At 42.9% G+C, this 72089-nt stretch overlaps 2 long non-coding RNA genes and 1 other non-coding gene across 3 annotated transcripts; 2 read left to right on the top strand and 1 right to left on the bottom strand.

Annotated features, from left to right (window-relative positions):
- Positions 1–34681: 34681 nt before the first annotated feature.
- LOC122894916 lies at positions 34682–34788 on the bottom strand. Its single transcript, XR_006381913.1, has one exon. It is a non-coding gene; the product is annotated as a U6 spliceosomal RNA (small nuclear RNA).
- A 2782-nt stretch (positions 34789–37570) lies between these two features.
- Positions 37571–51859, top strand: LOC122893066. Its single transcript, XR_006381575.1, has 3 exons — positions 37571–38438; positions 47455–47524; positions 51380–51859. It is a non-coding gene; the product is annotated as an uncharacterized LOC122893066 (long non-coding RNA).
- A 203-nt stretch (positions 51860–52062) lies between these two features.
- LOC122893118 lies at positions 52063–58816 on the top strand. The gene is made up of 2 exons (XR_006381578.1): positions 52063–52235; positions 56064–58816. It is a non-coding gene; the product is annotated as an uncharacterized LOC122893118 (long non-coding RNA).
- The last annotated feature ends 13273 nt before the right edge of the window (positions 58817–72089 follow it).

Below are 72089 nucleotides of genomic sequence, written 5' to 3'. Positions count from 1 at the left end.
TGTTCATAGCAGCATCATTTCCCATGGCTGGAAGCAACCCAAATGTCCCTTGGTGGATGAATGGTAATAAATAAAATGTGATACACACACACATACAATGAAATGTTGTTCAGCTTTATAAAGGAAGAAATCCTGTCACATGATGTAACATGGATGAATCTTGAGGGCATTATGCTAAGTGAAAGGAACCAGTCACAGAAAGAAAAATACTGTGTGATTCCACTTACATAAAGATGAGGTAGGTAAAGTAGTCACATTCATTGAAAAAAAGTAGAATGGTGATTTCATGCCTCCTCAAGCTCCAGATTCTAGCTCGTCCAGCCATTGGGAAGCACAAGGGGAGACTAGGCAGTAGGAGCGTAGAGTTGGGTATTGATTGCCCCAGGTACTTCCCAAACAGGTTGCTGGGGACTGGCTGCGTCCCTTTACCAAGGTCACAGCGCCTGTTGGGTGGCCCTCTCCATAAAGATACTCTCTCAGGATTCCAAGACCTGTTCCTTTGCCTTGTTCATTTCAGACCCAAGAGTAGTAATTTTCCAGGGCTACTGCATGGTACCTTGCACTGCTCTTTAAGCTCTGCAATCACACTTGCAAATAAATCCTACTCAAATCGCCCAGTGTGAGAGTGCAGTCTGTTTCCTGCTGGGGTCCTGAGAGTCCCATTGACTCATGCCTGCATCTGGTGGAACTCTACATCAGAAGCTCCCCGAGAAAAAGTAGTGTGATAAGTGGACTTTGTGGATATTGTGGTTGACTAGACAACATCTGTTCTACTCTAGATAATTAGTCCTAGCCAATAATGCTAATTTCAACCATGTGTCAGTGACTGGTTAAAAAATGAACATGGGACCCAACCTGAGTAAATGAGATGTAAGGAGAAGTTTTCCCGGGGGATTCTGGTGAAAGTTTTCCTGTTTCTAATGGAAAATCACAAGAAGAGACATGTACCAACATCCTGTGGACACTGATGGGCCTGGGACACCTACGTTTATCTTGCTACAAGCTAGAAGCTAATCAATAACAAAGATATGAGGGGGGAATGGTAAGAACCCCTGTCCTTGATGTCATTGTTGAGCCAGTGAATTCATGAATTCTGGAAACAACCTTACTCTTACAGTTCTTTTATGCAGAATAATTGTTTTGAAAAGATATTGATTGATCTAGTCTGAATCAGTGTCTCTGTAAATCATAGCCAAAGGATTCATTGCATGTCTAAACTTGTCTTTACCTTATCCTCAAACTTTAATGATAGTTAGCTCTATAATTCTAGGCCGAAAATTATTTTTCATCAGTATAGTGTCATAGTTTCAGACATTCTGAAGTGAGATTTTCAAATCCTGGCTCAGTCGTTAACTGGCTATATCTCTAGACAAGTACCCCATGTATCAAATATTCCCAGATTTAACAAATAAAAATGCAAGATGCCTAGTTACCTGCAAATTACTTCTAATTGCCTATGCAGTGTACACTGAGATAAAAGAAAAATATTACATGGAGTGTATTGAAACTAAAAATTATTTTTTATCTATCTGAAATATCCAAAGTGTCTAAATTACATGCCTCTTTAATTATATTCCCCTAATGATTGGCAGTTCTCTGATAGACCTTTGTAGAATTTGCTTATAAAAGTACGTACAGGGGCACCTGGGTGGCTCAGTCAGTTAAGCAATTGCTTTTGGCTCAGGTCATGATCCTGGGGGGTCCTGGGATCGAGCCCTGCCTTGGGTTCCCTGCTCCAGCTTAGGGGGTAGCCCTAAGCTTCTCTCTCTCCCTCTGTCCTTCCTCCCAACTTGTGCTTGCTCGTTCTCTCTCAAATAAATAAAATCTTTTAAAAAATTCCTTATAGGCACAGTCTAAGTCCACTGCATTTTAAGATAGCTTCTATAGTGGTCACAGCTAACTCCTGTCATTCTTTTGTCTACTGAACATTACTGAACATTAATGAGCAAACACACTCTATTTGCATTATGAGCCAGTTTACTGAGCACATACTAGCATATAGTTAATAGCTCAGAGAACTGCCCTCTGTATTTTGGTGAAACACGTAATAGTCTTTCTAGCATAAATTGTTTTTCCATTCTTCAGGATTGCATCAGACCTTTTGACTGTGACTTCTTGTTTTTTAAAATTTTGACACAGAGATCACAAGTAGGCAGAGAGGCAGGCAGAGAGAGGTGGGAGGAAGCAGGCTCCCCACTGAGCAGAGAGAGAGTCAGATGCGGGGCTCGATTCCAGGACCCTGAGATTATGAGCTGAAGGCTGAGCTGAAGGCAGAGGCTTTATCCACTGAGCCACCCAGGCGCCCCGACACTAAAAATGTTCACTGACAAAAAAGAGTATTGTCATCAAATTTTATTCCATTCTTCAATACCATACATGAAAATTTTACTTGTTCCCAAACTGGAAGAGTATTTAGTAGCTCTGTGAAAAAAATAAAATTCTTTAAGGGATGAAATCATTTTTTAAAAGAGTCATGGCAAGTAGCATAATAATTATCCATTTCGAGTAGGAAGTTCTTTACCTATTCATATATACTTTTGTTCCCTTTTTTTTTTTTTTTTTTTAAGATTTTATTTGAGAGAGAAAGAATGAGAGGAAGCCTGGGTGGAGAGAGGTGAGTGGAAGAAGCAGACTCCCCACTGAGCAGGGAACCCTATGTGGGACTGATCCAGGAACTCCGGGATCATGACCTGAGCAGAGGGTAGTCACTTAACCAACTGAGCCACCAGGTGCCCCACGTCTGTTCCTTTTAAGACAGCATTAACATTTAAATGATTGCTATTTTGTCAATATTTTCTTTAATGCATTCAACAATGAGTGCATTTAGCAATGGAGTTCTATAACAAAGCTCTTTCCTCTTCTTTCAACATGAATAATCCTATTGCTAAAGAGATACTGAAAATTGTGAACAAGAAAAAAGTAGGCTCAGTGGATTTTTGGAGCCTTTTCTTTAGCTTTTAACTATTTCAGTCCTTTAAACTGGCATTCTCGCAACTACATTTGTTAAGAGAGCCGATGCGGTTTTAATTCCTGAAGAACTGAACACTGGATGACAAGTGTGTCAAGGGTGTGCGAGACCACTCAGGCTCAGAAACTTGTGCGCAGAACTCATGGGATGCCACATGTGGTTGTACTCATTACTAAGACTTACAGGGACAAACAGAGGATATACACAGTCCAATCATAGGGGGAAAAGACACCAATGGAGGCTGGTGGAAACCACACAGGCTTCCATATCCTCTCTTACTCTTATGAGGCCACCCAGAATGCATTTTTCCCCTAGCAACTCATATGCGACATTTCTGCCCAAGGAAGGCCACTGGTGTCTCAGTACCTAGTGGGTTTTTTTTTTAAGTTTATAGTTTTGGATTTACAGAAAAATTATGATAGCAGAGATTCCCCATTTATCTATTCTCTTTACATCTTACCCTAGTATGGTATATTTATCACAATGAACCAAGATTGATACACTGTTATTAACTAAAACCCATGCTTCAAATTTACCTTAATTTTTAACTAATATCCTTTTTCTGTTCAAGGGTCTCATCCAACATGCATTTTATTTAGTGGTCATGTCTCTACAAGCCCTCCTTAATGAAGTTGTCTCAGACTTTGTGTATTGATCTGAAGTTCTGATTAGTGGTGGGGACTTTCTGGAATTGGGATCTTGGCTGATAGTTTTCCTAATGAATAAGTTGCAATAATAAAAGGCACCGCATAGGAAATATGGTCAAGGATACTGTAATAGTGTTGTATGGTGACAGCTGGTAGCTGTGCTGTGGTTGGGCACAGCATGATGTCTAGAGAAGTCAAATAACTATGTTGTACACACAAAGCTAATGTAGTAACATTGTGTGCCAACTATACTCACATTTTGAAAGAATAGTTTTTCCCTTTGGTGAATATGAAAAGTACCTTATTTGTTATTTCCCTCTTCGGGTCTTCCTTTAGCCAAATGGGAGGAGGGAGTATATGATTTCGGCTAGTGTTACCATTTAAGTGTTTTATGCACCAGTAACTGGCAGCGGTGGGTGGGTGGATGGATAAAGCTTTAATTGCTGAAATCTTGTAATTTATTGAAAAAAAAAAACACTGAATATAAGACATTTAGGGCTTTCTGACAAGGTCAACGTGGGATTTGGGATGAAAGCATTAAATATAGGGATATAGTCTATATATATCAGAACATCTGGCAACCCTACCTTGGGTTCACCACCCTGGGACTTTCTTCTGGCCCAGGCAAGGCTTGCTGAAACCCTGAAGATGGAGACAGCCTGGGATACAGGAGCTGGGTGGCCAGCCCCAAGGCCTCCACCAATAGACTTCCTCTTTTCTGGACTTTCTGGCCCTGGAATGAACCTTGTTGGAAGCAGTGGGCTTTTAATATTTTCCATTCCTGGCTGCTATACAACATTTCACCTCAAAAATGCATCCTTCCCCTCACAAAGCGCACGCCTTTCCAGTGAAAGGAACCCAGGGCTGGTGAGTCGAGGTGACCCACTGCATTTTGTGCTTGGAGGAGCCCCAACTCAGTGCTTGGAGAAAGAGGTGGCAGAAATGTCTTCCCAGCCAAGCTGGGAGCCAAGCTCCCCGGCTAGCCGGAGGCCTCACGGTCCCACAGGAAGCCTGGATCCACGGCAAGCTGGAGGCACCTGCTCCGTTCGGTCTGGGACTCCAGGCCCCTTCCACTTGGCTTTACCCCTCCGAGCGCTAGGGACCCGGTCTGCACGGTGGGGATAACGCCACCGCCCGTCTTTCAGGGTGCTTGCGAGCCTCGAATGCTGCTCCTTCGGGTCACCCGGGAGCTTTAAAACACACCCTACCCGTGCTCATCCTCAGAGGCACGGATTTCACGGGTATGGGGTGCAGCCTGGACCCATGTTTAAAAGCTCTCATTGATTCGCTCTCTTGTTCTGTTGGGAACGCGCTGCCTGTGGCGACTCGTTTCAGTGACACCTGCTGCTTTGATGCGCCAGGGCGCTACGCCGCCCGTTTTCCCGGAAACACAATCCCATGGGTGCCTGAAATCCACGGACCGGGTGGCGGGAAAGCACTTGGAGAAGGCGGGTGAAGGGTCCTGCGGGTTTGCTCCGGGCCTTGCCAAGCCTGCCCGGCCACAGACACACGCGTCTGGGCCACCGGCCCCGGGCCCAGGCCCGAACCCAGCAGGCCTGCCCCGGAGACCCCTCTGCTGGGCGGGCCAGGCCCTCCCCGGACGGACCCAACCTCGCCGCGGCTCCACAGCCTCGCCTCCCAGACCCAGGCCTCGAGCCGGAGCGTGGGAGTGTGAGGCGGAGGGCGCCCCGCTCGGTCACCCCCTCACTGCACGTCCGGTCCCGGCGGTCACGCGGGGTTAAGCCTGGAGCGAGCCCGTGCGCTGTGGGGGAGGAGAGGGGGTCTGGGGGTCTGGCGGGGAGGGGGCGGAGAGGGACATCTGCTTTCCTCAGCCAGAGGCGAGAGCATCCGAGGAAGGTTCCACAGCCCCGGGGAAGCCCCCAGCGGGAGAGCCAGGCTCCTGGGGGAAAGCGAGAGGAGAGCCGGCGTCTTCCCCCAGAGCCCGCCCCCGGCGCCACATCCCGGCGTCCGCGTGGGCTCCACGGTTCTCCCCGGGCGGGGCGGGCGGCACGGCCCCTGCCTGAGGAGCTTCGTCCGAGGTCCGGACGCCCGGCAGCGGCCCGAGCCCTCAGAGGCCCTCCCCAGGCCCGCCGTCTTCACCAGGTCAGTGAACAGGCCTGGGCGCTCGAGTCCCCGCGGGAGACTTCGCCGGCTGAGGTGGCTGGCTCTCCTCAGGCGCCCGCCTCGCGGGAGAAGCGGTTTTTCCGAGGCTTCCCTGCGGCCCTGCTTCCCGGCCCCTGGCCAGGGTAGGAGAGGGAGGGAGGGAGGTGAAGGGAGCCTTGTGAAGGGGCTTCAAACCCTTATGAGGGATGACTTGTGGTTATGAATTCTCAAGAAATATATTTGCCTTGAAAATAGTCCATTTAAGGCAGGTGTTTTTCTTTACAGGCTGTTGGGAGGTAGTGGCGCTTCTATGTAGTTCCTCCATTTACTGAGGGTATAGTCCTTGGGTCTCAATCTTATGGTGGGGAGGGGGGTGTTAGACCCTTCCCCTGAGAGTCCTGGTTTCTTTCCTATCACCTTGCCTCCGTGAGGCTGTGAAAACTGAAGTTCAAGTTCACTTTCAAGACTGGGAGGTTTATCACTGATTGGCCGACTTTAAGAAGTCCTAAAGACAAAAGCTGGTTTCAAGGCTTAGATTCTTAGCTCTCTGGATTCTTGGGTTTGGGGCCCAAGATACAACTTATTTTCTTCCCAGCTCATCAGCATGTTTAAGAAAATTTAAATTTTGTTCAGAATTTGTTTTCAGAAGGAAGCTTATTCAGGGAAACTCCTCTACCTTACAACCAGAAAAGGATGTATTCTCGGTTTCCTAATCTAGAAGTTGAGATAGTTGGACTGGAAAAGAAGGTCCTAACATTTGGGGGACAGACTCATTGAAAAATTGAAAAATTGAAAATTATGGGGACGGACTCTCTTTCCAGGAAAATGTATATATGCACACACACACCTTGTGTTCATGTGTGTTCCCTTGAAGGTGTTCAAGGTCAGGAACTCACAAGCTAGCTGTTCTCTTGAGATCATTGCCAGGACCAGCTTTTCCTAGCCTTGTAGTGTTCTCTGTGGGTTTGAGGGCAGGGAGTTTCCATGTCTCCTCTTGATAGGTCTGAAGAGCACAGACTTTTGTTTCTGCATCAAAGCTTCTGGGATTTTTTAGGACCTGATGGGAAGGAAAACAGATCCGTGGCTAAAGACTCACACACAGCTGAAGCAAAGCAGAGTTTGTCGTTCACTCAAAAAATATTTACTAAGCTTTTTCTAATTATCTATTGCTGCATACATAAACTGCCCCCAAACATAATGACTTAAAACCAGAGCAAGCAATAGAAACCTGGGTAGAAGTTCTGTTGCCTCTTAAGACCTAGCTTTGGAAGATGCAGGACACTTATAGGTGGCAGAAAAATTAAAGGCAATGCAGACATGTTTTAAAACTATCATATAACCCTTCTGCATGCCAGGCACTGGACAAGGCACTTGGGACAGAGTGGTGAGTTCTACACACTCTGCCCTGATGGTACCTAGGGCCTAGTGGTAATTAAGCACTAATAGAATTTTAGTACAAATAAGTACACAATTGTGAACATTGATGAGTATAGGGAGCATGAGAAATTATATCACACATTTGTATGACCTGGACCAGAGACCCAAGGGAGAATTTCCTCAAGAAAGGATATCAAACTGCCAGTAATTATTGTTATTTAGGTCTTTTTTTTTAAAAAATTTTATTTATTAATTTGACAGAGAGAAATCACAAGTAGATGGAGAGGCAGCCAGAGAGAGAGATAGGGAAGCAGGCTCCCTGCTGAGCAGAGAGCCTGATGCGGGACTCAATCCCAGGACCCCGAGATCACGACCTGAGCCAAAGGCAGCGGCTTAACCCACTGAGCCACCCAGGCGCCCCTGTTATTTAGGTCTTAAAATACTTCTCACATCTGTCCACTTCCCTCCATTTCCACGGTCACCCCAGTCATCAGCCTCTTTCATACAGGTGACTGCCCTAGGCTCCTAAGAACTCCTTGCTTCTACTTCTCATGGCAGCCAGAGAGCATTAAAAAAACGTCTGAAATTAGATCAGGTTGCAGTTTTATATGTCTTTGTTGAGTTACAGTTGATATACAATAAACTGCATATTTTTAAGTATAAAATTTGGTGAGTATTAACATATGTACACCCTTATGAAGCCATCACTACAATAAAGGTACTGAGCATATCACTCCCCGAATTGCCTCATGATCCACACCTCCCATCCTCAGGCAATCCCTAATCTGCTTTGTCACTGTAGACTTGTTTGCATTTTCTAGAATCTTATATAAGTGGAATCGTATAATAAATACTATCTGGTATGGTTTAATGATTTCATTCAACTATCAATAGTGGTTTGGTTCCTTTTTATTGATGACTAGTATTCCTTTATATAGATGTATCACACTGTGTGTATTCATTTACTTTTTGACAGACATTCAGGTCTTTTCCAGTTTTTAGCTATTACAAATAAAACTGCTATAGTATTCATGTAGAAGACGCGTGCAGACGTATGCTTTTATTTCTTTTGGGTAGATACCGGCAGTGGAATGGCAGGGTCATATGGTTGGTGTACGTTTAAATTTTTAAAGAATTACCAAAATATTTCCCAAAACAGATGTACTATTTTACCTTCCCACTGAAGTGTCTGAGCTTTTCAGGTGCTACATGAGCTCTCCAGCAGTGGGTATGGTCAGTCTTTTTCATTGTAGACTTACTGATAAGTGGGTAATGGTATCTTACTATGGTTTAATTTATACTTCCCAGATAGCTACTGATGTTGAGCATCTTTTCATCTGCTTATTGTCAAGCTCACAGTCAGGTGACAAAGCCCAGGCCTGAATGATTCAGCTTATAAAGATATGATGAGCCACTTTTCAGTTTAGATTTTTACTTATATAGACAGTGAATAGAAGAAAAAGTCAAAGATGCCAGCTTCTCCTGGTTCTTGCCCCACACAGCCGGAAGAATGACTGAGACAGAAGAGGCTAGATGATTACGTGAGATGTGGGAAACCCCATTGTTGAGGAGCCAAATCTAGACTCCAGCTAAGAAGGCTTTATATTCTATAGCTTTATTCTAGGATGGGGGCAGGGAAGTGGCAGAAAGGCAGATCAGATCACAGGTAAGAAGTGGTCTCATGACAGCCTCTAGGGGAGACTGCCTTGAGTCCCTCACAAGCCTCCAGTCCTATTCTGTTCTGGGAAGACCATGAAGCATCAGGTCAGGATTCAGGCCATGATTCAAACCTCTGTCTGGGGAGTTGGCAGGGTCCCCTATGCTTATTTATCACTCATATATCTTCTTTAATGAAATATCTGTTTACATCTTTTGCCCCCCCTTTTAAGTTTTAATTTTAATTCCAGTTAATTAACATACAGTGTTATTTTAGTTTCAAGTGTACAATATGGTGATTCAGCACTTCCATACATCACTATCTTTTGTCCTCTTTTAAAATTGGGTTGTTTATCTAATTATTGAGGTATAAAATTCCTTTATGAAATCTATATACAAGCCATTTGTTGAATATTATATTTTGCAAATGGTATTTCCCAGTTGGTGGCTTACCTTTACTTTCTTAGTGGTATCTTTGGGAAAGTTAAAATTTGGAAATTATGGTGAAGTCTGGTTTATCAAAAATGTTCATTTATGGTTACTACTCTTTGTGACATATATAAGGAATCTTTGCCTAGTCCAAGGTCACAGAGCTCTTCTGTTTTCTTGTGGGTTTTGAAAGTTTTATACTTTTGGCTCTTACATATAGTTTTGTGGTAAATTTTGAATTAATTTTTGTGTATGATGTGAACTAAGAAGTTTAATTTTTTCTCCACATTGATGTCTGGTTGTTTCAGCACCATTTTTTTGTAAAGATTTTCCTTTTCCTGTTAGATTACTTTGGGAAATTTGTTGAAAACCAATTAACTTATATTTATGTGTAACTACTTCTATATTCCATCGATCTGTATGTTTATCTTTGTGCCAATACCACACTGTCTTGAAATCAGGCAGGTTATGTCCTCCAATTTTATCCTTCATTTGAAAAATAATTTTGGTTATCCTAGAATCTCTGTTGTTAATGTGATGATTCTTTCCGAAAAAATGATAACTTTTCTTTGTCTAAGTTGTGGGTCTATTAAACAGGTTTCTGCAGATATTATAGAATCTCTCCATGAAACTTTCTAGGCCCAGTGCATTTTTAGAGGATAGTAGTTGCTCTCTGACAATTTGCTGGAAAATTATCCTTTTGCTCACATTTCTAGTTATGTTTGCCTAGAGGTGAGAAAAAGAATAACTTGTAATTCTAGGGGTTTTTTTTTTCCCATTGGTAGTTAATTTTCTTATTTTGCAGAGTGTTTATGCCCCTCCTTTTCCTTAACTAGGTTATAGAATTTATTTTTCAAAGAGTTCATCTACTTTTCAAATAACCAGATTTTATATTTATTCTTTTCCTCTCTTATTAAAATATGTTTTTTTCTTTTATATTTATTTATTTTTAATAGGCTCTATGCCCAGCATGGGCTCAAACCCATAATTCTGAGATCAAGAGTCACATGTTCTACCAACTGAGCCAGCAAGGTACCCCAATGCTCTTCCATTTTAATCTTTATTAATGAATTACTTCTGCTTTCTGGATTTTTGTGCCAAATGCATTAGATAATTTAAGTTATTTTTTATTTAATTGAAGAATTTAAGGCTAAGAATTTTATTCCAAAAAAGGTTTTTGCTGAATCACATATAGGTTAGGATATTTGATGTTTTCAGATTATTTTTTTTAAAGATTTTTATTTATCTATTTGACAGAGAGAGACACAGTGAGAGAGGGAACACAGGCAGTGGGAGAGGGAGAAGCAGGCTTCCCACCGAGCAGGCAGCCTGATATGGGGCTTGATCCCAGGACCCTGGGATCATGACCTGAGCCGAAGGCAGATGCTTAACAACAGCTACCCAGGTGCCCGTTTTCATGATTATTATTTTATGGATATTCTACAATTTTAGAATTCATTTCCTGTTGTGCTCAAGCGGTAGGAAAGTCTGAATTTATTCCCCAGGTGATAGTCTTTCTTAATCTCTTGAGTTTTAGTTTTGTTAATTATATCCAGAGAATATGGTCTATAAAATTTTCAATGTAATATTTCTACTTTAGGGAATTTACTGAGGTTTTTTTTGTGGTATGATAAATGGTCAAATTTGTTAATGTTTCAGGGAGCTTTGAAAGGGTGTATTTTCTCCTTTTTCCAATGAACAGAGTTAATGTAAGTCTATTAAAATTTACTTATCTGTAAATTTAAAAGCTGAGAAGACATTTTTGTGTTTAGTGGTAATATATTAAGACCTTTTCCTCATAGGTCTTTAGAAATCATGAAGGTCTTATGTATTTTTCCCTCACTTGCCTGTTTTCTTCTCTATTTCTCTACAATTGATCCTATGTGAGATAAGCAAATTAGTTCTATTTTTTAAATTAGTTATCTTAATGCCTGAAAATAAGGAGAGTTCTATGTTCTTAATTCAAAAGGCATGTATTGAGTGGAATAGTTTAGAATTCTTCTAAGTAAAGAAAAAGCATATATTAAGTAGTTGAAATTCACATAGCTTCCCACTCCTTTTAAGAGATAATGGACTTGTACATGTGCAAAAACAGAGACCATCTAGGAGAATGGTCACTGTGATGACTATAATAGGGGGACAACCTAACAAATCATCAACATGCTTATGAAATAGCATGCAGCTGCCAAGAAAGGAGAAAGACTCATATATACAAACATGCAATCGCCCTAAAAATATGAGTGAAAAATGGCATGTGTGTACATACATGCTTGTGTATAAAGACAGAGAAAAAAAAGTAAGAACAAGAGGCTTTGGCAACTACTGCTTTGAAAGGACAGGTGTGATAAATGGGACATATTTTGCCTTTTACTCTAAATTCTTCCTAATTTTTTGGATGTCTATATAAGACCACAAGAATACTATTTTTTGTTATTAAAAAACATCCAGGCCTTCAAAGTGGAGGATCAAGGTGTCCCCCATATCTCTGGTCTAGGTGTAGTATGTGTGGCAACGCAATGCAGTAGACTCTTTCTTCGCTCTTCAAAAGCGCTTTCTTTTTCATACTCCCTCTTAGAAAAGTTGTGGCAAACACACTACTGCACTCAACTGTCTTTGGCATCCAAAAATCATTGACCTTGATGTCCTACCTTATGGAGGGTAACGGGCAATTAAGATCCACTCCTACCTCTTCTCCTAATAGAGTTTATCTGCCTTTATCCTACTCCCCTAAAATTTCTGTCTTATTAAGTGAAGAGGAGTAGAAACAGATACCAAAACCTACCATATAGTTTTCAGAAATAGATTGTAATCACCCATGAATATTTTATAAAAATGTAAATAATGAAATAAGCTAGGTAACTTATTACTCTCAGAAAATATAATGGACCCAACTCAGAATGAACACTTCTCAAGGGTTTCTGTACCCCTTATGCTCCAGCTGGGGGGGTGGGGTTAGCGTCAGTGGCAGATCCTGCTAAGACAAGCTCAGCTTTCTCTCCCCAGTCTCCCATTCTGCTATGCTGAGTGTTTCTCTTTGACTTACATGAGGACTGAGGTGGTAGCAGGGAGGTGTTGATGCTCCACAGCTGTTCACTTGTTGTTCAAGACACAAACAGGCACCTCTCATGGTTCTGGCACCAGAAGAATGGTGATGCGATGAGATGAGTCAGGGCCGGAAAGACCATCCCTGTAGAGAGGGCCAACTTGATTGTGGACCTCGGAATGGGGGACAGTCCAGTCTGGCATATCAAAGTTTCTTGAGGTAGTTCTTCTACTTCCTTCACCTTGGAACTTTCTGAGCATCAGACTTACTTCAGAACCTTATCAGGGCTGAAGTCTCTGGAATTAAGAACTCCTAGGCACAAAGTGCCTTTTTCTCCCAATTCTTTTTCATTTACTGTAGGGATCTAGGTCTGCTTTCATCCTACTTCCTAAGAGAATCATAGTTGTTGAGTTGTTGAGGGACTTTGAGAAACTCTAGTTCATCTTCTCATTTTACAGAGGAGGTCACTGAAGGTCAGTGGGGGCAAGGGTCTTGCTTAATGTCAAACAGTTGACAATAATATAGGCAGAGTTGCTGCTTTGCCTTCCTTCAGCTTGCAGACAATCTGTTAGTTTATGCTAGTGAGCACGTCACTGATTTTCCCTAATACTAATAGTTGCATTTTCAAATACTCTGCCTTATCATCAAACAACACTGTTAAATTTGCTAGAACCTTAGACCCACTGTAGGAGGTTGATGATGAAATCAAAGGTTTAACTCTCAAATTCCACCTCTGAAACTCTGTAGAGGTTGGAATCTCATGAGGAATCTGAATAAATCTTATGAATCATCTCCCTAGAAAAATCCTACTCACATATACAAGTGAGCTTTTGCATATGATTTCAAGAGTTTTATAAGCCAGAGTCTACAAAGTACAGGCTCTGAAGGCCTGATCTCCAAGTAGACATTTCGCTATTCATTGGGAAGAAAGGAAGCACTAGGGTAGATGAGGTTGTGCACATGGGAGCTGGCAGCACTCTGGGCTGTAATTATTACAATGACAAGTAACATTCATTACCTGTTTCACACCCCATACAGAACTTTTACCCACCGCTCTGTGGTGGCTAGTAGTATACCAATTTTGTCCGAGAGAAAAGAGAGGATCAAAAAGTTCAGGGGACTGTTCCCTTTTGCTGGAAATTGGCAGAACCAGAACTAAAACGGATCTTTGTCCCAATCTAGCTCTTTCTCAGCTCTACTACTTAAAACAGTTTTGTCTCAGGATCCTTCCTGAACAACTTCCTGAATACCAGCCTTTTTAAGATACAGATCTCTTTAAGGTCTTATTTAAAAAATCCTTGGAAGGGCACTGTCAAAAAGGGGCTGATAAAACCACCTGAAAGACAATAAACCTATGGCTACACTCTGGGCTCGCTTTCTCTAAGACTTCCTAGAGCAGTTCCCAGAACAGACTGGTTAGGACTCAGGAGGAATTCTTATCATCACCAGGGTAACTTCTACCAAGGAAAGTGATTGAAGATTCTCCCTCACAATTGCAATTTTCTCAAGAGTTTTCCCAAGCAGTGGTGTCTGACACGCAGTCAATAGAACTTTATTACTGTGGTCCAAAGAACTGTCATTGTTTTGAAGGAAAAAAGTGGAACTTTGCTATCATATTCTGAGTAATCTCATTCTTTTCCCCAAAGGAAAAATGAGAAATGGGCTTAAAAGTGGAGAGGAGACAGACCACCTGCCACAATTTTAGAGAAGATGAGGTAGGAGGACAAGAAAATGAATTTTAATTATTTCATAAGGGGAAAGGAGTCTCAAACAGGATAGTGAGACAATATAGAAGTCTGTGTATAAGTCAGGGATTTCAAAAGTATTGAAGAGTGACCTCTTCTATAATAATGTTCACTTACCCCAGGCAAGTGGGAAAACTTCAAGTCCTTTATAAAAGTTCTAGTCTCACTACTTAGAATCATTGGACCCTTCACTTGTATAACAACTTGAATAGACAAAATGGGGAGCTATATGCCTTTTTCACCTTAGTGTGAATTATTCTGGCCTTACGCCAAAGGAAAGCTGAGAGTTTTATTGGGAAGAAGCAAGAAGACTAAATTACTGTAAATCTCTTGTTAGGAGAATGGAAAGCAGTGCTTTATGGGGAGGTAGAAGACACAAATCTTCCTTATTTGAGAAAAAGGTCAAGGGTAGTCCCTGAATAAAGCTTCTGTGCAAACCTAGAGATTCCCTTTCCTGCACAGGGTGGCAGGTCCCAAAGCAGAGAGGGGGAGGACCCAGAAAGTTTACCCAGGATGAGCAATTTCAGAAGTGATACATTAGTCATATCTGGCAAAGGGGGAAAGCACAGATTCCTGTATACTTCGGGCTGGATTCTCGGTGATTGCACTCTCCATTGGCAACAGCTTGGAAAGGGAGAAAGAACAGGGATGGGGGATTTGGACAGTCTTTTTCACTAGTTATCTGGTCCCTTCTCCAAAAATGTTTGAAAACTGGTTTTGATAGGGGAGTGAAGAGTGAAGGGAGGAAGTTTTGATAGGGGAGTGAAGCCTTCACAGAACATAAAGGCTCTCGGCCCCGAAAGAGGTCTGTGAAGAGTAATGCAGCATCAAAATGGGAGGGGGAGAAGCTGGAAAGGCATTAAGTCAAACCTCCTCAATAGGTCAAGGGCAGGCTGCAGGAAGGCTCCATACACATTCTAGAAATGCTCTCAACAGAGAACATGGCATAGCGTTAAGCTTGCAGGACAGGATCCTATAATCTGTTAATAAGTCCGATTATCTCAAGATGACCCGGTTCACCTCCTCCCCCCCCAAGAATGGGAGAAAAGTGCAGACCCCCAAGAGCCTCAGGCTATATTCTTGCCGGTCCATCCATCTCTCCCTTGGGAACCAGCTCAACAAATCACAAGTGATCAGGGAAGGAGTTATGGTCTTCACCTTAGTGAATTCTCTAGCCTCTTAGAAAAATGACAGCTTGGGAGTTGACTTTGCACAGGGAGAAGAGAGAGAATATCAAGGGAATGGATGAATATTCCTAGGAGGGGACTGCTAAGGCAGTAGCGGAGAGAGCAAACAGCCAAACTCCTGTATTTCCTAGTAAAGTCTAGAGCAAGTCTGGACAGAAAGATTCCAGTGCCCCAGAAATACCTCTCACAGGACAAAGGGTAGGTATGTTCCAAAGCAGGACATGAGGAGGATGCAGAACACCTGTTCTGTGAGCCAGAGGTTTTTGGAGGGGCACCACACACCTTGCTCTAGTAAGGAGAAACAGTAGATCTGTGTAAGCCTATCATGAATTTGAACCTCTGTTTCTCCCGAAGTGCTGGGCGAGAGGCACAGAGAGCTGTGTGATGCTGAGATGGCTCCCGGGGAGCTGGAGCTGGATGAGTGGGGTGGATGCTAGTCCCAATGAAGAGACTGAAGATGTCCAGGAAGATGTTTTCCCTCGGTACAAGCAAAAGGAGGAAAGAAGGTTTTTCCTGTATTCTGACAGTCCTTCCTATTTTGGGGTGTCAAATTATTTTTTTTATAAAATGATAATGCAAAGTGGCTTTGCCTTCTGAATTTTTATTACCGTGTTCGTACTGGGCTAGAGAAAAAATTGTCAAGCCCACAATAGTTCTTGTTAATAGTTTTGTTAATGTTTCAGTTGTATTTGTCCATGAACTCTGAGACCAACTGAGCTAGTTCACAGTATCCTCAGCTGAATTTTAACCTGACACCAGAAAAATGGTTGTGGGGAACAGGGAACATTTGACAACTTCTCCCATATCAACATGCATCTGCCCTTCCCTTTTTTTCTCCCATCTTGTGGCAAATGGGTTTCTGGACCCAAGGTTGGTCTGGAAGCATCTGCTGGTTCTTCAGACCCCTAGGGTGCCACTCAGGTACAGACTTACTCCTTCCCCTCCCTTGCCATAACAAAACAGTACTGCATTTCCAAATGATTCCCCCAAACCTGCCCTATATCACTGTTCTCTCTCCAGTTAATAGGGAGACAGATGCTGCTTAACAGTTTTTCTCTTTTCACAGGGACAATGGGATAATTTGGAGATCGAGATAAAAAGACACAGGAACCAAGGGAAGGAGGAACAGCCAACTACAGGCAAGAATGCTCCCTGATGCATTACAGAGCCCCTTCTGTCTCTCCCTGGACCTGCTCCCAAGGTATGAAGGGCTGATCCAGGGAGTGATCCATGTCCAGCTCTGCTGGGATGCAGGCCAGGCTCAGGGCATTGAGGTGCCTTCAAATACTATCAACAGGAGCAGATAACATCAAGAGATTGCTAAGGCAGGAGTTACTGATCTGACTGCCTGAATTTACAACTGTTTCTCAAAAGCGCCTCCTTAGGCAACCCCCGCCCCAGTCCGATTGTGGCCTGGATCTATGCTTCAAACCAAAATATAACACAAAATTTGAATCTCTCAGAAGACGGATTTGTCTGAACATCTTCTTTACACAGTCCCCACCCATCCATGAAAATGCATGGATGTCTACAAGCGAGAACCACAATAATACCCCCGTCCCCCAAAATCCTTCTCTTGGAGGGATGAAATCAAGGATAACTGCCTACCCACCACACATTTCACCCTAATAGCGCATTCACAACCCTATGCAAGACCCTTTGAGGCAAAGATTCTGGACCAAGGTCCATATATTAGGTTAGGGGCCTGGAAATAGGGCTCTGAGTGTATATACATATTTTCTTCTTTGTCTCTTTAGAGTACTACTTTCTATGACTTTGGGTTCAACTGATTTTTATTTTCATCTTTTTTTTTTTTAATTCACCAGATTTTCCAAAAATTCCCTCCCCTATTCTCCTTCATTCAGGAAAGATCAGACAGTAGAATGGCCAAAAGAGAAAGGGCCAGAGGAGAGGGTAGAGCTTTGTGGGCTCCCCAGCAAAAGGACGCAGAATCAGAAAAGGAAAAGGACACGGCTCCCTTCCCCTTCCCTCTCTGTCTTTAGATAGGGAAGTGAGAACGGAGGCATCTATCACCCCATCCCCCACATAGGCCCCTACACAGCAGCCCTAAACTAAAAGTCACCCCACAGGGAACATCAGCATCTTCAGAGGTCTGACCTTGCAGCAAACACCTATATCACCTGGCATCCTGCCCAGACACTTCTATCACCTAAGAGGATAAACACAGGCTTCATTCTAGGGTGCGGTTAACCTGTAGTCCTTCCACCTCTGACACACACATACAAAAAGGGCCATCTTGGAAAAGGCACCTCCGTCTGCCATATTCTTATTCTCAATTTAGCCTGAAGCCATCAAAAAGCCAAAGATTTCAGAAATAATACATGGCCCCTCCCCTGAGATGGAGGGGAGTGGGATTCCAGCTACAATCTTGGTCAAATAACAAAAGAAGAAGAAGAAAAAAAAGAAGCTGTATTTTTTACTTTAATTAGAGTTATATGACTGCATCCCAAAGGATAACTGAGGGCTGGTGTGAATAAGGGAAGAAACAGAACACGAAGGCTCTGGACACCTGACAGGAGAGCTCAGTGAGATCAACTGAGGTTCAGGGAGTGGAGAAGCCAGAAGACAAACACCCAAACTTCATGGAGTCTACAGCAGGCCCTAGAAGATGCTCCAGATACAGCTATGTGGGGTGCTACCTGTCACAGAGAACAGGGGTCAAAGCAGAAAGGATGAGAACCCATAATCCACACATAAGTCAGTGGTTTGAGAAGTGATGCCAGTCACTTTTCTCTAAAAAAGGGGGAAATGTGTAGATCCCCATAAACCTCTGGTGACATTCCTAATCCCCAGGGAACTCTTCTCCTGGGAAACAGGTTGTGAGCAAAAATGGAAACCCCTTGGTCCCTCGGACCCTAGTGCTAATTATCTAGCCTCTTATCAAAAGCGCTTAAATAGATTTTGACAGGTTGGAGCTCAGGAGGACACCGAGACACTGGGCATGAGGGAGGAGGCTGCTAAGAAGATGGAAGAGAGAGGTCAGAGGGAAGGAGAAAGAGAGCAAGAAAACTGCCTTGCACATTCCTGAAAGAAATTTAGGGAAGGGCCTGGAAAGAGATCTAACCATACTCTATGGATACAGTATGGCATATCACAAAGCAGGAATGATAAGAACAGTCCATCTGTGTTTTAGGGATTTCAGAAATGCATCTGTCCCCTGTCTCCCCAGAAAGGGGTTATGTGCAGACCCCTTTAACACCTAGGCAACATTCCTCTTGGCCACTGAGCCCTCCCATGGGACTTAGGCTGAATGTCAGAGGAGAGACTGTGGGTCTTCTTCCCCTTGGTGTGATGGTGTGCCTGGCCCCTTGCAAAGGATACCTGAACTTTGGCTTTGCTAGGGGAGGAGGAGACAGACCATGAAGGCACTTGTTGACTAAAAGGAAGACTTGAAGAATGTTCCAGCCTTGAAAAGGGACCCAGGAAAATTAGGAAGTAAACAGCCACACTTTGCAGAAGCTCAAGACAAAAAGGACCCTACTGTATATTAGTGGCTCAAAGATGCCAATAGCAGGAGGCAGCGGCACATCTAAACACGGGTGGATGAGAAAAAGCTCCATAAGCCAGTGGTTCAAAGTGACATCAGCTGCCCTTCTTCTGAGAAGGGAAAAGCCATGTCCTTGTGAGGCCTAGACCTCCATCTTTGTCCCTGTGTCCTCCTGGGGCAGCAGTTTGGAAAGGCAGCAACGGGGAAGGGTTTTTTTTAAATCTCACATACTATGAGTTATGTGGTCTCTTGCCAAGGACGGAGGAGAGCCTAGTGGGCAGGAGGCATTGGATCAAGATCAAAGAACTGGGCTCCCCAGAAGAGCCTGCCAGGAGAATGCTGACAGCATAGCAGAGGGGAGAGCAGGGGTTGGAATGCAGCGCCCAAACCTCAGACTCCAGGGCCCATCTGGGGGAAAGCTTCAGATGTAGGTCCTAGGGATGCCATTAAGAGCAGAGTGGGCAAGCTCCAAAGAACATGAGATGCAGACCCTAATTTGGTGTCGAAATATCCTTTATCAGATGACAAGGACAGTACACAGGGTGTGTGTGTGTGTGTGTGTGTGTCTGTGTGTGTGTGTATTGCTTAATCCCCTCAATAGATACTGATACAGAAAAAGTGGAGGAAATCTCATAACTTCTCCTATAACACATGTGTGTGAGGGTGCAGCAGCCTCCTGCCCTGTGGTCCTAAAGTACACAATTAATAGAACACTTTCAGGGGAGCTGGAAACTTTAAGAGTCTGAATCTTTAGCTACCACCCACATCATTGGGTTCCCAGTCCCTGGCATAGTCTCAAGAAGCAAGGCAGCTGGGGACCCAAGTTTGGGGTGATCAAACTCAATCTCTTCCCAATATGTAGAAGGAATGCCCTGCCCCCACTCAGTCTTGCCCCCACCCCAGCCCAGCCCCCAGTACAGCACCATTAACCCATGCACTTTGTAGGGTACCATATAATTTGCTAGGAACTTAAGAGCAAGGAGATGGTTTCATTCATCTTTTCCTCCCCTGTTTCTAGCTTAGAGCATGGCATAGTCTGATATTTATTAAGGAATAAAGGGAGAAGGATGAGGAGGGAGGGTTGTGGAGCAGACAGAGACTTGGGTCTAAAATAACAGAAGGGAGGGAGAGTTCTCTTAAGCACTCCCTTCCCCTTTTGAAGGGCTCTTTTTGATCCCATGCCTTTTTCTTTCCTTCTTGCCCTTATCCTTCTTCCAAATTCTCTTTTAACTTTCAATGTCACCTAATCTCTTCCTGTGTTTGCTTTATTTCTACTCCTATTTGCTTTCTAGATACTTCTACTTTCCTCTTTTTTATTCTCTGCCTATCTGTCTTTTCTCTGATTTTTTTTTTCTCCTTGAGCTCTTGTTCTGTCATTTGATGACTCTTTCCCCCCTCCTTTTAAATAGCAGTGACAGGGCCCCAGGAGAGTGAAGGGGATAAAAGAATGGCTAAGAGAAGGGGATCATCTGATAGTTTCCCAAGGGCAAAGGGTCAGGTCATCGTTCTCCCCTTGCCTCATTCCATTGAATCAGAAATGACCATTCAAGGTTTGTCCTACCTCACCCTCTGTCTCCCTCTGGGCTCTATTCATGTGCCCTTCAGATCTACCAGTTACCATCAACAGGGGAGCTAACCCTTCCAGTCATGACCTGGCCTTCTGTCTTCTACTGCACCACCTTGGTGAGGCAGACCCATGCCTTGCCTCTGAGCAGTACGAAGACCATATTCCACAAAAGCCAAGAGAGCTCCCTGTTTTTTCCAGTCTGCTTCCCCAGAAGCTTACATCTGAGAACTTCACACCCTTACATCTAGGCTCGGTTCAGAAGTTTCTAGGCAACTTTGTCAGACATGGCCAGAGGCTACCTCTCATGAAGGGGTGACTCCGAGTTCCAGCTTCCAAGTGCAGCTTTTCCCTGAGATAGCAACATCTGACTCCAAAGAACCCTGACAGAGTAGTGGCTAGGTCTTGTTCAGCTCTGAATCCCAGCCTCAGTGGGGAGTACCTCGCCACACTAAGGTCTCTCTGAAGAATCACATGATTTCCTAAAGGCATTAACACTTAAAAGTTCATTTTTAAGGCATTATAATATAGATTGAGGTGGGATATGGCAGAGACTGTGGCTACTAGTCCCAGATGGAGGTCAAGGCGTGGTTTTATCTGGAGGTTCCAATGGTGGGTTTTCCAACTGCAATCAATGACCGCTAGTGATGCCTATGCATCTGGGCTCCAGTGATGTGGAGGAAGGTGCACAGAGGGGTCTTCCCCCTTTCAGAACCCTGGATCTGTAGCTGGTTAGAAGATCTTAGCAGGTATGAAAAATGCCACTGAGAGTCACCACCTGTCTGATGTTATTTCCCTTAGCCCTGCTGCTCAGACACCAAACCCTTGAAAAGAATTAACAATCCAACATTCTCCCATCTCTTAAGGAAACATCTGAATAGCTTTGATCCAGAATTTCTTGAAAGGATGTTTGTGGGTTTCCTTCTTGCACTGTTTAGATTGGTTCTACTGATTTGCAGGGGTGTCCCGCAGCATCTTATAGACATAGGGAGGAATGGCATAATCATTTCATTGGTTTCCACTCCCAGACCCTTATGACTTAGCTCTTGTTATTTGTTATTGAAATCTCAGTGACCTCTGCACTTTCATCCTCTTCATATTTGCTTCTATTCTGAAGAGACCCTGACAGTCTTCAGTCATTATGCTCTTTGGCCTTGAATCCCAAACATGGGGGAATGCTAGGGCTAGCCACATGGGTTTGTTTTCTAATCAGTAAGTAGAAGCTCCTTTCAAGTCTCTGAGTCTAAATAAAAACATTTCCTGACTTTTTAGATCCTTGGGGTCTGTTCAGTTTTGGCACTGGATAGGGTGGGAATGTGCTTTGATCCCAGCTCTTAGAAGGACAAATAATTTTCCTTCCTTCCCACAAATAAGGGTCCAAATGCAATGGCCTATGACTCACTGAAATGTCATCATTACCTAATTTCCCAAGAGAAATTTATTACCCTTTAGATTGAAGCAAATAAAAGGGTAAGAAAGGCAGTTAAGAGTCAGCTTACAGGCTAAAAGGGAAAGAAAGGAGTGAAGAATAGTAGGTACAGAGAGGAGTAGTGCCCAGGGGGTGAGGGCATAGATGATACTCCATGGCCCTTATCCCTGCTCCAGTTCCTTGTGAAAGCTGTCACAATGCAGGCAGAGGCTGGCTCCCAGGAATAGCCCCATGAGGACAGAGGGCCTGGTCAATTACTTCTGGACCTATTCCAGTCCTTCTGTCTTTATTCCCTTCATACCTCACACCTGATCTGGTCTCATCCCTTTCCTTGCTCCCTGAGGTGCCTCTCTTCATTGCTGACACTCCCTCCCTTCTCGGTTTCTTCACACACCCTCAGGCTGTCTCATGCTCTTTCAAATTGTGGCCTGATCCCCACCTGTAAGAACAAAGGACAGCAAGAGGAAGGAAGTAATTTCTAATTTTTGAGCTGTCCCTTGGAACTTTTGGGCTCCATTTCCTTTGGGCTTACCCCAAGTTGACTTCTGTCCCGTCCAAATTCCATCATGGGAGCTCCACTAGCTTCAGAAACTGTCACCTTTTTCTCTACCCTTCAAAGAAGAGTGTTCAATTCTGTTCTAGGCGGTACCACAAAAGCTGACTACTTAAAGACTGGTTTCTTCACACATACCTTTTTCCTTTCTTTAATATTGGTGTCAATCTTTCCTAGTTCTTGCCCAATCCCAAACCCCGGTTAGCAGACTGGCCTTCTCTGTGGATTCTCACACCCTACCCCACAGCAAAAGGATTACATGGTATGAAATACTTCAGGGCCAATTTGAAGGCCCTATCAGATATTACCTTCCTGTAGAAGGTGAACTTTAATGCCCAAATCCCTTAACCTATTAGAGAAGAAGGTTAGTTGCTCCACTGGACAGGGAATTCTGAGGCCAAAAACCATTGTTTCATCCCTCATGCCTTGCAATGACCCCAGTAAAATTTCTGTAATTGATTGAAGTGATTTCTCTAAATGCATAAGAAAAAAATCAAATTTCATTTTCTACAGTATTTTAGCTGGGTTTGGTAAGAAATAAGAGAGCAGGCATATGCTGTGTCTACATGATCCATAGAATGAGTGGGATTTGGTTAGAGTGAGGAAAGAAGGGAAACAGGGAACCCCACACAGAAGATACTCATGGTTGATGCAGAATATGAGTGGGGCACAGATGTTCCTTCTTGATGACCTCTGAGCAACTGGGAATAAAGAAATCTGTGCTCTGGAGATCCCTTAAAAAATAAGCAGTAGGTTTTCTCCAGTCACTCTCTCATATTTCAGAGAGCTACATATTAAGGGAGAAAATGATATTGATATGGAATTAAACAAATCATTTATCCTTTCCTGTGGCCTATATTCCACAGCTATTAAATTTCTATCATATGTACTTTTTCTATGATAAAGTTTGAGTTTGGAGGTTAAATTTGAGGCCACCACACACTGACTCCACTAATAGGCTTCACAGACTCAAGCAACTTAGACCCACTCTCACCCCAAGGTCAGAATCTCCTGCAGACCACATCCTACACAGCAAAGTGTGGGCCCAGTTACAGTTCAAGGTTTCAGCTGCCAAGATTTTTGGTTTCCAGCTTGATATTTTCTAGGGGATATCCTTTACAATAGGGCTCCTTTAAAAAAGTAGTCATCTTTACCATCCCCTTTGAACCAAGAGTAATGAAAGTAACATACACATTTCTGGAGGATACTACTCCTTCAGGACTAACAGGTTCAGGGTCCAGAGTTTGCATTATCTCTTGACAGGTTTCTTGGCAAGGGCCATCATTTATCCTAGTGGTATTGCCAAATTTTCCTGCCAGGGTCTCAGGGCTTCTTGACTGGAGTTCTGGGCATGATGGTTCTTTCAGCAAGGATAGGCCGGCCCCTGTAACAGTTCCTCTGTCATTTATAAAGCTTGTTGTGTATGGGAGTACCTACAACATGCCTTTCCCTGAGCTTGGCAGTGGACATACCAGAGGACAAAATGGAAGAGCTAATAGTCGTCACTAGCAACAGCACCTAGGGCTTTCTCCTGCCGGAAGTGGTTTCCAGAAACTCTTCTTTCTTCAGTTCACAGTGTCTACAGTGTTTCTTGCCTCTTCGAACAATCCTAAGTTCCTATCTTGCCTAACTTCTTCCTCCACTGTGTTCCTAGATCCTTTTTTAAAACTAGGGTAAAATGCACATAGTATAAAAGTTACCATCAGTGACATGTAGCACATTCCCCATATAGCACAGTGATAGTGGCAACTATCACTATCATTTAGTTCCAGACCATTTCACCACCCAAAAAGGAACTTCTGTACTCATTAATAACTGTTGCTCCCTGTCATCTCCTGCTTCCATACTCTCTCTCCTCCTCCCTCCTCCTTTTGTCTGCTTCCTCCACCCCCGCCCTAACGAACACTATTCTGCTTTCTGTCTCTTTGAATTTGCTTGTTCTATATATTCTTAACAATTGAATCACGCAATAGGACCTTTTGAGTCTGGTTTCTTTCACTTAGCATAATGTTTTCAAGGTTCATCCACGTTAAAGTATTTGTCACCATTTCCTCATTTCCTTTTAATTGCAGATAGTGTTCTATTGTATGGGTATACCATATTTTGTTTATCCATTCAATTGATGGACCTTGGACTCCAAGGTGTTTATAACTTTTGATTATTATGGATAGTGCTGCTGTGAACATTGGTTTACAAGTTTTTGTTTGAACCCCTGTTTTCATTTCTTTCAAGTAGAAGTCTAGGAGTGGGATTGCTGAATTACATGGTAATTCTCTTTATTGAGAGACTTCCAAACTTTTTAAAACATTTATTTGTTTTGAATGGGGGGAGGGGCAGAGGGAAAGGGAGAGGAGAATCTCAAGTAGGCTTCCTGCTGAGCACGAGCCATGTGCAGGTCTCGATCCCAGGGCCCTGAGATGAACCTGAACTGAAACCAAGAGTCAGATACTCAGCTCACTGAGCCACGCAGGCAACCCCCCCAACCTGTTTTTCACACAGTCTATGCTATTTTACAATCCAACCAGCAATATGTGAGGGTTCCAATTTCTCCACATTCTTAGCAACACTTGTTATTATCCATTTTTAAATTATAGCCACCCTAAAGGGTGTGAAGTTGTACCCCATTGTGGGTACATTTCCCTAACAACTGATGATGTTGAGCATTGTTTCATGCACTTATGACCATTTGTATGTATCCTTTGGAGAAATATATATCCTCCCCTGCCCTGGTGTTTGCCCATTTAAAAATTGTTTTTAGTCTTTTTGTTATTGAGTTGGAAGAGTTTTTATATATTTTGGATAATAGATTCTTGTCAGATATATAACTTTAACAACATTTTCTCTTATTCTATGGGTTGTCTTTTCACTTTCTTTTTAGTATCCTTTGATGCACAGAAGTTTTAATTTTTTTGATGAAATTTATTTACCTATTTATTTCTTTTATTGCTTGTGATTTTGGTGTCATTATCTATGAAACCATTGCCAAATCTAGGATCATTGAGATTTACCTCTGTATTTTCTTCTAGGAGTTTTATGGTTTTACCTCATATATTTAGAGGATTGATCCCTTTTGAGTTAATTTTTGTATATAGTGTGAGGTAAGGGTCCTACATCCTTTTGCCTGTGGTTATCCAGTTGTCCCAGGACTGACCATTTGTTGAAAGACTGTTCTTTTACCATTGAATAGTCTTGGCATGCTTGTCAAAACCAACTGACTTTAGATTTATGGCCATATTTCTTGAACCTCAATTCTAGTTCATTGACCTATGTATCAGTGTTATTCCAGTACTACACTTTTTTAAAGTAGACTCCACACCCAGTTTGGTATCCAATGCAGGACTTGAACTCATGACCCTGGAATCAAGACCTGAGCTGAGATCAAGAGTCAGACACTTAACCAAATAAGTCATTCAGGTGTCCCAGTACTGTATTGTTTTGAAGTAAGCTTTGCAGTAAAATTTGAAATCAGGAAGGTCCCAGAAGTGTTCTTCTAGTTCAGGATTTTTTGGCTATTTGGAGCCCCTTACAATTCCATATGAATTTTAGAATGAATTTTTCCATTTTTGTAAAAAACTTTCTTGATTTTCTGGATAAAAATTGTATTCAAACTGTGAACTGCTTTGGGTGTTCAAACTGTGAACTGCTTTGGGTGTTATTGTCATCTTAACAATATTAAGTCTTCCAATACATGAACATGGGATGTCTTTCCATTTATTGATGTCTTCTTTAATTTCTGTTAGCAATGTTTTGTTGTTTTCTGGTTGCAAGTCTTCTACCACGTTGGTTAATTTTATTTCCCAATATTTATTTTTCTTGATACCATGTAAATGAAAAAAAAATTTTTTTTTAAGATTTTGTTTTTTTGACAGAGAGAGATCACAAGTAGACAGAGAGGTAGGCAGAGAGAGTGAGAGGCGGGGAAGCAGGTTCCCGCTGAGCAGAGACCGCCCCCAATGCAGAGCTCCATCCCAGGACCCTGGGATCATGACCTGAGCTGAAGGTAGAGGCTTAACCCACTGAGGCACCCAAGTGCCCCTGAAATTGTGTTCTTAATTCCTGTTTAGATTGTTCATTGCTAGTGTATGTAAATACAACTGATTTTTGGTTTTGTACCCTGAAACTTTGCTGAATTTATGATCTCTTCTAATTTGGGGGATTTGGGTATTTTTTTTTGTAAATTTGTAAATTCTTTAGGATTTTCTGCGTGTATGATCATGTAATCTGTGAAAAGAGAGTTTTTGTTCCTCTTTTTCAATTTGGATGCATTTTTTTCTTCGAATAATTGCTCTGGCTAGAACTTCCAGTACAATGTTGGCTAGCAATTGTAAAAGTGAGTATCCTTGTTTTATTTCTGATCTTTATGGAAAAGATTCCAGTCTTTTATAATCACATAATATGATGTTAACTGTAGGTTTTTCCATAAATGTCTTTTATTATGTTGAGGAAATTTCCTTCTATTATTTCTAGTTTCTGATTTTTTTTTAATCTCTTAAGGGTTTTAGATTTTGTCAAATACCTTTTCCCCATCAATTGCAATGATTATATGCTTTTCCCCTTTATTCTATTAATGTGGTGTATTACATTGAGTTTTGTGTGTTGACAAATGTTTGCATTACTGAGATAAGTCTCTATATACTTTTAATATTCTGAACTGTTCATTTCTCATTTCGTTTTCTCTTATTTATTTCCAGCTGTGTATTTGTATATTTCTGCATCCATCTTTCTCCACATTTGTCACTCTCTCAGTTATTATTCTGTTTCTCTTTTATTACTTGTATGTTTTACTATCATCATCTCAAATAATTGCCTTATATTCCACTGTCACAGACAGTTAAGAACCAAATTAGGAATAGAGGGCAGAAGGACCTAAGGAAAATGACACTACTGACAAATTTCATGGGTAGATCCCACTACCCTAAGTCAGGATGAGGTTACAATGTCCATCTTTCCTATACCCAATTCTTATGGATCAAGAATATTGATCCAACTGGAATCTTTTAAGATTTTACCCTAGAAGAATGGGGGCAGGGAGGAGCTACCATATTTAGGGTATTGTTATGTACTACTGACAGTCTCCTTGACCAATGAGAGGATGTCTACATAACAACATTTGGGGAAGTTTAGAAGCATCAGGAAAGCCTCACTCCCTGAAAGAACTAGACCAACCCCTGCTAATAATGCATTAAAGTATATCATTGGAGCTTCATTTCCTTAGTGAAGGGACTGGCCTTTCTTAGAAATTTAATGCTCTGGCAGACAACTCAGATATTTTAAAATGTACATGAACAAGTTCAAAGAAGGGGAGAGAGTAAGAATGTCAGATGTACTTGGGAAGAGATTCTAGGAAAATGGAGGAGAGTGCACAAAAGAATAGGTTGGCAAATCTGTAAACGTACTTCCCTATTGTACAAATGGGCCCAGGGTGAATTCTGAGAAAAGGATCCAAAAGACAGAAGTTATGTTCTGTAATCAGAATGCCCTTAAGGAAGGTAAATGCCCAGATTTGTCCAGGACAAGTCATGAGACACAGGTTTCAGAATGGACACGAAAAATTTCTCTTCTGAATGAGTAATAATTCAGTTTCCAGGTTCCAGCTAAGTTACTCTAAGGCTTTCTCAGTTTTTATTAACAAGGAAAGGAGTTTAAAGTATTTTCAAAAGTCTAAATTCTTACCTATCATAATGCTACCAACTTCAGCCTTTCATTCCATTTCTGGTTCCCATCCCACGTGCCACTTTACTCCCTCCCCCCACAGATCTGACTACTTTGGGAAATTCCTGTCTCATATTTTTTCCCCCTAAAACCTGATCTTGGTTCTCATCAAAACCTTTCAGATTCTTACAAAATTGTCCTGTGTGGAGAAATACTAATCCCTAAACTAAATACATCAGCTGTAAAAAAAATATCAGAAAGATAGCATTTCAGTTAAGTTTTCCTATTTGAAGTTGCCTTTAGCTTCTAATTTGCAGTCATTTCTTGTCTGATTTTAAGTTATTGAGCTGTTTTTCTGCTGACAATTGGATCTGTCCCAAGGATGACTTCAGTGATAAATGCCATGGTGTCTCCATCTTTGTCAAGCCCCAGTCAACCAAGGAAATGCACATTCATCCCCACAGGGAGAAATGGAAAAACCAAAGTGATCCCATCTCCACGTGTGATCTTTAGGTAGGAAACTAGAATGGCTGAATCCCTATGTTTTGAAGGTAAGCCACCTCCGGAGCTCATTATTTGGGAATCTCTCTCTAAAGTACTTATGTATGAATTTAATTCAGTGTTTAAAAAACGTACTTTATTCACATAGCCCTCAAACTTGTCTACCTCAGTGTGATTTTAGATCCTTTCAGATGATTGAGAATGGAGATCTAGAAGAAAGGGATGGCCATGGGTACCTAAGAAGTGGAAAGAGGGTGCTGAAGAAACCAGAAGGAGGGCACTGACAGAACAAGGCCCTCATTTCTCCCACACCATCTACTGATGACACCAAGAGGAGGCCTTCAGTCATGTGGAGCAGGTACTACTAACAGCCAGAGAAAGCCCTCTCTGAGGTAGCTAAGACCAAGACCTTTTCAACCCCACCATGCAGATAAGGAAGGATGTCAGGATACAGAAGTGACATCAGGACTTTTCTCCATTTTAATCCTAATTGAGAACATTCATGACAAACACCAACCCTCCTTTTCTCCACAGCAGAGCCACTTAGCAGCACCTGCATTGTTTCAGGTCATTTAAATGATGCCCAAATTGAGGGTTAGATTTCAACTTTTTAGCTTGACTAGAGGAGAAGCCCTGTGGGGAGCACACCAACTCGTACTCACCCAAGGCAACTTGCACAGAAAAGAGTTAACAAAGCAGGCCTGAGACTGTTCTCTAGAAAGACCTATGTGCAAGGTCGGCCCTTGGCAGGCATCAAGGGATGTGTGTTTTGGGAACTGGGATTTAGGGTTCTCACCACCCTAACTGATAAAAAAAAAAAAATTGGCCCACTATGCCTAAACTGCACAAATAACGTGATATGTGCCGAACACCTGCTTCTCTGAGTCTGAGATTTGGGTACACAGTAAGCAGAGGGTGTCTATACATGTAACTCTCAATAAAACCCTGGGCCCTGAGTCTCTAATGAGCTTCTCTGGTGGACAGTATTTCACATGTGCTGTCATAACTCATGGCTGGGGGAATTAAGCATATCCTGTGTAATTCCACTGGGAGAAGACTCCAGATTTTGTGCTCTATGAAACTTCTCCTTTTGCTGATTTTGCTTTGTAGCCTTTTGCTGTAATAAATCACAGCCATGAATACAACTATATGCTGACTCCTGGAAATCCTAGAGATTCATCGAAAATGAAGTTGGTCTTGGGGACCCTCAATATACCATCCAGTTCTTCTTTTCCTTTATTCTGTTAGTTCTTATACCTAGAAACACTTGGGGAAGGGGGTGGGAAGAGGGGGTGGAAGGAGAAATAATTCTGTCCTTCAATCCCAATATATTCCTCCTTGTCCCTTTCCTTTTCTACTCCATTCAGACATACTCCTTAAGCTACTTATGTTTTCTCACATTTTCTTCTCTCAGAATTACAGAAAAATTCTTTTAAAGAAGCTTGCCAACTATGACAGAAATGCCTGAGGTATTGTTCGTTCTGGGGTCTATCTTCCAGTTGACAGCAGCGTACTTCCTGTATGTGAGTTTCTGATACCACAAGCCTTGATTTCTCAGTCTTTACTGCCTCTTTTAAATCTCCCTCTTTTAATTTAATCTCCCTCTTTTACTTTAATATCCCTCTTTTAAAATTTGTTTTTCCCTCGCTATAGTATCCATCTACATTTTTGGCCTGTTCTGGAGCTGTCCCTCAATCTGTCTGTCTCTCTGACATAAGCTCAATACTGGAATGTTTGTGTGTCTTCCTCTCACACAGCTAAATATGTTTCAACAAATTTTTTCCTGGGAGGCCTAGAGAAAGGCACCACCTGAGTTTCTGAGTACATGAGTACTACTACTTGAATCATCTCTCTGTGAACAAAAAATGATATTTTTCTCTGCTGGGCCCCACTGAGCGAGAAATAATTGTGTGGATAGTACCTGTTCCTATTAAAATCTGTGCTCCAGCCTGGCTGCCTGCAGGCTCACCCACATTCAGCAATGAAGTGGATATTTATATAGGGGATCTACATCTTTACCTAATACACAGCTGCATACAGGCCAGGATCTCCATCCTTTAACCCGAAACATCAGGAAGTGATTTCAAGTCCTACACTTGATCAGTGGCAAGGACCAATCTTCCCAAAGTCCCACCATCTTGATTAAAGACTTGGAGATCCACAACCAATCATTTTTGGCTGGCCCTTCTGGGTCCAGGCGACTTAAGACACAGCCACTGTTTTGTTTTAGAACAAAATAATAACCTTCCTTCCCCTCCCCTACTCCAATAAAAATTATTGTTGCAAAGGAAGAGATAATAGAATAACATGCATTCTGCTGTCTCAACCCCAAAAGGTTTTCTGTCACTCCTGGCAGTGTTTCCTAGGCTTCCAGATAGGGCCCCAAGGCTTTCTGGCTGGGTTTCCAAAAATTTCAAATGGGGGCTTCCAGACTTCCTTTTGGAAGTTTTAGGGTTTTATGTTAAGATTTCAGGACATTCTTTGTAGGAACTAGAAGACTTGTCAAAGTTTCCAAAGCTTCTCCAAAGGGGTTACGGGTCTCCTTGGAAAAGGCCATAAACTTCTTCTCTGGGTTATTCAGAAGTTGTAGGCAGAAGCTCATAGCACTGTTTTCAAAGATGCAGGGAGCAGCTGATTATTTTTAGTCAGGGAGGCTTCTAGAGGGTCCTATCAGCGTATGCTTTCCTCAGCCACCTCCTTTCATTCATTCATTCAGCAAACATTTAGAGAGTAATCTACCATGTCCTAGGCACAGAGCTGGGTCAGATTTATGACACAACATCAATGTCAGGGAGCTCACAGAGCTGCTCTTAAGGCTCTCCTGCTGGTGGGAGAGCTTTGGTTTCTTTCCAAGCTGAACAGCTCAGGAGCATTAGTCTTTCAGCTGGGGAGGAGATACGCTCTCCAGCAGCAGTTTTGTTCCAAGCTCTTTCAGATAGTTTCCTAAAACCTCCTATGGAATGATACAAGGAGAGCAAATCTAAATCAGCCCACCAACTACAATTCTAGGGCCCTCTGGCATTTCTTGGCTGAGACAATGGTAGGGCTCTTCAAAGAGCAAGAATTTAAGTCATTTAGGATTAGCCCAACTCTTTTTGCCACACTTTTGAATTTATTCTACAAGCCACACCTAAAGAATATGTTCTCCAAGGAAACATTTGGGGATTGGGGTTAAGCCCCTCTCATCTTTAAGAGTTTTGCTCAGCCAGGACCTTCCATACAGCTTGAGATTTCAGCCAGCTTCACCACTCTATTGCAGGGACTGACTCCTATTAAAATGAAAATCCCCAGAAGATGTCCAGCTTCCATCAGACTATTTTACACTCCTACTGTGAGTGATCAGATCCCTTCAGGAAAGATAAGCGAGAACAGGTTTTGCTGTTTGAAAGGGGGAGAAATAAACAAGCTTCCCTGGATACCTGAGAGGAAGAAAGAGGCAGCTTGAGGGGGTACGAAAAGACTCCAAATAGATTTTTCTATTAATAGCTGGCCATCAGATCAACCCTGAAAACAAGATCCAAGTGAGTGCTAGAAGCGATGTGATGCCTACAGCCAGGGGACATACTCTCTGAGAGTATGGGCTCTCCTGCAGGGCTCAACCTGTAGGGCAGCCTTCCAAACAGGTAGTAGGTGGTCTCTTCCTCCCAAATACCCAGTACAAGGACCCCATAAACCCATAGTGATACTCATTGTACATTTCCATACCTCTTCTCTGCTCATTGTACATTTCCATACCTCTTCTATACAATAGATAAGAAAAGCCTGAGGGGGGTGTCTTTGAAAGTGTAGGACATCACACAGTGTACCTGCAGGTGCTATCACTGAAAGGGACTAGGTAGACTCAAGTAGAGGAAGAATAACAGCTAACCTCCACAGCAGTGTAACACCTCACTAAGCATTCCACGGATTGAACTCACTTTAACCACCCAGTATCCCTATGAGGTAGGTACTATCTATGATTTCATTCTCATTTTACTGTTGAGGAAACTGAGGAGCAGATTTTAAGTAACTTGTCCAGTGTCACGCAGCTGGTCTAAAAGCAAGACTCGATTCCTGGAAGTCCCTGACTCAACTCTAAAACCCGCACCTCGCCATGGTCACTGGGCATTTCTCTGACAAGACTTATTTCCCATGACTTTTTCTTCCTTTCATTTTTTTCTCCTATTGTATGAGTTCAGCTGCTGAAGACCACTCTTGGTCCCCTCCTCCTGGGACAAAATTTTCTCTCACTTTTCCATCTCTGGCCAATTTTGTCAATCCTTTCTAACTTGGCCTTTGCTCTGCTACCCCTTTCCCAAACCAGAAGCCTTGGGGACCAGACCTCTCTCTCCCCTTCCTTGGAGCTGGGAACTGAGACAGAGTGTGCAGTGGCAAGAGAGCCAACCCACAAGGGCAGGGTGTGAGTGTGCACATGTTGCCAGCTTCTTGGGGCTCCTTGCTGTCCCCTATCTCCTCTCTCACTCTTTGTTCACGTTGTTGCTCCTCCCACCCCACCCACCGTCCGTCCTTCCCCACATTGTGTGCTGCTGTGTCTATTTTTCTTGGCCTTGATTTCCTTCTTCTACAGGTCAATCTCTGGAATATTCTTTTTCTCAGTTTACTTGTTGTATATCTTGCTGAAGTTATATCTGTGTCTGTTTTTATTATCCTTTTTTTTCTTTCGGACCAGCCATAAGAGGGGAACAGGAGTTCACTACCCCAGGATAAAATCTGTTCTCTTTTAACATAGTTTAGAGGCCTTTGCATCTGTCTTCAGCATCAACTTTGGCCACTTGTGCTCCAACATGGTGCTACAGCCATAATGAACTTCATTTTCCCCCTAAATATGCTCTGCCCTGCACAGGTTGCCCTTCCTGCTGCTGGAGAGACTTTACCACCCCGAACCCAGAGTTCAACTAACTCTCTTCCATCCTTGTTAAGACTCAGACACTGCTTCCTCCAGGAACCATTCCTGGCTGAGGCGTCTTTCTTATGAGTGTTTTCACCCTGTGTTTCTACTGCTAGAGCAATAATCACATGAAATGTCTATTTGCTTATACCTTTCTCTCTTAGACTCAGATCTTTGAAGGCAGATTTACTTCTAGACACACAGTACAGTAAAAAGCCTTTCTTGTAGCCTTCCCTCCTGGTTCTTCTCTTCCCACACCATCCTCTAAAACACTGGCTCATTTTTGCCAGATTTGGAGATTCTACAGGCCCAAATACTATCTGTGTTTTTCCACCAAGTCTAAGGAGACTTCAATCCCCTGGGGGTGTTTTTTTCTGGGGCTTCTGGTGTCAACTTCTCCTCTTATTAATCATAGAAGAAAGTGATATTAGGTAGAGATTTTGTGGAGTTCTTCCAACAACTGTGTTGGTTGTTCCACTTAGGGGTAGGAACCTGGAGGAAACCACACACATGTCAGTTCCCAAATCCACTGTCTCTAACAATAGTGTGCTCTCCTCCAAGGCCAGCACCACAATTGCATTCTTTTCCTCCCTTACCCAGTGCCCTGAGGAAACAATTGTTGAAAATCTTTATTCATATGTATATGTGTATGTGCGTGTGTGTACACATATACACACTATCTACATGTATGTATAGGTAATAGTTCATTAACACAGATTTCATTTACATACACACACATGGTTTAGGAATACAGGATAGGGATGGGATATAGGTCCTAGATGACAGGTAGTACTCCCTCCGGTTTTTCTGGATGCATCTGAGAAATGTGTTTGGGCCATGCGTTGGGTTCTGAGGGGACACAATCAGTTTCAAACCCCTTTAAATCTGAGCTGTGAACATTTACATAGTTTCCTAAAGGAAAATAGCTTCTGTAGCCAGAGAAAAACTATATCATTGCTTAGCAGAAGTGACCCCCCCCCCGCCCAATGCTTTGCCTGCAGGATTCTGTTTATTAAATGAGTATCTGAACATTGTCCAGTTAGTTTGCATCCTCTACTTTCTCTGCATGCTCCCCAACACTTGAGAGAGAGTGTGAGCCATGGTGTGCTGAAATTTCTGTTGCTGGCTTCAGCACCAACCAGAGCCTCTGGCGGGGCCCGTTCTGCTCTGGACTCCCTCCCAGTAGAGGCAGAGACAACATTTTAGCCACTGACCCTATATCCTTTCTCCAGCAGCTGAGAGCTCAGAATTGTCTCTGTCTCTGTCCCCTGGCTGAGCCGTCCCATGGACCCTCCTGTGCTCCTGTGCTCCAAGCCTTTAGTTTCAGTAGCTTTCTTGGGGAACTTATGTCACCTCTCATATGATAAATTCCTCAATCATCTTCCTTTACATGATTTTTCTTACCTATTTTATTTACTTTTTTTTCCCCCCCAAAATAGGAAACGCTTCATAAACATGCGTGTCATCCGCATTCAGCGTCCACGCTCATCTTCTTGGTATGGTTCCAATTTTAGTTTATGTGCTGTCAAAGTGGGCACTTTTCATAGCTATTTTAAACATTTCCTCTTCCATGGGAATTCTAGGATCATCACATCCAATTTTGGAAAAACAAACAAAGATTCATAGGGACGTTATTTTTAAATCTCCCACTGTATTGTATTTTTTTAAAGATTTCATTCATTATTTCAGAGAGAGAGAGCACAAGTGGAGTATGGGGCAGAGGGAGAAGCAGACTCCCCACCAAGCATTGTGCCCAACTTGGGGTTCGATCCCAAGACCCCAGGATCATGACCTGAGCCAAAGGTAGACGCTTACCCGACTGAGCTACCTAGGTGCCCCTGTAATTGTATTTTAAAAATCAAGTTCTCCTTGCCTGCCAAATTGTTTTTGCTCAATACACTTAGCTGCTGTATTGCTAAATGTATACACATTTTTGACAATTATTCAACCTAGCTCATAATCATACTGTTATTTCTGTTCTCTTATATAAATATTTGCATTTGTCTGTTTCTTTATTGTCAAGGTTTTGGAAGCATCTTGTTTTAAGTATATTTCTTGCTTAATGACATATAACAAGGTTGTTTTTTTTAACCCCAATAACCTAGTCTCTTTCAATAGAGAAAATTCAGCCCATTAACATCACACAATAATTGTCATACTGTTACACTCCCTCTTATTCTACTTTATGTTTATCATTTATTTAATTGTATCTCTTTTATGCATGTTTTCTTTTTTCTCCATGTAGTCTTCCCTTTCCCTTGTTAATTCAGAAGTTCTGTATTTTTCCATTCTGCTATCATTACCTACCAGTACCTGACATGCAGGATCAAATGCATGTTTCTTTACTTCTGAATAATTAAAAAAAAAAAAAAACACTAAATATTCTTCCACTCTCCCCCTTCCCCTCAATTCCATACATGTTATGGAGAAATGACTACACCCAGCTACTCAGGCCTACCTATCTGGGGTTCGGGGGACAAGCAAGCAGAGTGGGCTTGGACCTGAGAGTAGGACTCCAGGGGCCCCATCAAGTCCATGTCTCCACAGACAAACTAGATCTGACCATTCCCAGTGACTGATACTGAAAACCCTACTTTTAGAGCTGGAGGTCCCTCTTTAGGCCTCATGGGACCAGTCATTAGACCCCTTAAAATAGGCCAGATGAGGCTGATTGGGACACTGGGGAGTAAGATGAAGGAAGAGGGTAAGTGTCCTGAAGGGAAGTTGAGGGGATGTCACTTGAACTTGAGGCTGCTCTGCCTGGCAAGGTAATCTCTCTTGGCAAGTACAGAAGCTACCCAGGACTGAAGCCTGTGTTTGTGATGGAAAGGATGGGCACTCTGGACCTAGGCACTCACAGGGAGAAGGGTAAAGGCAGGAGGAGGAAGAGCACGGCTTGGGATCTGGCAGGGAAAGGGAAAGATGGTGGAAAATGCAGTGACCATGGAGTCTACGGTAGAGGAAGGGGCTCTGATGTGGAGGCAGGACTTTAGGTAGTTGTTCAGGACAGACTGGGTCCACAGCAGGGAACTTCCTGCTATGGAAGAGGTGGAGTTTTGAATGGTGAGAAGAGGGCAGTATCCCAGGGTCTAGCAACTGAAGCATCTCCTCTTGGAGCATAGACTGGGGACAGTCAGGGTCAGCCTTGGGCTGGGATAGGCAGGGCCTTTTACCTTTGGCCCTCAGCTGGGGGCTGCACTGGGAGGTAGGATCAGAGCCTGAGACTCTCAATGGCCCCTGGGAGAAGGTGGAGCCCCCAGCTGTGGTCAGATTCCTCCAGAAACCCAGGCACACCTAGACTTTAGCACCCCTGAAGGGACTGTGGAGGTAAGAAGGTACCCTTTCTCAGGGTCTGCAAAAGGGTTCTTTCAGGAAAACATCTTTGCTCCACTCCCTCATACACAGTACACACAAAGAGATGGGGATACAGAAGAGAATAAGGCATATGCTAAAGGAAGCCTTGGGCTCCTGGGTTAGGTAATGGTGGGAAAGCAGAAAGAGGGCCACCAACTCTCATTTGCATAGTATTGACTATTTGACAGGCACCATGGTGTATGGAAATCCTTGCAAGTTATCATTCCTTTAGAGATTAAAAATCAGAGGTTGTGTTTAGATAGCTTGCCCAAAGTTACATACCTAGCAAGTGGGCAAGCTTAGATGAGAACCAGTCCTGTCTGATTTCAAAGCTTAACAACCTCTTAGGCTCTCCCAAATTATTCTGAATACTTTGGTAGCCTTAATTTGGGATCCGACCTTGCACTTAACAATGAATGGGGAAGCAGCCCAAAGATTGAACAAATAAAATATGGTAACAGGGCAATATGTTTTCAGTTCACTTCTGTATTTGTTTTTCTTGCACACACACACAAGTGTGCAAGATGGGTTGGCTAGTCCCTCCTGTGGGAAGATAAAATCATTCATTTTCCTCTGCCCTCAAACCATGGTCAGAATATCCACTAATCTATTGCACATGAGCTTCCTGCACCCTGCACTAAGTTAAGCTGCCCTTTCCTTTTCTCTTAGAACCATAATGTAGGAAAAGCCTAGAAGTATTAGGAAAGGTTCCCCAAAAGAGTAGACAGTCCCTTGATGAGATTGTTAATGGGGTTGGTCTCTTCTTCCTGGTTCCCAGTTTATTCATGTCTCTGATCCTCATGAAACTGAAAATGTCTATTAAAATATATGTGGATGGTAGAAAATAGTTAATTAAAAGGACAATGGAGAACATCTCCTCACTTGCAAATAACCACTGGTCTCATTTTGACATCTCTCTCTCTCCCTCCACCCCAGCAAAGAATAAGTGTAAGAAACAAAGCTTAATTGTTTGGGGAGCAGGGGTGGTTATGAAGTGATTACAGTTTTTGGAAATAAAAATTTGTGTCTGCTATTTAAACCATTGGAAAGTAGTCAACAGACTCAACTATCTTAACTTTGTTATCATAGTTTAAAGCTGTCATCAGTGAGTAAATGTTCAAGTAATAATGTTTTAAAAATGGTATGTGTGAAACATACTGTTTTTTTTTTTTCTTCAAACTTAGAAGTTTAATAAACCAACTACAGAAGATTATAACAAGGTGGTGAGTACTGCTATCTGTGAGCATAAGCCCTTTGGACATTAAGGAAGAGCAAAGAAAGGATATGTTGTAAACGAGAGAGACCCGGGAAAGGGTGATAAAAAGACAGCACAGAAAGTACCAGAAAGACTTAGAGGGGCCAGAAACATGGGAGAACAGGTGCCTCCAATGCTTCTGGAAAAGGGGGCAAGGGGGCAGGGGATTTTTGGAAACAAGAGGCAGGGTAGGAGGGCCTTCAAGCCAAGAGTGGAGGCAGGAATGGAGAGATCACTCCATTTCCAGGGAGAAATGAGCAGTAGGAAATGCATGCCTGCCCTGCCCTCAAGATCCAGAAAGGTCTGTGTCCGACCAATTCAGACGGAGGCAAGGGAACTAGAAGGGCCAGTGAGGGAGGAGAGGGCTGTAGCAGTGGGCCTCGTTGGATCCAACGTGGAGCTAATGTCCAGGCACCCACAGGGTGTAAGTGGGGTAGCCAGCCCGTGTGACAGTGCGGAGAGACGAGGAGCAAGCTGCCACGGAAGGCCACAGCTTCAGAGGGATCAGAGCCCCAGGCTGCCACCAGTGAGCTTCCACAGGACATGGCCAACGTTTGCCGCAGAGCTAGCATGAGGCAGGTAAGTGGGCTCAACGTACAGAACGCCTGATGCACCAACGCACGCGGGTGGGGCTGTCAAGGGGCGTGGCCACTTGCCACCAGCCCTGCCATTGGCCAGGCCCCTGCCAGGAAGCCCTGGAAACCCTGTCCTCACGGGTCTACCCCTGCCCTTACTGCCCCCAAGGCCACACCCCCAGGCTGCTGTTGGAAGGCGTTGGTCACTCCCCACTCGGCTTCCTGCCGTTGGGCTTCCCTACTAGGGGGGTTGTCACTGATGCAGGACCAAGGGGAGGCTCGGTGGCATGGCACACCCTGAAACCTGAACTGTTGCCGAGGCTTTGAACTGTAGCAGAGCCATATATTCTTGTGGTGACAGTGGCCTTAGGAAAAATATTCTGTCTCTGGGTGACTAGGTCAGAGTTGCACAAGCCTTCTTTAAAAATGCAACCAACCTATGTGGTGGCCTTTGGAGGGACGGTGGGGGAAATTTCAAATCCTGTCAGGGGAAGGTAGGGGGGTATAGAGTAGATATTAAATTCAGTGAAATTTGTAGTTACACCCACAAATACTAAGTTTGAGCTGCCAAGTGAGCGGATAACTTCTCCAGCTCAGAGTGAGGATTTGTAGCCAGCTTCTCCATAAAATAGGAGCAGACATATTTCTTGTCCTTTGGTCTCTGTGAGACCCTATGCATTGATTTAGTAGAGCCTGCAACTAATTCACCGGCTCACCCTGTGCACCCAGCTCAGACTGCTGTCACCACCAGACAAGCATAGGAGTTACTACAAACAGGACATACCTATTTTCCTTCTGTTCCTTTCTTTTTTCCATCAAGCCCCTCTCATTCAACTCTATGATAAAACCGTGTATCCCCTCCCCTCCCCTTCTTATTAGATGTGGGGAAAATTCCCCAAATTACTTTTAAATCATTTTTATGTCATTAGAGAAGTCACTTAACAGGTGTGCTGTTAGGCTCACGGGATTAAACAAAAGATTATTGCCCTGAGTTCCCTCCCTAGTGCAGACATTCTGGTTTATAAGGTTAAGTAGGGTGCATGAGCCGCACATGGCTCCAAAGTTGTCTGTCAATGAGGCAAACCTTTGTGGTGGTCCTAAGTTGGAATGCTAAAATATTAGGCTGAATCTGGATGTGGTCTCACCAGAGTTGCTGGGTATTTTGGGATTGGGTGGGTGTTTTTCCTGAATTCAGAATCTCAGGAATGAAATACATAACCAACTGGGGTGGTAAGAAAGGCTCCTTTTATGGTTCTGTGGTGGGGGCATTCTTAAACCTATATTAAAAGAGTTTAAACCTGTGTATGAATGTTCACATCCATGGTAGTAATTGGAGAAGACTTACCACAGTTGTTGGGGGCCCAGATGAAGAGGGTGGGACATCACCAGAGAGTCACTCCTGACCTAAGGGACACACATGGAATTAAGAAGAAAATTACCTCTTCCTTTCTCATGAATTAGCACCCTATCTTTGTAAAGGGCCTGGAAAATAGAAACAATATTGCAGAAATCACTAAAAAAGCAGTCCAAATTTAATTTTGAGGGCTGTTAAGAATTTGGGATCCAATCTTGAGGCTGAATACCCTTCAGTATTCAAGGTCTGGCAGTGGTATCAGAGTAGCAGAAGTCTTTGGTAGGGGATGATACACATCTTCATTGTTAGGCAGGTAGTCACTATAAATGGCATCTCCGTGGTCTGCTTTAGATGCTCTTATTCATAGGAAGGATGGATACTAGGTGTTTAATGTCAGTTATGCATCCATGTTCTAAAAATGGAAAATTCTTTTTTGGTGATTTGCTTCTTTTACCTCTCAGCTCTCCCCTCCATGTTAGCATCACCAAAGTGCCTAAAATTAGGATGAGCTCTTTGTTCCAAACTGAAAACCTGCCCTCTGTGCTGCTAGACTAGGTGGTAAACGGTGCTGGATTCTGATGGAAACCTGGGATTGAATCCTCGAGTATCCAAAATTTTGTCCCTTCCTCCAATTGTGAGATTATCTGATGGGGCCCAAAGCCTCTGGAACCCACATTAGAGCTGGCAAGAGGGAACTTGCAGGGGTATCAGCCCTATGGGAGACTGGATTATGATCAGGAAATGGGGCAGGGACTTGAACTAGCAGTGGTGTGAAGCAAAAATTCTTGCCCAATCTCTGGGTGCTGGTAGGGGCTTTTGCTCTCTGAAAAGAGGTCCTAGGTCTGCTTCGGGACAGACTGCTGAATGGCAAAAGGCCAGTTGTTCTCATGCTGGGTGAGGATACACACCCTTGAAAGAGTCAGTTCCTAGGTTGATGGTAACTGGAAGAGCTTTTGGAGTGACTCTGAAGAAGCTAGAGAATAGGTTAGAAATCATAGGAATAGAAGTTGCTTGTCTTTTGGGATAAGGTAAGAGGGAAATGGAATTAATTACTTCTATTTACAGGATCTGTGGACCTTGCCTCTGTGGGTAGTCAGATGATAACACCACTTCTTAGATTTCTGCTTGGGCAGAAACCATATGAAACTTAACACTGAGGAAAGGGTAAAAGCTTAGAAAGAAGAGAAGGCCATGGCACAAACTTATAAGGAAACTAGAAACAAAACCAGAATGACTAAATCTCCTTCCCTCTCTGTGTTCCTTCTTTCTTCCCTCTCTTCCTTCCTACAAACATTTGAGTGTCTACTACATGCCAAGTTCAAGCTAGGTGCTGAGAATAAAACATGAACAAGACTTGCTTCCTGCTCCAGAAGAGCTCATATGTAGTGGGGAGCTAATGTCATGGCTAACTGTAGGGCATGGGATGAGAAATGGGTTTCCAAGGACTGCTTTTTCTGTGTGTCAGTAAGGAGGAGGCTAAGAAAATAAAGACCCTCAGAATGGGTTCTGAAGTTACCTTTGTAATTGTCACAGAGCTGAGGGTAGAGGACCAGCTGACACATGTAGGCTAGGGATTCATGCCGTCTTTGTGGCTTCTCTTTGCGTGGTGATACAGGTACTAGACAGAGGTCTGAAGTGAATCAGGGCTAGAATACTTCCTATGTACCCTGTGCCACAGTCAGGCACAGTGGCAGGGGTAATGTTATCACTTCTCCTCTCCCTGAAGTATCTTTGTGTTGCTGTGGGTTGTCTAGCTACAACTACCTTGAGTTCTCTCTTGGTCATTATGTGCAAAAGGGAGAATAAGGAAGTTGTGAGAGATTTGGAAAATAGAAAACAAAGAAGAAACTTCTTTATCCCCAAATACCAACAACAGCAGCAAAACTGAAGAAAAACATTTTTGTATCCAGTTTATGGGTCCCTGAAGTCCAGGAAGGTCAAGGACCAGCCCCAGGACCAGAGAAAAAATAATGCTCTTATCAGAGAATATTCTATTAGCATTTAAGGTTGGTTAAGCGTCTTTGCTGAGGCCTGGAAAACCAAAAGCTCCTAGGTGTTCACATCTTGATGAGAGAACTTCTTTGTGGGAAGTGTTTTTGTGCAAGTATTTAAAAACTTCTTATAGGGACGCCTGGGTGGCGCAGTTGGTTGAACGACTGCCTCCGGCTCAGGGCGTGATCCTGGAATCCCGGGATCGAGTCCCACATCAGGCTCCCAGCTCCATGGGGAGTCTGCTTCGCTCTCTGACCTTCTCCTCGCTCATTCTCTCTCTCACTGTCTCTCTCTCTCTCAAATAAATAAAAAATAAAATCTTTAAAAAAAAAAAAAAAAAAATGTTAAAAACTTCTTATAGGTGCAGGATACAGAGAATTCCCAGAAGACAGGCCTTGTGAGGAAGTCACATTTGTTATGACTCTAGGTTTGACTTGTAAAGCAGGCATTAAAAAGTAGTTGTAAGTTTCTAGAGTTTGGGGGTAACCAGATTGGTAGGTCCTAACTGGACCTGGGAGATTTTCCTAAATGGTTTATTTTGAAAGTATTTGCTGCTGCCGAAGCTAATTGGAGGAGGCACTTAAGGTTGCCTGGCCGCAGCGGGAAAGACCCTGGAATTAAGGCACTGGCTGGGTAGATACCCGAACCCATAGATAACAAGGCCAGGTGAAAAACATTGACTCTTACTACTGTCATTTTGCCAAACGTTTTGAAGAGTGTTTGGTGTACCGAACACTCAGGGCTTTCAGTTGGATAGATATCTTTACTAAACAACAGCACCATATTTTTCTTAATAGCCATAGGCCTTTGGATGCTTTCAAAAAATTGCCTTGGACAGTATTAATTTCCAGTGATCTAGCTCAGCTCTACAGCCTCAGCAACAAGGGCATGAAGTCGATAGCTTCCTCATCTTTGCTTCTTTGAGTAGATGGCCAAGGAACTAGTTCTGCATCATCAAGAACATGGCCACTTTGTGGAGATTCTGAAATCTCTGGCTTAGGGATTGATTAGGGGTTCCCACTCCGCTTTCCCCTGGAGGAGGTGTTTCTCTATGGCTATTTAGCAGATTTTACAGCATCTTAATCTTTTATAAGGTTTGGAAGTTTGTTTTCTGGTTCTCATATTTCCCTTTTGGTGTATGTACTGCCTTTTCTCAGAGGATGTTGGCTCTTCTCCCAACTGACTCTCAGCTGTTCTTTGGGAAAAGGCCAGAAATGTAAAACCACAGTGAAAAAAACAAAACAGAGCAAACCCCCAAAAATCTGTGGGTCTTCCCACTTCTGACATCTGGTTTTGTTTTGTTTTACTTTCTTTATTTTTCCTTTAATTGGTGGTCATTTCTGTACCCAAAGTCTGCAATTCTAATGACCTATTTTCTGGTATCCTTGTCTAGGCATAATCCATGATGGGCTCCAATCTGTAGTCTCTCATGGTCCCTTCACACTTGTTTAATTTTTAGAAGAACTACTTGTTGAAAGGGCAAGCCATTGAGTTTCCCCTGGGTAGCTAGCAAGGATCCCAATTTCAAAAAAAACTGAAAATACGAGATGTGAAGATGTTTTGAAGAAAGAACAAGAAGCCTGTGTTCTAGTCCTGGCACTACCATTATTATCCATGTGAACTCTGGCAAGTCTCCAAATTTCTTTGGGTTGTGGTTTCCTCATGGGTAAAATTGGGATGTGAATGCCTACCTCACAGGGTTGTTGTGAGGATTAAATGTGCTCTGTAATCTGTTGTACTATATACATATTCGTGAATTTTTGTTATGATTTAAGAGCCATTTAAAAGTATTCCCTGGCCATATAGCAGACATGCTAACATTTGTACTATCTGATCAAGGACTTTCATGGCCGTGTGTTACATATTTAAATCGCTGGAGCAAAATTATGTCTTTACATAAATACTTTTTTTGTGTGTGAAGAAGGTCCATAGCTTTCATTGGTTTTCTAAAGGGGGGTGTCTATTATCCTAAAAAGGTAAAGCCCAGTGCTTTAGATTGAAGAGTAGGTTTCAGTAATGGGAATAAATGTATTGCTTCCAAAAGGTCCCTCTTAACATGTCTGCAATAGTAGTTGCAATGTTTTTTCCATAGGGAAATTCTGAATGTGGCCTAATGACTGGCTGTACAGGATGTTTGAAACTGGGACAGAAAATTCGTGGCCACATGGTCATGGTAATCATTAAGTTATCCAACTGCTTACAGTGTGAAGATGGAGATGAACAAATAATTAGCCATGTGGCCCTAAGAAAATCACCTTACCTCATGGAGTCTGTTACCTCATTTGTAAAGTGAAGGATTTGACCTTGAAGATTTCCAAAGTTCTTAGTTTGAATTCTCTTGGGAAGTGAGGTCAAAGCTGGACTTGGATGAAGCCCTTTTGGGGCAGAAATGAATCAGGTTTTGTGTAAGAGGAGAAAGAGAGAGTGTCAGGGAGAGGAGGAGGGGCAGAGCATTCAGGAAACCCCAATTCTTGACAAACATGAGAAACGAGAGCCTGCTGAGGTGAAGAGTCGGGGTCATCAGGGCAGAAAGAGAGTTTGTGGGCTACTCGTGAAGATCAAAGACTCTGGTAGATGAGAGACTCAACCTCCAACTTTCACCCTGGGTCTGACTTGCCAGAACAAAGTTCTCTCTCAGTGAGTGAACACCCCATCTTCTCTGCACTCACAGATCTTCCAGTTCTTAGGGGCAAATGTCTGGAGTTTTCCCTCTTCCAACATCAGGTGATCTGGCTACTTCAGGAGAATGCTGCCCTACAAATGCCTCAAGTCACAAGTAAGTGACACAAATGGAGAGGCTGTTTGAAGGATTAACAGAACCACTATCTGTACTGTAAGGGGTATTGGAGTCCCCACACCCGCAAGAGGAATTTTAAGGGAAAGATTCTCATTTTTTTCTACTACATTGATAGATATATAATAATAACAATAATAAAGTCCATAGTTTATATTAGGTTCACTCTGTGTGTATGTGTGTGGGGGGGTTAAAACTGGGTTAAGGATATTTTTGTGTTAAGTGGTTGGATGTTCACATGCTGGGCTTATATTTAACTGCCAGAGAAGCTATCAGACTTCTCCAAAGTGGTGGTACTGTCTTACATTCCCACCACCAGTGTATGAGCATTTAACTTCACCAACCCTTGACAAAGTCTTTTAAATTTTACACATTGTAATAGGTTTAAAGATACCTCATTGTGCTGTAAATTTGAAATTCCCTAAGATTAGTGGCATTGAGCTTCTTTTCTTATGCTTACGGGCCCGGTCAGTTCTCCTGCTCTTCATCTTTTATTACTGTATTTAAGAGTTTTTGTATTTTAGAGACAAGCACTTTATTAGACACATCATATAGAAATTTGCTCTCCCAGTAAGAGACTTGTTTTTTTTATTGAAGTGTCTCTTGAAAGAGCAGAAATGTATAATTTTGTACATTTTATCGGTTCTTTTATAGATTGTGTTTTAGTGTAGTATCTAAAAAAGTTGTCTAACTCAGGGTCACAAAGTTTTCTTCTGTTTTCATCTAGAATTTTTTATAGTTTAAGATTTTATATACAGGCTTGTGATCCACTTTGAGGTAGTGTTTGTATATGCCACAAGAATTTTTATGTGGTACTTCAAAGTATGCCTCAGAGCTTGTTTTGCACATGATATCCAGTTGTCGCAACATCATTTGTTGAGAAGACTATTGTCAAAGATAATTTTTCTGTATATGTATGATCCTATTTATAGACTTTCTATTGTCTTCCACTTGTTGTTGATTTTTTTAAAAATATTTTATTTATTATTTGACAGAGAGAGAGAGAGATTACAAGTAGGCAGAGAGGCAGGCAGAGAGAAAGGGGGAAGCAGGATCCCCACTGAGCAGAGAGCCCAATGTGGGGCTCGATCCCGGGACCCTGGGATCATGACCCGAGTTGAAGGCAGAGGCTTAACCCACTGAGCCACCCGGGAGCCCTGATTTTAATTTAATTTAATTTAATTTAATTTATTTATTTGACAGAGATCACAAGTAGGTAAAGAGGCAGGCAGAGAGAGTGGAGGAAGCAGGCTCTCCGTTGAGCAGAGAGCCTGATGTGGGGCTCGATCCCAGGGTCCTGGAATCATGACCTGAGGTGAAGGCAGAGCCTTTAACCCACTGAGCCACCCAGGAGCCCCTGATTGTTGATTTTTATGTCAATACCATACTGCTTTGGTTACTGTACCTTTATAATAAGTCTTGAAATCATATAGCATTTATTTGTTTTCTGACTTCTTTTTCAAAGTTGTTTTGGCTATTCTGGGTCCTTTTTATTTCCATGTGAATGTTAGAATAAACCTGTCAATTTTAGAATTAACTTGTCAAAAAATCCTTGCTGAGATTTTTATTAGGATTATGTTGAATCTATGCCTCAATTTTAGGAGAATTGCCATTCTAATCCTGAGTCTTCTGAATTATAAAACATGGAATAGCTCTCAGTTAGATATTCTTTAATTTCTTTCAGCAACATTTTGCAGTTTTGGGTATAGGTTTTGCACAACTTTTGTCAGATTTATCCCAAGTATTTCATATTTTTTTAATGTTGATATAATGTTCTTTAAAATTTCCATTTCTGATTGTCTGTTACTGGTATTAACAAATACAGCTGTGTTTTGCATATTGATCTTAAATCTTGCAAATTTGCTAAACTCACTTATTCGTTTTTTTGAGAGGCTGCACCTGGTTTTCTACATAGGAGCCTTGTCACCTGTAAATAGATAGCTTCATTCCCTTCCAATATGGATGCTTTTTCTTTTTCTTGCCTTACTGGACTTGTTAGAACTTCTAGTGTTGTACTGTATAGAAATTGTGAGAGGGACCATGTTTTTCTTCCTTTTGAACTTAGGAGGAATGCAGTCAGCCTTTAATAATTAAATATGGTGTGATGTATAGATTATTTAGATGTCTTTTATCATATTAAGGAAGTTCTCATAATTAGTTTGCTGGACGTTTACAATCAGGAATGGATCTTGTCAAATGTCAAATGCCTTTTCTGCATCCTCTGAGATGATTATGTACTGTTGTGTTGTTTTGAAAAAAACAAACCAGCTCTGTGAACTAGTAAAAATGGGAATGGAGGGTTACATTTTTTAGAATAATACTCTGACCTTGTTCTCTAGACTGGGGTCAGCAAACTTTTTCTATGATAATATTTCAGTTAATCTCTTAAACTTTGTAGGCCAAAGCGACTGCCACATAGTCTTCCTTGTTTTAAAAAACATTTCTTTAAAAAATAAACTATTATTAGTTTCCTTTAAAATTTTTTGTCTGGTCATCTGAGCTAAAAAATATTTTATTCCATCATTAGAGTTGGCTGTGTAGTTGAAAAAAGCAGCAGCAGCAGCAGTGGCAGGGACAGAAATACATGTAGCCAGCAAAACCCCCAAAATCTATGATCGGCTCTTTTCCAAAACATTTTGCCAACTCCCTATTCTAGAATATTGTCATAAAATATTTTGAAGGGAAGAGTACATTTTCATATACGGTATATGACTCAGATTAAATTAAGCCATGGGTAGCAGCTTCTTTCCATCTGCACTGCTAGTCCCTAAACTGGGAATTTTTAAATAAGAGTGTGATTATTAAAATGCATCATATGAAGAAGTAACTGAGGATCTTAATCTGGAAATTAATTGATGGCAACTGTGCTTGATTTCTCAGAATTTGGAAGACTTGGCTCCTTGGTATAGAAGCAGCATTGGCTGAGACATGGTTCTTTGGAAACAGACAGGTATGGTCTTGTCTGGGTGTTGAGTAACCCCCTGCCCCCATCAATGCATTTAACTGAAACTAATGTAGCAGTCATTCTGTTCCAGGCATTGTTCTAAGGGTTTTATCCTCTGGGCTTCTCTCCTTGCCTAATGATGCCAACAATTTCTTGCTCACAGCAGGTTGCTGAAAGGATTATATGGGGTTTAGTAACTTATCTAAGACACTCTTACAGTGTTGGGGCCAGAATTGGGCTCTTAACACTCTCCCATGCTGTTTCTCTAGTACAGGGACTTGTCCATTCTCAGTCTCTACCATCTGATCTTCTTCCCCAGTTGCCATAAAAACTAATAGAAGTGAGATAAGACTGAAAAGTCCAACTTAACACCCTTTCTGAATGAACTAGGAGATTTATAGCACTTTTCAAGAAGTGAAGGGGTCAGAATATTTTAGAGAGAGGGAGAGAGACAAGAAGCAATTAAAGAAACTAAGAACTAGGAAAGCCTCCATCCTTTTCTTTCTGTCTGACATGAAAACAGATTCAAATTTTGGAGATAGTCAAAGAACTTTTCCCAGTTTTACTTCATTTAGATCAATTTTAACCAGTTTGTGGTGGTTCCTAATGAACTCCTCTGAGGTAACCAGTGACTGCATGTTAGTAATGATAATGACTACTTTTTTCTTTTAATGTTTTATTTATTTGAGAGAGCAGGGGCACAGAGGCTGGGGTGGGAGGCAGAGGCAGAGGGAACAGCAGACTCCCCTTTGAGCAGGGAGCCCAACGTGGGGCTCCATCCCAGGACCCTGGAATCATGACCTGAGCTGAAAGCAGGTGCTTAACCACCTGAGCCACCCAGATGCCCAAACACTGACTACTTTTAAAGGTCAAGAAGTGCAACCCACATGTCGTTCATTATAAATTAGCTCTCAAATTCATTCCTGCTAATGTGCACATTCCCAGGGACACTGCTTTTCTTCCCTGGGACTGGGCAGCGGTGTATCTGTCCAGTGCTCAGTCCCACACAGATTCATGCAGCTGGGGTCCTCCTGCAGCTAGTGCTCATTTGCAGCCTTGGGTTGGGCCTATTGTAGTCCACCTACTGGCTCATGGTTTTTGGTTTTCCCCTTTCTACATAAATGCATTACTTTATTATATATATTATCCCAGTTAAGTAGTGTGGGGCTCTTTCTGCCTGGCAAAGGGCCCAGCATTTGACATGTAAGGGAGCCAGGGAGAGCTATGCTGTGAACAGACTACAGCCTTTTTATTTTTTCTTGAGCTTTCAGGGAACTCCTATCCTCCCAGGTGTTGAAAGCCTTTTTCTTTTACCTTTATTTATCCTTCCCCAAGTATCCAAGCTCTGAAGTGGCAATTTTAAATATACTAAATCCCTTTAAATTGCCATCTGATGTCTTTAACTATTGATTACTCAAGTTTGTTGTCTACTTAAAGTTGCTTTAGGTTTGTCTCCTGGCAAAATTATCTATTTCTTGAGGGGGGAGGGATCCTCCTGTAGAGGTAATACATCTTCATTTTGGCAAATCCAGAAAATACGGATGAGCAAATAGAGAAAGATCAGAATCATCTGTAATCCAACCATCCAGAGTCAACTTGCTAGTGTGATTTTAGTGGATTTTCTTACAGCGTTTACCCAGGTGCACAGTTTTTTTCCCCCCTAGAAATAGGATTATTTAGTACAATTCAGTGATACAGACTTTTTAAAATTTTCTGAGCTCACACTCTTCTACAACGTTGATTTTAAGGATCTATCCCATAGTTATGATTCAGTTCACTAGAAGTCTGGTCTTGTCCACAGGTCCCATTCTAGAAGGATTTTTTTATGTAAAAAATGAATGGACATAACCTAAAGACACTAAGAACAAGGGCCTCATGATACAGCATTTGGCTATATTGGGGAGGACAAGATGGTTTTTGTGGCCAAATATGGGATAAATGGGTTTGGTCATATGGAAGTTTCTTTGAAATTGCTTATTGCCCCTCATGGAAGAAATGGTGTCACTATCTGCCTAGCACCAAACATAAATGCACAAAAACCTTGAGGCATCTGCTGTATCACAGTGTTATATACTTAAAAGTGATAGTAGGGCATTATAATAAAGTGTACCTTTTGATGACATACGATCTGACAAAGCATTTTTTTTTTTTTTGTATGTGTAATGGCCTACTTGATCAATACTGGCCTCATCCCCATAGAATAGCCATCCCGATATTTAGGTAGTGAACTTAGATTGACCCTGCCCCTTCCCCAAGAGGAATGTGCTTAGAAACAGAACCAGTGAAATACGGCCGGCTGGTAAAATATGGCCAGCTGCTAAAATATGCTGAATAGCCCCTGATAACAGAGCAGGTACCAGGACATGTCAGCCTGGGCGGAGGTAACAGAGCCCAGATACCAGGATGTGTTTGGCCAGGTGGAGACGTCCAATCAGTAAAAGTGTACGTATTACCTCCTACCCGCTAAGGAATGTGAGCCCCACCTTTCAGGTGCCAAACTAAGGTGCCAAGGTGATAGGCTGAGTCAAATGACTATCATGAGGTAGGGTGTAATCCGATTGGCCACCTGTGTGTAACATAGCATGATTGTATGACATTCTCTGTGCGCTACATTTTCATTGGCCAGGCTCAACTATATGGCCTTTTCTCTATAAAAACTGGCCTATGAGAATAGGAGGTTGTCACTTTCCCTTTGTGAAAGGTGACCCCAACCAATCAGTTTTGGTTCTCAGTGCTGGCGCCAAATAAAGCCCTGCTTAACTTTAGCTTTGTATCGGCTCTCGTCCTTTTGTCCACTACCCTTCAGTGGGGGCTCGTCCGGGATAAAATGGCGAGGACTGAGCCAGCATCAGAATTTTTGGGAAAAGCCTCTGGAGGTAAGATATTGAGACTTTGTTCTTGAGATCCTTTCTGTCTGTCAGACTGTCTGAGTGCGGAGCTCCAGGGTAAAGCCCGCCAGGGAGAAGCTGGACACAGCACTGCTCCCCAGGGCCGGAGTGGATGTGGGGACACCCCATCACTCCGGTGGGGGGGGGATTGCCAGGGGGTACGAGCCCTCCCAGGCGATCAGGGGACCAAGAAAATCCCCACCAGCGAGTGTGTTTAGGGGATCAAGAAAATCCCCACCATCGAGCGTGTCTAGGGGACCGAGGAAATCCCCACCAGCGAGCGTGTCTAGGGGACTGAGAAAATCCCCAGCAACCGCTGGGTTTATGGATGCTTGTAGGGAACTGAGAAAATTCCCTACAGCGACTTTTTTTTTGGTATGTGTAATGACCTACTTGATCAATACTGGCCTCATCCCCATAGAATAGCCATCCCGATATTTAGGTAGTGAACTTAGATTGACCCCCCCAAAAAAATGCTTTGTCAGATCATATGTCATCAAAAGGTACACTTTATTATGTTTTTGAGTTGGGATTATATCTTGCATATCTTTGGGCTTAACATCTGGTTGAAGAAGGGCCACTGGGCCTGTGGTTGTCTTTGCCTTGTCTTCTTGTTGTTTGTTGTGTTTGAAGAAATGGGGCAAATGGAGAGTAAGGAACCTGTGATGCCCCTAAGCCTTGTTCTCCAACATTTCAAGGATTTTCAAGGTAAAGCCACCCAGGTGGGCGACAAGGTTTATCCAGGAAAACTAAAAACACTCGGCCAGTTAGAGTGGCTTACTCTCTCCACAGGGTGGCTGCCGGAGGGAATGTTTGCCTTGGCTCAAATTTATCTTACCCAGAATTAAGTCTTTGATCTCCATTGAGACCGGATACCATACATCGTGGCCTGGCAATACTTGGTGGAAGAGCCGCCATCATGGCTCAAGTCTCATCTTCCCCTTGCTAACAAAACTATTTCTCTCCCTCTAAGGCAGGTCAGTCCACCAAAATCAGAACAGAAAGATGAGAAAGATCCAGGAAAAAGGACCGCTCTGCCCCCGTCGGACACAGAGGACATTGAACTTCCCCTCCTTATCTGTCCCCCAAACCTGACTCTCGGTCCCAAGACTCCCTCCCAAGCCCATCTCATACGCGGTCTGTGTCCACCTATGGAACTATTAAGAAGAAGGACCACTCTGATCTTTCTCCCGACCCCCCTCCTTCCCTTTATCCCCTCCTTCCCTTTACTCCCCTCTACCCACCTCTAGCCCTCTGGTCCCAGGGGCCCTGACACTGCCTCTTCATGAGGTTCATCCACCGGATGGGAGAGGGCACCCCCCCAACCTATATCCCTTTCTCTTCTGATATTTATAACTGGAAGGCCCAACATAAGTCCTTCTCTGTCCACCCCCAGAATTTGATTAGTCTCCTAGAAACTGTGTTTCTTACCCATCAGCCTGCCTGGGTGGGTATTTAGCAACTTCTTATGGCCCTTTTCTTTTTATTTTTTTAAAGACTTTATTTATTGGGGGGGGGAGAGTGAGCACAGGCAGACAGAATGGCAGGCAGAGGCAGAGGGAGAGGCAGGCTCCCTGCCGAGCAAGGAGCCCGATGTGGGACCTGATCCCAGGACGCTGGGATCATGACCTGAGCCGAAGGCAGCTGCTTAACCAACTGAGCCACCCAGGCGTCCCTTATGGCCCTTTTCAATGCAGAGGAGAGGGATCGCATTATGCGAGAAACCCATAAGGTGATAAAAGAGAGGCTTGGCCTGGACCTCGATCCCTGGCGAATGGAGGACTACTGCCCAAAGAAACCCCCCAACTGGGACCCAAACTCCGATGAAGGTAAGGAGAGCCTATGTTTCTACCGCCAGAATCTACTGGGGGGCTTCTGTGCGGCTGCAAGGAGGCCCGTAAATTTGTCTAAAATTAGTGCGGTGACTCAAGGTAAGGAGGAGTCCCTGGGGGCCTTCCTAGAAAGGCTTATTGAAGCCCATAAAATGTATAGTCCAATTGACCCTGAGATGCCCGAGAATCAAAGGGCAATAAATCTTGCTTTTGCCAGTCAGGCAGCCCTGGATATAAGAAAGAAGCTTCAGAAAATTGAAGGATTTGAAGGGAAGAATTTGACTGAGTTGGTGGGAATAGCAGAAAAAGGTGTTTAACAATAGGGATGCACACGAAGATAGAAACCAGACTAAGAAAATAGTTAAGGTGCAGGGTGGGGCCTGGTTAGTACTTGGATGGGAGAAAATAGTTAAGGTTTTGGCATTACATGAAAAAGGGAAGAGGCCAGTGGGGGATGACCAATGGAGAGAAAGGCCCAAGCACAGAGAAAATAGGCAGGAAGCCTTGGATTCAGACCAGTGTGCTTACTGTACGGAAAAAGGCCACTGGGCCAAGGAGTGCCCCAAAAAGAAGGCAGTGATGCTGGCCACCAGAGACTGAAGGTGCCATGGTTCGGAGCCCTTCCCCAAACCTCGGGTCAAGATTAAAGTGGAGGGGAAATCGATTGATTTTCTAGTGGACATGGGAGCCCAATTTTCATCACTACTTAAACCTATTGGAGAATTGTCTGGAGAGGAAGCCTAGGTACAGGGAGCAAATGGCACAGAGAGGCATAAATGGACAATGGAAAGGACTCTAAATTTGGCTTCTGGACTTGTCAAACATCGATTTTTGGTACTCCCTAATGCCCCCTATAACTTGATGGGACGAGACCTCCTCCATAAATTACCAGCTGGCATTCAGTTCTTGGAAGGAGATGTGACTGTAACTTGAGGAGAGCCCACTGTGCAGATGTTTATGGCAGCAATAGATGAATACCTCCTTTCTGAGCCAACCTCTAAGCCAGAGGAAAGAAAAGAGGGCAACCTACTCCAAACCCTGCAGGCCGAGTTTCCTGAAGTCTGGGCAGAAGGAAAGCCCCCTGGCCTAGCCAAAGAACAGCCTCCAGTGGTGGTACAGTTAAAAGCGACAGCTATGACTGTTCGCATCCGACAGTACGCCCCTCCCCTGGGAAGCAAAGAAAGGGATCAGGAAACACATTAACTGTCTTCGAGGAGCCGGGATCCTGGTTGCTTGTAAGTCTCCATGGAACACACCTTTGCTCCCCATCAGAAAGGCTGAAACTGGGGAATACCGACCAGTTCAAGACATACGGGAAGTTAATAAATGGGTTGAAGATATCCACCCAAAGGTGCCCAACCCTTATACCCTACTCTCCCTCCTGGGCCCCAAAAGAACTGTATATACCGTCTTATATACAGGATGCATTTTTCTGTATACATTTAGCAAAAGAGTCTCAGCCTCTTTTTGCTTTTGAGTGGTCTGACCCACAGGAAGGATTCCAAGGCCAGCTTACCTGGATGAGACTTCCCCAAGGGTTCAAGAATTCACCTACCATTTTTGACGAGGCCCTGCATGAGGATCTACGTGAGTACAGAACCTCCAATCCAGGAGTCACTCTGTTACAATATGTTGATGACTTGCTAATAGCCGCTGAGGACTACCAGTCCTGCTTGGGGCAGGTGGGGACGACTGAGGAGAGCTCTCTTACAGACTCTGCAGGGAAAAGGGTACTAAGAAAGCACAGCTTTGTCAGAGCCATGCCACTTATTTAGGCTTTGATCTCCACGAAGGAGTGCGTTCGCTGTCTGAAGCCAGGGAACAGGTGATTACCCGATACCCCCACCCCACCACACCCCGACAAGTGAGAGTTTCTCCGGACAGTGGGCTACTGTAGATTATGGATTCCGGGGTTTGCAGAAATTGCTTGGTCCCTCTATAAACTTACTAAGGGAGGACTCACTATGATAGAATGGACAGCTGAGGCAGAAGGAGCATTTCGGAAATTACAAACAGCCTTACTAAGTAAGCATTGGCCATCCCAGATGTTACCAAGCCCTTCCACTTATATGTGGACGAAAAGGCAGGAGTGGCCAAATGAGACTCTGGGGCCTTGGCAAAGGCCAGTAGCCTACCTTACCAAGAAATTAGACCCAGTAGTGGCTGGTTCCCCCCCTTGCCTCCGCATAATTGCTGCTACAGCCCTCCTGGTTAAAGACGCCAGTAAATTAACCTTGGGCCAAGATCTCATCTTGACCACTACTCATGCTATTGAGGGCCTTCTCCGGACTCTGCCAGACTGGTGGATGACAAATGCCTGAGTGACGGGGTACCAGGCCCTCCTCCTCAACAAGCCGAAGGTGACGTTCTGGCCCCCAGCGGTGCTAAATCCAGCCACGCTACTGCCAGAGGAGCTAGCTGACCACCCGCATGACTGTGGGGAAGTCCTGACCCAGGTCACAGGAATAAGACCGGATCTCAGAGACACTCCCCTCCGGGATGCGGAGATGACCCTACTCACAGATGGAAGTAGCTATATGGTCGATGGAAAGAGGTATGCGGGGGCTGCGGTAGTCTCTCCTGAACAGGAATTTTGGGCAGAGGCCCTATCACACAGAACCTCGGCACAAAAAGCAGAGCTGATTGCACTCACCAAGGCACTGCAGATGGCCAAGGGTAGGACTGTTAACATCTACACAGACAGCAGGTGCGCTTTTGCTACTCTTCACATACATGGGGCTATTTATAAAGAGAGAGGCCTGTTAACAGCTGAAGAAAAAGGAATTAAAAACAAAGAGGAAATATTGGCTCTCCTCCAGGCTATCTGGAATCCGAAGAAGATGGTCGTTATGCATTGCCGGGGGCACCAGAAAGGGACTGATCTAAACTCAAAAGGAAACCAGTTAGCAGATCAGGCCACAAAACAGCAGCCCAAGAGATAGTACTGGAGCTAGTTACACTTCCAGCTCCAGTTCTACCAGAGAAGCTGGACTATTCAGAGGAAGATTTAAGATATTTACAAAAATGGACTCAATTGGACAATGGAGGGGACTGGGCCAAGACTAAAACAGGAAAAATAATTCTTCCTCAAAGACTAGGGAAAAAATTAGTAAGCCAGATACACCAGGGTACTCATCTGGGAATACGCAAACTTAAGGAGCTTATAGGCAAGCAGTTCCAGGTTTCTAAACTAGGGCGTATGGTTCAAGATGTGGTTGATAGATGCGTTCAGTGTCAGGCAGTAAACGCGGGGGGTGGGTGGATAGAATGGGGAGAGGGAGGAGAGAAAGAGGTAAGGAACTAAGAATTTATTGGGAAGTGGATTTTACGGAGAGGAAACTGGGAAAATACGGACACAAGTATGTGTTAGTCTTTGTGGATACCTTTTCAGGTTGGGTAGAGGCCTTCCCTGCCAAACACAAGACAGCAGGAGTGGTAGCAAAGAAACTATTAGAGGAAATAGTTCCTAGATTTGGGCTGCCTCTTGTGATTGGGTCAGACAACGGGCCTGCATTTATGAGTTCAGTCTCCCATACACTGGCTAAAGCCGTGGGCACTAATTGGAAACTACACTGTACCTACCGGCCCCAGAGTTCCGGGAGGTAGAATTAATGAACCGGACTCTTAAAGAAACCCTGACAAAGCTAATTCTGGAGACTGGCGGTGGATGGGTAGATCTCCTTCCCTTTGCCCTTCTCAGGGTATGGTGTACACCCTATTTAAGAAAGGTTACTCCATTTGAGATAATGTTTGGGAGCCCCCCCCCTTTGTCCCCTGTTATAGGAGGTTACCATAGCAGAAATGTCTGATCAGTCTGTACTCCAGTCACTGCAGGCACTACAATCTGTCTTGAAAAGGGCCCACGCAGGGATCCAAACTGCCAACAGTGAAATGGAGCCAGAGATGGATCCACATCCTTACCAGCCTGGGGACTTGGTGTGGATACGTCGCCACCAAGTGGGAAACTTGGAACCTCATTGGAAGGGATCCTTTACTGTCATTTTGACCACCCCCACAGCAATAAAAGTAGAAGGCATCAGGGCCTGGATTCATGCGGGTCATGTCAAACAAGCCGAGGACAGGAGCGCCCCCCAGAGATGGGTACCATTGCCGATGGACTCCACCGACCATGGACTAAAGCTAAGGCTCAAAAAACAATGAGTTCATTAAGTTCCTTGTTACTCCTATTGTTACCGGTTTATGTAAAAACTTCTGAGTCGCCCCATCAGACAGAGAAGTATAAATAGGAAATTAGACAGGTGAAATTAACAAAAGTAGAAAAGGTTATACAAAGCAATGAGTGGCTGACCCATCAGCCAACTATGCAATTTAATGTGACTCTATGTCAATTGGCACCTGTAACTCCCTGTGTCACGCATGCCCCCTATTACATGTATCCTAACACAGGGACTTATACAGGATGTTGGGGGGCTTCAGACTATTACTGTGCATGGTGGGGCTGTGAGACAATAGCCTCTGATTGGGGAATTAACCGTGACCCCCACATAACGCTAGTACCCACCAGAACAGACAACTGTGTAACACAAAAGGAATTTGATAAAAATTTAGCTGCAGGGATCTTCCCTTCAAACGCATCCCACCGATATAGGGGATATTGTACAAATATATCTCTTATGATCATCAACCCCAAAGATCGTCTTTGGGAATATGGCGGATCTTGGGGCCTTAGATATTATGAACCTGGTGCAGATAGAGGAGGGCAATCTCCCATCCAGAAGATAAAGATTTGAGAAGCGCCCTGGCCCAGGGCCGAACCCAGTTTTAAATTCTCCCAAGCCATTAAAACCAACCAGGCTACCCGCCATGCCTACCCCGAAGGAGGCTATTGTGAAGGATAAAAAAGAGGTTGACAATGGCAATAGTGCCACAAAAGTTTTACTCCCACTGATAGATACAATGTTTAATTTTTTAAATACTTCAGTTCCTAATATCACCCGAGACTGCTGGCCCCCATACTATAATGGCGTGGGGGCCAATCTTACCATAGGGACCTGAAAGGGGAAGATTAAAAATGAAAGCTCTCATGACTCTTGTGAATGGGGAAAAGTACCTAGACTAACACTAGGGGATATAGAAGGTAAGGGACTTTGCTTTGCAACACGAAAAGGGAAGCAATCTTCCCAGTACAAAGACTTATGTGAAATTATAATGGTCCCTACCGTCTTCACTAATTTCCTTAAGGCCCCTTCCAGGGCCTGGTTTGCTTGCAATTCAGGACTCATGCCATGCCTTAATCTTGCCTTGTTCCAAAACGCTTCCTGGAATGAACTCTGTATAATGGCCCACATCCTTCCCCAAGTAGGTTATTATGGGGGAGTCGAGGGATTCCAGCATCTCCCTGCAGGGACAGGACGAACAAAACGTGCGGTCCCCATCCTAATTCCAGCGTTAGTGGCTGCAGGGATAGCAGGGTCCACCGCAATAGGAACCGCAGCCTTAATAAAAGAGAAAGTAGATTCTGAGGCTCTTGGATCCCAAGTAGATGCTGACCTACACCACATGCATGAAAATATAAACTAACTGATTCCCTGAGCTCTCTAGCTGAAATGGTACTGCAAAATAGAAGAGGGCTTGACATAACTATTCTTAGAGAAAGGGGGACTTTGTGTGACCTTAGGGGAAGAATGCTGCTTTTGGATAAATCACACTGGAGTCATTAAAGACAGCCTGGCGGCTGTCAAAAGGAGGCTAGATGAGCGCAAACAGCAATGCAGGGACTCCTGGGGTGGTATGAGAGTTTGTTCAACTGGTCTCCGTGGATGACTTCCCTAATATCAGCGATTACAGGCCCCCTGGTCTTACTATTACTGATGTTACTCTTTGGCCCCTGCGCTATAAATGCCCTGATGTCATTTGTACAAAAAAGAATTGGGGCGATAAAGATGCTAATCTTACAAACTCAATATAACCCCTTACCACAGGGGGACATAGAACCGTCAAAGATCTTTTCCAAAGAAAAGGGGGGGAATGTAAGGGCCTACTTGATCAGTACTGGTCTCATCCCCATAGAATAGCCATCCCTATATTTAGGTGTGAACTTAGATTGACTCTGCCCCTTCCCCCAAGAGGAACGCGCTTAGAAACAGAACCAGTGAAATATGGTCGGCTGCTAAAATACGACCGAATAGCCCCCAATAACAGAGCACAAGTACCAGGACATGTCAGCCTGGGCGAGATAATGGAGCCCAGATACCAGGATGTGTTTGGCCAGGTGGAGACATCCAATCAGTAAAAGCGCATGTATTACCTCCCTACCCGCTAAGGAATGTGAGCCCTGCCTTTCAGGTGCCAATTCTAGCCAAGGTGATAGGCTGAATCAAATGATTACCATGAGGTAGAGTGTAATCCAATTGGCCACCTGTGTATAACCTAGCATGATTGTATGATGTTCTCTGTGTGCTACATTCTCATTGGCCGGGTTCAACTATATGGCCTTTACTTTATAAAACCTGGCCGATGAGAATAGGAGGTCATTGCTTTCCCTTTGTAAAAGGTGACCCCGACCGGTCGGTTTTGGTTCTCGGTGCTAGCCCGAAATAAAGCCCTGCTTAACTTTAGCTTTGTATCGGTCTTGTCTTTTGTCCACAGACCCTTCTGTATGAACTCAGGTACAACAAAAATGGAATAATATTTAGTTCTATATGTAATAGACAACATGCTAGCTAGAGTGTGAAGTGTCATTTGGAGCCCTCACTTGTAAAAGGCAGTAAGGAATGTTCTTACTGAAATTTTTTCATTGTTTAGACTGTACCAGGACCCCAAGTCTGAACGCTGAGAAAAGGGTCATGGGAATGTGGGTGGTTTTGTTCTTTAGTCCATTGGTTTGCTCTAAAGATGCCTCTTTTTAGACCCAACAGTGTCAAGTTCAGGCAACTGCCCCAGTGGCTTCACTTGGCCTAGGCACACCTTGCTACAATGAACTTCACTGATGCTCTCAGTAATTATGTGCTTGATGCATAGCCTCCCCATGGAAACATGATGCTTTCTCCTTTCCAACATGCTTCTGTCTCAGGGATGCCAAATATGAATAGAAATGGAAATACCAGCTACCCCAATAGATCCAGAACCCATCTTTTCTTCAACTTGGATGATTTATCCTTAAAACTTTGTTAGGTTTCTGTCATCTAATCAAACATAGTGGAAAAGGGGATTCTTCAAGCTGGCTCGTCTCCCAACTGGCTTGAAAGATACAAATGGTGTCAGCTTTCAACTGTGAGCAGGAAAAATTTGACTTAAGACAAGCAGCTGCACTTCTATAAAGAAAGAAAGGATTCCACTTTTGCTAAAGCAGAAGTTATCAGTGAAAAGAAACAAATTACTCCATCACATACATACTATGTTAATGTTTCTCCTTCACCTAACACTAGCTCCCACTTAGCCCTTTCCATGTCTCAGGCAATAATATTCTAAATAATGTATATGCTTTTAGCCTTCAAACAACTGTGGAACTAGGTATTCTTACCCAAGTTATTACAAATGTTGAAAGTGAGGTACTTTGGTTATATTCTTTGCCCAAGAACACATGGCTCTCAAACTTCTATTTTGTTTAATGAAAGGAATATAATTAAAATTAGAAATGTTTGGGAAAGTATAAAATATAGTACTTCTGTTATAATCTTCATGAATTAAAGTTTTGCTGTTTATCTGTTATCTTTTTAAGGTTGGGGTAGGCCAGAAAATTCAAGCTCAGGGTAATTTCAAAATGTTAGTTCTAGAACTTAGAAGTGATGTAGAAGTTTTTGCAAAACATGGAAAAGATGGCTTCCCTCCTCCTTCTGCAAAGAACAGGTTTTATAATCTTGGCTTTCCCTTCTTGGTGAACTAACTTTGGTCACTGCTCTCTGGGAAGCCTATTCCCTTGCCCATTGCTCTCTCAAAGAGCCCTTTTACAGCCCATGGAACTTTTAAGAATACAAGTTACAGGGACATGGCCAGTTGTGTTTGCTAACAGTCTTTGAAGAAATTGTATTTAAGGGAAACACTAATTACAGAGACCATCTAGCACTTTAAGAAAGAATTTCTCTAAGCTGAACCAAGTTGTGTCATTCATATTTGTTATGCAGCAGAAAATTTTTTTTCAGAGCCTTTACAGTTTCCTGAAGCAGCAACTGTTTTTCTTTGCAAATCAGGGATGAAGCAGGGTCTTGGCCCTATTGGTGAGCTTTCACATTTCCCCAGGGAAAGAAACAGATTTGAAGAATCCTCTAGTTCAGAAGCAGAGGTGGAAAGATGACCCACTTGTTGCGATGGTGTGGACAGTTGATTTTGTTTCCATGAGGATTTCTGTCTGTGGCCCAGCACTGAAGTTGTTCCATCCCCGTGAGTGCACTTTGCTGACCATAGTAAGAGCCATGAGAATCCTGTCCCATCTCTGCCTGCCACACAGTTTAGCCTGGCTAATTCTTTGATTGCTAATTCTTTGATTCGATCCCAGATCGAATACCACTATGTTCTCTAGTGCTTCTTGTTTTCCCCAGAAAAAATGAACATTTTTTGGACTTCCCAAAAACATTCGTCACATACCTTCATGCCTTGATTTATTAGCTCCTAAACTGAGCTCTTTGAGAGCAGAAGCTAAGACTCCCTTCTGGCATTACAGGACCTAGTGGCAGGTTATGAACTAAATTGTTGAAATCCGTCTAATACCAGGGAAGATGATGAGATAAACAACATCTGTCTGTGGGAGGTTTTCACCCCAGTTCCCCCAGGACTACCCTTTACCTTATGCTCTGTTCCCCCAAATGCTGGTGACCATCTACTCCTAGATTCTTTATTCTTGGCCAGGGCATCTTGGACTTTCTGTGAAGATATCAGGAGTACCAGAGGTTTTCTAGCTTGTACCACAAAAGATCTGGAGATTTGGGGGGGCTTGAAATTTCTTGGAGCTTCATACTCCCTCTCAAAAAGCCATCTACTACAGATGTCGTGAAAAGAAGGGCCATCTGTACCCCAATGTTTATAGCAGCAATGGCCACAGTCGCCAAACTATGGAAAGAACCAAGATGCCCTTCAACGGATGAATGGATAAGGAAGATGTGGTCCATATACACTATGGAGTATTATGCCTCCATCAGAAAGGACGAATATCCAACTTTTGTAGCAACATGGACGGGACTGGAAGAGATTATGCTGAGTGAAATCAGTCAAGCAGAGAGAGTCAATTATCATATGGTTTCACTCATTTGTGGAGCATAACCAATAGCATGGAGGACAAGGGGCGTTAGAGAGTAGTAGGGAATTTGGGTAAATTGGAAGGGGAGGTGAACCATGAGAGACTATGGACTCTGAAAAACAGTCTGAGGGGTTTGAAGTGGCGGGGGGGTGGGAGGTTGGGGTACCAGGTGGTGGGTATTCTAGAGGGCACAGCTTGCATGGAGCACTGGGTGTGGTGAAAAAATAATGAATACTGTTTTTCTGAAAATAAATAAATTGGGAGAAAAAAAAGCCATCTACATTTTATGTTTTGTATGTCCTACTGCATGTGAAAAACTTTCTCGTAAAATGTCTGGAAAATGTACATAACTTCCCAGTTCCAGAGAGGGTAGTTTGAGAAGCATGGTGCTAATTACAGCTCACTGAAAGCACAGCAGATAGTGCCCCAGAGGAGGAATTTCTGAAGCCTGGAAATGAGAGGGTGTGGGGAGGTGGGGCCCAGGTAGCAATCTGCCTAACAAGAAGGTGTTACCAATAGGAACTTTAGACACAATTTAAACCCAAGTTGTTAATTGCTGATAGAAAACAAAACAAAACAAAACACCTCCCCGCTTGCTGAGAAGACAAAATGGTCACTGAGATGTATTTAGTGTTCTCTGAAGTTCTATATATGTCACCTAATATTTTAAAAAGTGTGTGTGGGGGGGTGTACTTAGATTCAGATTGATTTGCGTGAACATTTAAAGTACCTTTTCTGATTTCTGACGCTGGTGGTGAAGCAAATCACTAGTTGGCTAAGGTAGCTACAGGCCTACTTCTTACAAGGTTTATCTTAATGAAAAAAAAAAAAATTTCCTCTTATAATCTTTAGAGAAAAACTAATTTTTTCCCTATGACAAAGGTAACATATTGGGTTGATCCAGAAGATATATTTAAGTAAAAGGAGAAAGATTAGAATAATCTATAATCTTACTACTTGAATTTCATGGCCATTCTTCTAGACTCTTCCCATATGTCTGTCTTTTCCCAGAAATGGGATCATCAAGTGCCCGCTGTTTTATTCTCTTACAGTCTTCTACAACTTCCATTTTCATGATCTACCCTGTGGACGGCCCTTGGTTTATTTAATCAATGTGCTGTTGCTCACAGGTTACCAAACCCAAGAAGCTGCCCCTAGAGGGGCCTGGCTGTCACCTGGATGCACCCTAACAGCCCCCACATTGTGATGTTCACTTGTCTTCTCCTGGGCGGGGCATGAGTGCCCTTGTGATTAATGAGGGATTGGTGGTTTATGTCAAACAGGGGAATCTTTGGGATTAGATGTTTCTGCTAATGGAGCAGAGGATGCCAGCTGGTGCTGAGTGGCCAGACCCTGCTTGGAGCATCACCCCATGTCACTCTGGAGTGAGAGCACTGTCACGCTGTGGAGTGCTGTCCTGACTACCGCCACCCCCTTTCAGTTCTTCGATACACATTCCCCTCGCTCTCCACAAGTCACAGATAAATTCCTTTCCAGAAACTGCTGTAACTAAAGGGATCCACCATGATTAAGCCCACGGCCCTTTCCCTGGGGGAGTTTTCACCCAATGACTGGTTGATGAGGAGGCTATAATTGCCTGTCCCCTGACCCCCAGTTTGGGACAACTCTTCAGGGCTCTTTTGGTTCCAGAGCTCTGCATGGTCCATGCTGAGACCTGTGTTAGGACCACACAGCAGCTCTACTTCCCCTACCCAACTCTCTTCACCCCCACAGGTGTATCTCCCATGGAGACCTTCCAACAACTTTCCTCCATGTGTATTACTAGCTCAGTGTCTGCTTCCCTAGGAACCCAATCTGTGGCAGGCACTAAAAGTTTATATTTTTGGACTGACTGAAAGTTTATGTGCTTAGTATGTCTTACAGAGACAATACAAGTTAAATCATCCGAGTTGTAATTGTAATACTTACAGGTTTCTTCACAATATTTATGTTGCTAAATAGCTAACATTTCCTTTCCAAGCTGAATCAAATCTGTCTCAGAGGTCTCACTTGAGGAAGTCAAGAAGCTGTGTTCTATGTTAGTCATTTCCTATGACCCTTACCCCACCATTTGGGCGTCCTAGGTCTGAGACACAGTTGATGGGGAGGTGGGTGGGTCCCTGGCCCAGGCCTTAGCAGGCCGCTCCCAGGCAGGCCAGTCTCCTCATGGTGTCCTTCACCATGTGCTGGCTGTGGGCCCTCTGGGCTCCTCTTGGTACTGATATGTACAGCCCCCTGTGTGGCCACACATGCCCTTCTCATTATGAAGGAGGAAAAATACTTTTACAATCTATTTCCTCTCTTGAAATTCAAGGCTTTACTCAGGAGTTTCCTTATTCATGATGAGGGGATTTTATCCCTTCAGCAGCCACTGCTGGCCATCTGCCAATCTGGAGCAGCCTCAGGAAAGTGGCAGAGCCCTAGGCAGCCTGGCTAACTTTCATATTTCCCAGGAGAGGAAACAATTGTAAATATCTCTGCTCAAGAAGCAGAAGTGGAGGAGTGACCTCTGATTCCTGTGCAGGGAATGGGTGACTCAATTTTTATGAAGATTCCTACCTTTTTTCCTGGTTTAGGTTCTGAAATTGCCCCCCTCCCTCCCTATATGACATTGGGCTGGGGGGCCATTGCTGACAGATGGCTCAGACAAAGTACAAGTTAGCCACAATTACAGGTTCAGCTGTGGCCCCCAAAAAATCTATGTTGAAGACCTAACCTCAGGTACCTCAGAAGGTGAATACATTTGGAAATAAGATCTTTGCAGATGTAATGAGTTTGGATGAGGTCCTACCAGAGTAGGGTGGGCTCTTTATCCAAAAGAATGGTGTTATAAGAGGAGGAGAGACTGGGAGACACAGACATAGGAGAGAACACCACAAGATGACAAGGCAGACAATGGGATGCCACAAGACTGGGAACTCCCAAGTACCGCAATGAGGAAGGGTCAAGGAAGGGTTCTCCCTTACAGGGATCCATTGACATGATTTAGGAGCTGAGAAGTCCATTTCTAGCTTAGTGAGACCAAAAGAAAAGCAGAGCAGCTGGGGAACTGTAAAGTTGTTCTCCGGATTTGGATGGGGCCCGGGAGGGGCTTCCTTGTAGAACCTTATGTAGCTGCTTTGTAGAATTTTTGGATTCTGAGAATGAAGCCCTACAAAGGAATTTGAAGATTACCTGGTATCATTGAGTGTCATGTTTCATGTGGAGAAAATGAGATCTGGGGAGGTTAAGTGACCTACCCAGAGGCCAACTGGTAAACAGTAGAGACAGGTCTGGAGCCCCAAGCACTTTGAGATGCAGGCCAGTGTGCTTGTCCCAGCTTTGGACTCCCTTCTAAGCCTGTCAAAACAGTGTACAAAGTCCTGAAGAAACTCTAACACAGATCTGCCATGACTTCTCAAAGCTCCTAAGGTCAGCAGCCTGGGCTTTGGGGGCAGGTCCACCAACTTGTTTGAGCCTCAAGTGATTTCTGAAGACAGTGTTAACATCACAGACCTTAGGCTTTTGTATCAGATAACAGCTTTTAGATTCTAGGTCTGTGGTTGGTGACCAAGTAACTTTAGGAGGAGTTATTTAAACGCTCTCAGCCAGGATTTATGTTTAAATGCTAGGACATTGGAAACTTGTAAGATTGGTGAAAGGTCAGATAAAAAATTCTTTGCAAAGAGCTTGGGCCAGAGTTGTTACCTACCAAAATGAGTTGTTTTTCCTCCTTTAGTTCCTTTCTAAGATCTCATTTGTGCCTGAAAAATTTAACCTGATATAGGAACAAAGAGTATAGTAACAAAATACCACTGTTGCCATTACCATTAATATCACTACCATAAAATAGATTAAGATTTACTGAGTACATGCCAGACACTATATCCTAATGGCTTTACATGGATTACTAATCAGCATAACCCTAGGATATAGTTAGAACTATTATTAACCCGCTTTTATAGGTGACAAAACTGAGGTTTACATAAATTTAAGAAACTTGCCCAGGCTCACACAGCCAGATCATGATGGAGATGGACCCAGACAGTCTGTCATTAATGCGAAAAGAAAATCAAAATGAGCCACATTCAGTCCTGGGTGTCCCCCAGGAAAATAGAGCGGTCCTATTATAAGGGAGGAAACCGTAGGCTGTTTACATCTAATTCTTTACAGTTACCAAAGTCTGTCCATTCATAGCATTTGGGGAATAATCTTAAAGAACTTGGTAGCATAGGTTGTGGCTTTCAAATAAAAGTCAGGAGGTGAAGTGTAGCCAAGATAGGATAAATAAGTCCTTTGAGATGATATTTGAAATATTCAGACAAAAATGCCTGTCGTACTCAGATCTATGACCAGACATTCAATGGTTTATAAGTTGACATGATCCAGGAATCCTTATAAGATCTCTATCTCATGATTGTCCAGACTATTTGAATACCCCAAAAAAGCCTACTCACATTTAGGGAGCACTGGCTGGAGATTCTGCCAATTGGTGGCTTAACAGTCTAAATATGAGTAAGCAAAACTTTTAAAACATCAGAAGAAAATGGAAAAAAATATCTTTATGACCTAGGGGCAGGGAATTATTTCTTAAGCAAAATCGTGAAGGAAAAAATTGATACATCTGATTACATTAAAGTTTTAAAACTCCTATTTCTCAAAAGACATCATAAAAGTATGAAGAGCAAGTCACAGGGTGATGACATTAACAGCACTTAAATATGACCAAAAAAGAAGTGTCCAATGTGTGTATATATGTATAAGAGAAGGAAATAGCACTATAAAAACACAAAGTGAAAGACTTCTTAAAAAGAATTTTATAGGGGTACCTGGGTGGCTCAGTCAGTTAAGCATCTGCCTTCAGCTCCGGTCATGGTCTTGGGGTCCTGGGATTGAGCCCCACCTAGGGCTCCTTAATTAATGTGGAGTCTGCTTCTCGCTTTCCTTCTGTACTGCCCCCACTCGGCTTGTGCTCACTTTCTCTCCCAAATAAATAAAATATTTTAAAGAATTTTATAGAAGAAATCTGAATGGCTAATTAACATATGGAAAATTGCTCAACCTCAATTGTAAATGAGAGAAATACAAATTAAAACTATGATTTTTAACTTCATTGCCTTGGTTTGCTAGGGCTGCAATAACAAAACACCATGGACTAGCTGGCTCAAACAACAGAGAATTCTGATTTTTTAAGTTTTTATTTAAATTTCAGTTAACATACACTGTAATATTAGTTTCAGGTGTACAATGTAGTGACAGCTTTATCTCTGCGTGGAGATAAAGAAGATTCGAGACTAGAGATTAGAAGTCCAAAATCCGGAGCACCTGGATGGCTCAGTGGGTTAAGCCTCTGCCTTGGGCTCAGGTCATGATCTTAGTGTTCTGGGATGAAGCCCCACATTGGGCTTTCTGCTCGACAGGGTGCCTGCTTCCCCCCCCCCCGCCCCTTGCCTGCCCCTCTGCCTACTTGTGATCTCTCTCTCTCTGTGTCAAATAAATAAATAAATCTTAAAAAAAAAAAAAAAAAGTCCAAAATCCAGGTGTGGGTAGCATTGATTTTTTCTGAGGGCCTTTCTTCTGGGTTTTCAGATGATGGTCTTCTCCCCATGCCTTCATCCTCCTCCGTGGATGCCTGAGTCCTAATCTCTCAGATTAGTCCTCTCAGATTAGGGTTCACCTTAATGACCTCACTGAATCATAACAACCTCTTTAAAGACCCTAACTCCAAATGTGGTCGCACTTGGAGGCACTGAGGGTAAGGACTTCACATATGAACTTAGGAAGGACACAGTTTAGCCCACAACACTCACCATATTAGCAGTCTTTTAAAAGCTGATAATACAAATGTAGTTGAAGATATGGAACAGCAAGAAATGTTATCGACTGCTGATGAGAAAAGCAACTTTGCATTAAAACTGAAGATGCAAATACCCTATTACCAGCTCTTCTATTTCTGGAAATGTACTCTAGAAAATCTGTGTATAGGTGGCTGAGAAGACATGTATACAAATGACCATACCGGCACTAGAAAACTGGAGACAATCCCAATGTTCATTGGCAAAAGAAATGAAGTACATTTTTACAGTGGAATTCTCTCTGACAGTGAAACGAATGAACTAGACCTGTACACAGATATGTAAATGAGTCTTAAAAACAGAATGTTGAATAAAGAAAAACTGCAGAAGAATGTTTGTAGTCTTAACCATTTTTATAAAGTTCAAAACCAAAAAATAAACAGAATAATTTGTAGGGATATGTACATAGGGCATAAAACTAATATTTAGAGAAAGACAATAAGCCTCAAATTCAGGGTAATATTTAACTCTGGGACAACAAAGAGACAAAAAGGTGATCGAGAAGTATTATAGGGGGTTTCAACTGTTATGAAAACTTATTTCTTAAGCTGGTTGATGGATAAACAAGTGTGTTACCATATTATGTTTAGGGGCTTTTTTGCATTCATTAAAGGTTATATAATTAAAAAAAATACTTAAAAAGGAAAAATTGAGCGTGTGAACAGGGTCTAGATCTTGTGGACAGTAAAAGAAACGTAAGTGTTCAACAGGGATGTTGCTCTTGGTCAACCCTGTTAGTGATGAGAAGAGAATGGAATACTTAAAAATTTGGTTACTACTTGTAGAGAAAAGAAATCAGTGATCAACTAGAATGAAACGGTTGGGGATCAAGACAGGAAGTTCGTTTTCTGACTGTTCATGAGAAAAGTATAAGTGGCTACCTGTTAACTGCCGTGTTCATCAATTTAGTAAGTCATATCAACTACTTGATTTAACATGAGTACAATAATAAATCACTTTCATAATGTAAATGCACCTACATGGTTGAATTTTTAAAAGACTATTTATTTGACCTAAGGAGATTCGAATAACACAACAGTGTAGATAACTTGAATTAAGCAATAAGAGTTCTTTTAAGACAAGCATCATAGGAATTAATGTACTAACTTCCTTAGAGTAGAAATGAAAAGTTAATGCTAGTTTCTTACCTGGTTCCTTTTTAGGCAAAAATATGAACAATTAAGGTAAATTCTCAAAAAGGGAAGGAGGATATATATATAAAAAGGGATTCTTAACCTCAAATGAACTTAATCATCTGTTTGAAAAGATGAGATACAAACGCACTTGGAGGAACACCCAGTTAAGTAGCAGCGCAAGACTGTGCCTGATTTCAGCAGACATCTGGCACCCGTGTGACAGTCCTGTGCTGGGCCTGCGGAATGGGGGTGAAAGTCTCTGTCAAAGAGACCTGCGGGAGAAACAGACAGGCAAGCAAACGTCTTGAATACCATAGTAGAAGCACTCTCATAGCGGACTGCATGGCCCAACCCTGGGAGGTCAGGGAAGGCTTTTAGGAGAAGGCGAAGGAATGAAGAGGACTGTTAAAGGCAGATGGCCGCTGGGCTCGTCAGGTAGAGAGAATAGCATGAACAAAGACCTGAGGTGAGTGAATATGTGCTTTCAGGGAACAGCAAGTACAGGGACTGCAGTCCTAGGCATAGTGGGAATAGCTGGAGATTGTGGCTGGGAGCGGCCAGATCATGAAGACTCTCGTACTCCAAGCAGAGAACTTTGGGCTTTATCCTAGAGGCAGTGAGGCAACACAGAAGGCTGGAAGTCCGGGAGTGACATGGTCAGGTTTGCTTCTTAGCTCCAGGGAGGAGTGGGAGGGCAGGCTGATTGCAGGTGGGGGACCGTGACGCCCCGGAGAAGCATGCACAAAGAGATTAAACTGAATCCCTGGGGATCAATCAGAGGGAGACTGCAGAAGAAACTCTGGGAACAGAAGCATTTCAACGTGGGCAAAAGCAGAGGAAAGTAGCCAGAAGGAGATAACATGCAAATGTGCTTAAAAGTCTGAGTTACTTCTCACTTCCTCATGACAATTTGTGTCCAAGCTGCTTTTGCTTTCCAGTGTATTTTTTAAATCCCCTGGGTCACAAGCAATGGTAAACATTGTTTTGGGAAAAGAACATAAGCTATGGAGTCAAGACCAGGTTTGTATCTTGAAGGAAACACTGAGTCTCAATGTCCTCCTCTATAAAATGAGCATTAGACTGACATGATTGTTACGAAGAATAAACAAGGATGGTATTCGTAAAACTGACTAGAAGTACTGCATACATTGAGTACCTAATGTGTACATAAAGGAGACTAATCTCTGACAGGAAAGGAGAAAGCCCAGTAAGCTGAAGATTCGTAAAAGATAACCATAAATTAGTCTAGACAGTTATCTGGAGGGAGAAGCAAACAAATGGAAGAATCTAGACACTCCTCCTCTGGAAAAAGAAAAAAAGGACATTGATAACCTTGATTTTTATTTGTTAGCTTGATAAGCATTCAGTCGGGATAATATTAAATATTCAGCAGTTATTTCTTGGTGGACCAAGAGTTAGTTTTAAGTTGTTCCATGTATTTTTTTTCCCAATTTATTTATTTTCAGAAAAACAGTATTCATTATTTTTTCACCACACCCAGTGCTCCATGCAAGCTGTGCCCTCTATAATACCCACCACCTGGTACCCCAACCTCCCACCCCCCCGCCACTTCAAACCCCTCAGACTGTTTTTCAGAGTCCATAGTCTCTCATGGTTCACCTCCCATGTATTTTTCATTAACCATCTTTAAAAGCTTTCAAATGTAAACATGGACTTAATATGTTTTAGCAAACTAAGCAATTTTGAAAGTTTTACATGGGAAACTTAATCCAAGGACATTATTTCAGTAATAATAACCAAAATTCCCAGAGCCCTGTTATGTCCTTTGTGCTTTCTATGTCCTATCTCTAATCCTCACAAGATGGAGGTAAGATAAGATTAATAAATAAGATTGGACTCAGAGGCTTTTACTAACTTGGCTAAGGTCACTCATATGGAAAATGTCAGAGTGGGATTGTAAACCCAAGTTTCAGAGACTCCAAAATTCACTGCTATGCCTTCCCTTCACTCTGAAGAAAAGAGGCCCATGACCAAACCTTGTCAGTCCTAGAGGGCTTTCAGGAGGTCGTAATGTTTGAACAGAGTTCCAGAAAAGTGGATAGGAATCTTGAAGGGGGGGGGTTGATATAAAAGGAACAGGAAACAAGGAAGCTTGCAGGAAACAGCAAGTAGAGGATTGAGGCACTGTATGATTTACAAAGTATGTTCACAAGCAAGTTCCCACTCTGTCTTCAGAAAACAATGTTCATCTTTCCCATCTAATGGATAAAAACAAGTCATATTGGAGGTGCAATGACTTGTTTGAGGACAATGAAAAAGTGAATTGCAGCACTGGAGTTCGAAGTCAGCTCTGGTGATGCCAGATTTTTGGCTCATGTTCTAATGCTGTGGCAGCTACAAAGAAAAAAAAAAACTTCACTACATCGTTTCCATTATAACTTCTTTTCCGATTTTATCATATCGTCCTTACCCTTCTTTCTTTCTGGGTCAGTTACTTCATCCTCTTCTTTTTCTTTTATTTTATCATCATGTTGCACCTGTATTTGTAAGCTTGCTCTAACTTTCAATGAACCAGGGCATAAACTGATAAAAACTCCAATGCCCACAAAAAAAGAAATAGTGTCGATGTTGTATATTCCCATTTAGTTCTGGCCTTTAGGAGACCGCATCTTTATCCAATTGTGATGTTAAGGGATATATAGCCTTACATATTGTTAACTTCATGGACTGTTCCAACGGAAACCCACTTCTGTGTTGCTACAGTCTTTTTGATGATGATTTTCCATCACTGTACTTTTTTCTGTAAAGGAGACATGGCCATTCCCATGTTTTTCTGGTTTTCCAAGGTTCTTCTGGTTTTCCAAGACTGGTGGACTGTGAGGGTCCTGTGGGATTTTCACAACCCCAAGCCTTCCCATTGCAGCCTCTTTCACTGTCTTCATATCTTGTCCATCCCATTTTAGGGTTATGGGTGTTGGTACATGTTAGTTTGGGACCTAATTCATGGTTCCTTACTCAATCCATTGCATTTCTTTTCCATTTTTATCGTCAGGCTCTAATTCGTAAGTTCCCTGGGTCTTTGTTACATAAATCCCTTTAAATCCTGTTTTGGAAAAAGGTATGATATAAATAAAGAGAGTGATCACACTTCCGGGGAGGATAAGGATTCTGTTTACAAAACAGCACTATTGTGCAAAACCAGTGATTTCCTGCTTATGACAATTGCCTGTGGTAAGCTATTAGGTGCTGGTATAAACAATAGGTGTGTAGTTTCAACCCAAGGCTTTGGAACAAAGGTCTCTTTTTCTTTTATCTAACTACCCAGAGAGGACATGGGTTCAGAAAAAAATAGCTCTGAAGGAGACACTCTAGGGAAATGGTATGATATAAATAAAGCATTCAGCATAATGAGCCAGAAGGATCTGGATTTGACTCCCAACCTTGCTTTGCATGGCTATGAGCCTCTAGACAAGTTGTTTCTCTTCTATGAGCCACAGTTTCTTCATCCTTACCTACTTTAGTGGGTTGTTTAGGGATTAAATAAGACCCAGTATATAGTGAGCGTTCAGTAAACGTTAATATTATTCTTGGGATAGATTATTTGAAATAACAATGTCAAAGCTTTAAATGCAAGACAGTGGTAAACCTTATGTGGTCATAAGGCACAAGACAATGAAACAATCGGAGTGATCAGAGTTTCCACTGAAACAAAACAAAAAGGCATTGT

Source organism: Neovison vison, chromosome 13 (assembly GCF_020171115.1).
Source record: "Neovison vison isolate M4711 chromosome 13, ASM_NN_V1, whole genome shotgun sequence".
In the NCBI taxonomy this organism is placed as follows: Eukaryota; Metazoa; Chordata; class Mammalia; order Carnivora; family Mustelidae; genus Neogale; species Neogale vison.
The sequence above is the reverse complement of the archived record's forward strand: the minus strand, read 5'-3'. Positions and strand labels throughout refer to the sequence as shown.